The 69,610-nt window shown below is 56.5% G+C and overlaps 1 protein-coding gene across 5 annotated transcripts; it reads left to right on the plus strand.

Annotated features, from left to right (window-relative positions):
- The first annotated feature begins 26,507 nt into the window (after positions 1 to 26,507).
- On the plus strand, positions 26,508 to 53,973 carry H6PD (hexose-6-phosphate dehydrogenase/glucose 1-dehydrogenase). 5 transcript variants are annotated; one of them, XM_042949351.1, is made up of 7 exons: positions 26,508 to 26,729; positions 27,343 to 27,446; positions 28,520 to 28,669; positions 37,350 to 37,986; positions 39,065 to 39,182; positions 50,976 to 51,245; positions 52,365 to 53,973. In XM_042949351.1, the coding sequence occupies exons 2-7, from the start codon at positions 27,436 to 27,438 to the stop codon at positions 53,726 to 53,728; spliced, it is 2,550 nt and encodes an 849-aa protein (XP_042805285.1). In that variant the 5' UTR covers positions 26,508 to 26,729; positions 27,343 to 27,435; the 3' UTR covers positions 53,729 to 53,973. The 5 variants fall into 5 exon arrangements, with proteins under 5 accessions (XP_042805285.1, XP_042805287.1, XP_042805283.1 ...); XM_042949353.1 differs by lacking the exon at positions 27,343 to 27,446 and having other exon boundaries at positions 26,617 to 26,729; XM_042949349.1 differs by lacking the exons at positions 26,508 to 26,729; positions 27,343 to 27,446 and adding an exon at positions 27,875 to 28,105.
- The last annotated feature ends 15,637 nt before the right edge of the window (positions 53,974 to 69,610 follow it).

Genomic DNA, 69,610 nt, shown 5'->3' on the forward strand with positions numbered 1-69,610 from the left:
GCCAGGTGCGCAGGGAGGGAGCCTGTGGGTACCTGTGTGCTGCGGTGTCCCTCACCGACTTTCTCACCCAAGGGTGACACTTTCCCTTGAGTTAAGTCCTTGCAGTTCTCAGGAAATGTCTGACAGAGCCGGTGACTTCCAGAGACCTACGTGCCCTGGTGTCTCTGACAGAGACAACGTAGAGCAAACTTCTAAGGCGAGAGAGAGAGGTGGGTCAGACCTAACACCAGCATGGGGCTCAGGCTGCCAGGCTGAGCATAGGTTCCAAGTAGAGGCTCCATGGTGACCTGGGTCCCTTTGAGCCTGTGGGGTAGGCTGGTGGGGTAAAGGCAGTGGGGGGGGGGGGGGGGGGCGGGGGAAGGGGGTGGCAATCAAAGACAACCTTGGCCAACTTCACAACTTTATCATGAGCCAGCCCTATCTTACCCCTCCTGTTTTGAAGATCAACCAAATTTGTACTTAAAAAAAAATTTTTTCCCCCCAGTCTACTCCCTATTGTGAAATAAGCACGTTTATGACACCAAAGGAAGCTTGGTATCTCTGGGACCTTGAACAGACTATTTGCAACATGTGGGCTGCAGGGCAAGGTGACCTTTAGACCACAAAGGGGCAATGGCTTGAGTGTGGCCCAGCCTTTCAGAGGACACGAGACACCCAGGCCACTGCCACATTGTAGGGGACCTGGAAAGTTGCAAAATGAAGAAGTGTCAAAATAGGGTTAAAAAAATGCATATTTCAAACACTTGGTATTTTAAAACAGAATGCTTTTCACAAACACACACTGCCCAAACACAAGAGAACTGTGCTGTTTGCAAGCACGGATACAAAGAGTCTGCAAATTCTTTTGAACATGGAACCCGCGTTCCATGATAGACCCCGAAGCAAGACACCCCAAGAAAGCAACCAATGGGCGCTGACCCCGGCATTGGAATCTGAGCCCCAGGACTGGATGAGTCCACTAGCCCTGCTTCCGAACTCGAGTGATCTACCGCACTGGCACAACGTCCCAGCATCCACTCTTGACCAGGAAAAGGCAAGATCGATCAGAACTGTCAAATGTATCGCTGAGAAGTGGCCCCTGTCCCTTGGTGCTTTGCCACCGTATTTCCATATGGTGAATTTGCTACTGATTTTTAAAGGCAGGGACTACACCTTACGCGGTTTGTACCCCAATTCTCACATCAGTGGGTGCCTGACGAATATTTATTGGGTTGAAACAATTTAGCAGAAGGCGTGATCAAGAATTCCTTGGGAGAGATACAGTAATCCTTGCTTATCTGCTGGTAATACATTCCAAGCACCCCAACGGATGCCCGACACCTTGGATGGTTTATCCAAACCCTGTATACCCTAGGTTTTGCCGATGCGTGTGCACCTGTGTTAATGTTTAATTTATAAATGAGGTACAATAATAGCTAGGAATATAGTAGAACAATTATGAGACTATAACCGAAATCAAAGTTATGAACGCGGTCTCTCTCTGTGTCTCCTTGCCCTGGACCCATCCTTGTGACAAGGGGAGATGATATAATGCCTACATGATGAAATTGGGGAGGGGAAGGGCTAGCCTTAGGCTACCTTTGACCCTCTGGTGATAGATACCTCCGAAGGAGAATCTTCTGCTTCAGGACCATAGTCGCCTGGGCAACGGAACCGCAGGGAGCGAAATCGCGGATAAGGGGGACTTCAGTAATAATCTGACACTGGCATGCCGTCAGAAAGCCGTGTGTTGCCGATTGGGCCATTTGAGGCAGCCCCAGTCAAATCTCTTGGTTAACTTTCCCCATCTCCGGCAAGTCAACGTAAACACCACCTGTATCTTCATAAAGGCGTCTGGCTTCCGCTCTGCAGTATCTCCGTCAATAACCATATGCTGCGCGCACACACACGCACTTAGAGCATCAGTCTCGTACTTGCCCTAAACTGGAGAACTAAGGAGCTGCCACCTACGTACGATCACGTGCAATCTATACAACACATTTTACCAGAGACGGGAGAGGTGATCTCAAGATACGGGGAAACGGGCTGCCTTCTATCTAGACCATTGCACTAACTCACCTCCAAGTAGCTGAAGGTCATTAGCACACAGCGTTTTCCTTGTAAGGGTATTCGGATCAGCCCTGCTCGCAACACCAAATCAGCATTAAACAAGTGGAACTGTCAGGGGAGAGAGGGGGAGCTCACGGGACACCAAAGTGAGCTGAGACTCTCAGTAGAAGCCCCCAACCGAGGTGGGCCATTAAGAAAGCCTGGTAGGATAAGAACGAGGCAAACCCGGTGGCTGATCCATGGGGACCCCTGTCTGGGTTTGCTACCGCCTTTCGTAACTCGCCCGAGCAGGGGTGGGCAGACGCCTGACCCGCAACCCAACGGTGTCCTGCAGGTCCTGGAGGAGGCCCAGGAGGCTCAGTTTGGTGTTGCTGCGGGGCTGTCCCATCTGTCCTTTGCCACCTTATTCGAGGATGGCCAGCCCTCCCCGCTTCTATTAATTGAGACAAAATCCTGAAAAACTCTTCTGCTGAACGCATGGAACCGAATAAAACCCCAAACCCCATTCCGCAACCCGCCAGCACCCTCCTCTCCCCCCAACCCCGCAGTGAGCCGCGAGCGGCTGGGCTTCCTTCCCGCGTCCTCGGGCGCCCTCTGCTGGACACAGCTTGCGTTACAGCTCTGGTAGCCACCGGACTCCAGGGGCCCGATTTCCCAGAACTGAAAAGAGAATCGACTAAAAAAGAAGCCCCGTGTTCTTTGCCTCTGGCACTTTGCCCCGTGAGATTGTACACCAGGGATGCTGTAACCCTGCTCAAAGGCAGAAGCCAGGGCAGAACTACCTGATGGCCAGGAAGTTGTGCCCATGGTCCTCAGGAGCTCTGGTCTGTGTTACCTCCTGGTGCCCCCTTTCCTTACCTTGTCCTATTTCACCTGAGTTGGGGCGCCCCATGGGTCCAGTGCTGACGATTCCATCCTTGTCCCTCGTGCCAGGTCCAGACATCTCCCGGGGGCTCCCAGGTCTGCCTTGAGCCTCTGGTGTCCTTGGGCAAGTTGGTAATCTCTGGGCCTCCCTGTCCTCAGCTCTGAGCCTGGGGCTTGCACCAGATGATTGCTAAGTATCTTCCATTTGCGAGGCTAAAGATCACATGCAGAAAGACGGGTTCTGATCCTTAATCAGATTTGCAGTGAATGAGAACAGCAGAGAAATTGCTGACTCCGCATTGGGTAGAAAGCAAGAAATGGCCAGTGGGCAGTGAGGTGGGTCAGGGTCTGGCCCTGGAGCCCCAGGATCCCGGTGTCACCTGGTCCTCCCTGCCTTCAGGATCCTGGGTATTGTCGCCTTGCCGGGGTGGACACCCCCAGTTGAAACCCAGGCCCTCCGTTTGCTCTCATGACCTTTTCCTGCAGGAACCGCAGGGACTCCGCTGGCCAGTTGGCTGTGCCTGGAGGGTGCAGGCAGTCCCCTGGAGAACCGCCTGTCCCCGCGTCCTTGACAGGAAGACTGGCAGCCGCAGTGCTGTGCCCGTCCCAGGCTGAGTAGGGCTCCTGGTGTCAGTTCTGGGGCAGCCGTGGGCCTGGACAGCACCCCCCCCAAAACTGGTGACATCAGCACAGAGCAGGATCTGCGGACCCCATGACCCCTGCCATCTCCTCCTCCCCCTCCCCTTCCCCCATCTCCTTCCTTCTCCCAATGCAATGCAGGCTCCGAGGACAGCCTCCGAGGTGGGGACACGAAAGACAGTGGTGGCCACCAGCGCCCAGGCTCTTCCTGTGGAAGTCCAGGGTCCAGGGCCGTGAGAGACACCGGTCTCTGAATGGTCCCACGACCATGAGCAGCCCCGGAAGAGCAGGCTTAGGTGCGCAGCGTGACATCACTTCCCATCTTGCCAGGCGACAGGGCGTTTGCCAGGAACAGGCCCCCGGGGACCAGTCGAGCAGCACTTTCGTGCTGCTGGCATAAAGGACGACCTGTACCAGAGGCTGCTATTCTGGGCAGAAGGTGCTGTCTGAACCCCCTGGGGCTGCCCTCTCTGTCCCCCCCCAGGCCCCCGGCTCCTGCCATCTCAACCTCTCCCATCACCCAGGAGGGTCAGCGGCCGCCGGACCCCGCCCGCATTTGCTGGCGAAGCTTCCCTCTCTGCAGGATTTCCTCAATGTCCAACTTGAACCTTCTGCCCCCAAGTTCATGGCACTGGGGGAAAGACCTTCCAGAAATCCCGAGCGGGAGCATTCAAGAATGTGAAGGTCCCTTCGCTCTCACACCCAAGAAGATGCCTGGGTTGGGAGGCCCTTCCTTACCCCCCCACCTGGGAAGGCAGCCTCGCTTTCCAAACTGGCATCCACGACTGGGAGGAGGAGGTCCAGAGCCGGGGCCCGGATCACGGCTCCTCTCGGCTCATCTCAAATCCTGCACCCTCCTAACCCTTCCGAGGCGGCCGCACACATCTTCCTCTTCTATGCAGACTTCCACATCATGCCCCCCTGCTCGGGGGGGTGCTCGGGATCCGGGCGCCCGTGGAAACGGCCCGTCCGAGGATGCATAAAGGCGGTCCGCGCAGGAGCCCCGTTTGTCGTCCTTCCCACCGGGGAAGGCCGCCTGCTGCCCGGGCCGTCAACTCCGATGAAGTAGAGTCGCGAAGAAAAGGTGGCATAAATAAAGCCAGAGACTCCCTCCGCGCACCAATCAGGACCCGGTCCTGGGCCGGCGCCGGCTGCGCGCAGCCGCCGGGAGGTGGCCGTCGGGACGCGAGCGAGAAAGAGGAGCGCCAGCCCGCCAGCCAGCCGGGGCAGTGGCGCAGGGCCTCTGCCCCGCCCGCTGCTGCAGCCCCGCCGCGGCCAGCACTGCTGACTTGGCCCGGGTGGCGGGGAGGGGGGAGGCGGGGGGGGGGGTTGCCCGCAGCCGCAGCTTGGTTCCAACCGCCTCTGCGCCAGGGGACCTGGAGAAGCGGCGGCAAGGGCTGGGCCGGCCGAGGCGACGGACAGGGTGGGAGAAGGGAGAGCTGGAGAAGCCCTGAGTCAGCACTGGCGCATTGCGAGGAGCCCGGGAGCCTCCGACCGCCCGAGACGGAAGAGATACACCCCCTTCCAGGCGCGGCCCCCACCTGCCTCAAGGACCAGCTAGCCTCATTTCCCCTCGACGATTGCTGGACCACAGTGTGCCCTGCTCTAAGGACGCCGGGGGATGGAGAGGGAGAATTCTCTTTAAGGAGCAGCCCAGGCCCACAGTCACCCCCTAGATGTTCCTGTGGAGTCAAGTACAAGGCCACGGGGATCTGACCCGTGGGAGGGCGGGGGAGAATCCTCTCCTGGCTCCCACTGTCTTAACAGCCCGGGGCGAGCGGGTCTGACATGGGGGTCTTGGGGGGTGAGCGGCGATCGTGGCCAATCACATTGGCTTTTCCGCCTGGCGAGACCTGGCCAGCGCTGGCCCCTGGCTGTCCTCGGACGGCTCTTGTCTTACCTCTTCAGCAGCCGGCTCCCTTGTCGGCCACCTGAGACACGAGGGCACCCAGGGGCCTGCAGGGGCGGAGGCCCTGTCCCCACCTACCCGTCCCTGAGGGGCTCCTGTCCCCTCGGCTGCTCCTTCCCCGACTGCCTTGCTGTGGTCACTCTGGCCCAGATGGCACCTGGCTGCGAGAAGGGGTCTCTTGCAGTGAGAAGCCCCTCACGCGGCTCACCCCGGCAGTGTATGTGGCCCATTTCACAAGCCCTGGCGACATCCGAGTGCCCGGCTCAGGGTCACCTGCTACCCCTCGGAACACATGTGTGAAGGGCCTGTTTCCCCTGACCTCCCCGTAGGGGACCAGAGACTGGTCCACTTGGATGGCCTGCCGGAGGGGGGGGGCACAGAGGCACTCCTTTGCAGCCATTGACTAGAGGCTTTTCCCTTGGCTGATTCCAGATAGAAGGGAATTAATTGCAGATCTAAGAGATGCTCCTTTGTCATCCAGGCTGGGGCAGGGGCGGGGGGAGGCCCCGAATGGGAGAGGGGTTTGCCTGAGTTCACCAGCTCTGTTCTCCTGTTCCCCAAGGTGGCAAGGCCACCGACACCTTCTCCCGCTGATGAGGGAAAACTCAGCAAGGTTCGTCCAAATGGCTCATCCTAGCAGCTTGGGGGGGGGAGGGGGAGCCCTGCCTGACGCACAAATGAGGCTGCATCTTCAACACCGCACACAGAATGCTTGACCTCGAAAGACCCCAGAATGCGGGACACTGGTGACTCATTTTGGGGTGTACCAAGCTAGAAATCTTTCACGTCCAAGGATGCTCATCCGGAAAGATAAAGTTGCTCCATATCCCCGGTGGGGGGGGGGTCCTACAAACACTGCCTCCCCCCCTCCCCCCGGTAGATTTAGAAGCAGAGGTCAGAGATGGTTTTAAATATATAAGGAATGTATAAAAATGGCCAGAGCAAGACAGAGGGCTCTGAAGGACGGAATGGGACTGGCCGAAGCAGAGAGGTAGAAAGACATTCCTAGTTTGGGGGTGGGATGCTTTCACCGCAGAGAGCCTTTCCTTTTCCAGGCTGCGTGATGACAGCCAGGGCCCTGTAAAGTATTCGTCTGTGAGCGCGCATTTCCCCAAATGCCCACGGGGTTTGATCAGGGCCCCTGTCGTGCCCCAAGGAGCCGTGACTCTAGTGCCCGCTGCCCGAGGGCCAGCAGGGTTTTCTCAGGATGAGCCCTCCAGTCTGGCTCCTGTCTACAGCAAGAAGCAGGACACAACGCAGGAACCCACGGAGGTCATGGCACCCTGCCAGGCTCAGCCCAGTTGCTGCTTCAGGGGCTTGCCTGGATAATGTCTATCTATACGTTATCCAGAGATAATTTCTACCCATGTAATTTATATATAGTATAGCTACAGTCCGTATGTTAAATTAGAGAGGTTTGCTGCATATCCTTAGTACTGATTTCTTGTGAGACTGAACACGTTTTTGGCGGCGGGGGGGGGGGCGGTTCTCGCTGATTTTCTTTTTGGTGAAAGGACACCTTTCGCTTTGGGAGGACGCACAAGGGCCTCGGCCCTTCCAGCTCCCGGGACCCCCCTGGGCGGACGCCGCACGACATCACTGTCAGTGTGGACCCAGATCCAAGCCCTGCGTGTCCGGGAATGCCGAGCCAGGAGTGCTAGCCCGGAGCTCCGGCCGGCACCTACTGAGGCAGCACCTGTCTCTGGGGCGGCCCCCTTGGCCAGGCGGGGAGGAGTCTGGTCCCGGAGACCCGAGCTCGGGGGGGGGGCCTCGGGCTGCCTGTTCCTCCCCCCAGAAACAGCCGCGGCCCAAAGTGTGCTTTTCGCTGCCTCTCTGCATCCCCTCTAGACGAGCCCCCAGCGGGCCCCCCCCCCAGCCGCCTGGCCACTCCAGGCACCATCCGGTACCTACTACTAAACGCAGAGGGAATCCATCCGGTCTCAAATGCCGCCGCAGCCTCTGCCCCCGTGATCGCCCCGTAGTGATTTATTTGCATTTTGAGTTTCCCTCCAAAGCTCACCTCAGTTTACCCAGGAGAAGCAAACCTCCACCCCCAATGAATACGGCGGCTGCGTTCCCGAGGTTCAAGCCAGGCTGGAAAGATCACAACAGGGAAGGACCAAATTCCTCAGCTCGATTCCCCATGACTTAAAAAGCCAGCTAACCAGACGCCAACGCACGCCCCAAGACCAGGAAGGACTAAGCTTAAACTCATCAGTAAGTCGGCGGGGTCCCTTGCCCCAAGCATGTGGGAGAGGGAAACCAGCCCAGAGTCGGGTCCTGACTGTGCTTTTGGATTCTGCCTGGGGCTGAGCGCTCCCCAGGCTGAGCAACCCAAGGGCTGACCCGAGAGTGGGTGTCCCTTTCTCTCTCCCCCTCCCCTCCCTCGCCCCCTCCTCTTCTTCCTCCTCCCCCCCCCCCACCTCCCCCTCCACCCCCTCCTCCTCCCCGAGCTACCTCCTCCCTTTGCTGTTCGGCTTCTGCAGTCACTTGAAGGAGAAAGATTTCGCAGTACGGCATTCTTAAAGCTGCAGTGCCCAAATTCTCCTTCAAACCCCAAGTGTCACGGACATCGGCTCACTCGCGGGGTCCTTTGCGGAAGGTGGGTGGGCAAGGAGAGGGGGTAAGGGGCGGGGGACTGCTTAGGGAGGCCGGGCGGGTGGGAATCAGAGACTCAGACTCTAGCAAGGGTAAAGAGGAGAGGCGGACTGCACCGTGAGAGCCTCTGCAGAGAAACCAGGTTGCTGGGACCGCAGAGAGACTGCAATGGAGTAGAATTTTTTTTTTTTTTAACCGTAAAACCCCCACCGAAATTTCCTCCACAAACTTACATTCCTCGCCGCCTAATTCAGACCCGAGGCGCAAGCCATGAAACCAACGTGAGAAAGAAACTCATTAAAAAAAAAAAAACCACCATAATCCGAACAGCGTTTGAAAATTATCTTGGAAAATTTACCCCCGTGAGCGCGCCTGACTCAGCTTTCCCTGCACTGCTCGGCTGGAAAGCCATGCGGGGAAGGACCTGGAAGAACTTCACGGAGCCCAGAGTTCCGCAAAGTGCGGGGAGAGGGCTGAAGCTTCTCGGAGGAGAAAGCTTTTTAAAACCCAAAGGAAAGGGGGTCTTCCCGCCCGCTGTCTAAGGAGCTGGTGAGAGGAGGCGATCTGGCATCAGAAAAACCAACACACCCCTCCCTGAAAGTTACCTCTTTCCTCTGCTCATCAGCTGCTGTGCTCCCCGGATGCCGGCAAGTTGCAGACTGCTGCTAGGGAGGCAGGACCCGAAATAAGAAGTGTCAGCTGGGTCCCTGCACCGAGATGATGCCCGGAGTCAACGCTGCTGGCGGCTGGGATGGTCTGTCCTCCTCCCCCCCGTTTAATTTAAACCCCTGACACTACAAGATGCCGGCTCCTACATCTCCAAAGAACCTCCTCCCTCCCCACACTTCCTCACAACCAGGTCCAAGGCTTTGCTCCACCTCCCCATTTGTTCCCCTGAAGATGCTTTTCTTGCAAAAAAAAACACAAACACACACACACACAAAACGAAAAACAAAAAAGAACAAGAAGACTGCAGAACCCTTAACGCCTTCCTTTCTGGGACCGCATTTTGGACAAGGTGGGACTTGTTCCAAAGTTTGAGAATTACAGCCTGATTCCCCGGGAAGGAGCACAGACCAGTGACCGGCCGCTTTGCTCCAGACAAGTCCACACCATCGCTTTACTAAAAAAGGACAGAGGAAGACCCAGGGTACAAAGAAGAGGAAAATTCCTCTCTGTCCACGGGCAAATTCTCGACAGTTCGGAAATCTCTATTTTTTGCTTGCCTTCAAGAAAACCCCCTCTAAGAAATTTGTGTTCACGTGAAACGTTACAAGATGGCCACGAAGTGTAAATGGTGTCCTGACCTGTCTGTGATTCTTGAAGTTTTTGCTCCTGCCTCTCTGCACGTTGCTATCGTTTAAAATTGAGGCAGGGATTTAATTGGGAAAATTCCAGGAGAGAGAAGCACTTTAAATGCAGATATGGTTAGAATAGCGCATCCTAGTATAATCCATGAGAGAGAACGCAGCGTAGATAAACCGAGAAGTTGAAGAGGGTGTGGGGAGAAGTAAGTCTTCCCAGATTTTGAATTTAATGCAAACTCAGAGTCTGGGAAAGGACAATAGAGGAGAAAGCAGGGGGCAGGGCGACGAAGTCTCACAAATAAATAGTTCGGAAGGACCAATGGCATCAATTCCATGTACATTTCATCACTGAAGTGAGATGCTGTGTGTGTGATTTGTTTCTAAACGGACTAGGAGGGAAGGCTCTGTTGCCTGCGTCCTGCCCGGGAGAGGCTCGGCCATGATGCTGCAGTGCCACGGCCGCCGCGGGCACCGCATCCTGCCACCCTCACCCACCTTCCTCGCTCCGGGGCCTTGGCACACAGGTAAGGCTGTGCTGGCAGACAGAGCCGAGGACCAGCCGCAGTCAGGCTGCTGGCACTGCCCTCCTCCGTGCCGTACCCCTGGTGGCCGTGGGGGGCGGCCGCAGACGCGTGGAGTGTCACAGTGGAAGGGACCCCAGAGAGCACGCAGCCTAATCCTTCCATTTCACAGACAGGAAGGCTGAGGCCCAGGAAATGGCAGGGCCTCACCCATAGTCACCTTGCCAGTAAAGTACAGAACCGGGACGAGATTTTGGATCTGCGGATCCTTTGATCGTCCCCCTGTGCCTGTCATCGCCCTCTCTAAAGTGACCCATCTCCCTCTGCCATTTCCTCACTTGACCTTGAGGACTCCTCCCTGCCCTGCCACTCACTTCCCTACCCGCCCCCCGCCCCCCACATGATCTGCAGACTTAGCCTGAGGAATTTCAAGCCTTTGAGAGCAGTGGTGGGGAAATACCAAGTCATTTTCTTGTCTCCAGGGACAAGGCCACGCATAAGGCTTAGGAACCAAAGCAAGCTTTCTTCAGTGTAGTCCGGTTTCGAGACCCGGGATATCATCTTCGTCAGTCTGCTAGGGTTGCTGTAATAAATTGCCACAAAATTGGTAGCTTAAGACCATAGAAAGGTGTTGTCTCACAGTTCTAGAGGCCCCAAGTCTGAAATCAAGATGTTGGCAGGCTTGCTTCCTTCTGGAGGCTCTGAGAGAGCCCCATACCTCTCTCTGCTGGCTTTTGGTGGCTGATGGCAATTCTTGGCTTTCCTGGCTTGTGACGCACCGCCCCAATCTCTGTCTCCGCGTTCACGTGCCCTTCTCCCTCGGTGCCTTCCCGGCTGTTTTTGTCTTTCCTCTGATAAGGACGCTTGTCACTGGATTCAGGGCCCACCCGTATCAGCATGGTCTCGTTCTGAGATCCTTAATTCCATCTACCGAAGCCCTTTTTCCACGTAAGTTCATCTTCACAGATTCCAGCGGGACAGCATCTTGTGGGGGGAGACGTCGTCCAACCCGCTACCCGGTCCAGCGACAGTTTTCCTACGAGAACCGGCAGCGGTGAGATGCCATGTCCGCTACCGGAGCCCGATGCGGGGCTCGAACCCACAAAACCGCGAGAGCACGACCTGAGTCGACGTGGGACGCGCGACCGACTGAACCCCCCAGGCGCCCCTGACTTATCTATTTCTTCCAAGAGCCTTGAGGCAGGTACTGCGTCACCGTCCCCAAGTTACAGCCAAGGAAACCAAGGCACAAAGGAGTGCAGGTGGCACAGCCACTAAGTGGCCGGATTTAGGCCCTCCGGCTCCAGAATTTGTGCTCTTAACCACACTTCAGCTTACTCATGCTGGGGTTGCACACTCCTCTCTCTCTCTCCCTCTCTCTCAGCTTGACACCATTGATTTTCCATCCACCCCACGTCTCAGATTTGTTGCTTTTGCAGATATTTATGGGGCACTTTTGGATGCCTGCTCTGTGCCCATCTACAGTCGGACACCCGGGGTGGGCTCGCAGGCTTTCCACGCACGGGACTGGGCAGAGCAGTGTGCGGGGTCACCCTAAGAATGGAGGGGGGCGGGGGGAGACGCCACGGCACATCTCCCTTTGCCGCTGGTGATGAGCAAAACACCTGCCGGGTCAATAAAGACCATGAAGCAAGCGTTCGTTTTTAAATCAATAGGAAAGAAGAAACGTAGGAACAGTGGCGGTCGTTTGGAGCAGCCAACATCATGGGTCCCGTGTTTTACCTTGTCTTTCCCGTGGTGTTTTAGCAAATCCGATGATTCTTCTCTCCCCCCGCCCCCCCCCCAAGAACACGTTTCTAACACATAACAGATTTCTTCTTAGCCCCTAAAGCCTTGTATCTTTGGCATGCAAATGACCCCGTCAACTTTGACCTTGAAAAGCAATACGTGTAGGTCTAGCTCCTCACAGGGTCCCCCCACGCCGGCTTCTCGGGGGGTGGAAGGCAGATACAGCCCCAGTGCTCTCCACTGGCCGCCTTATGTGAGGTTAACAGGCGACAATTCCCTTTCATGCTCAGCGACAACGGGAGAAAACCGGGTTACGTCTGTGGAAAGTGTTCTAACTGGCAGTTGTTCTAACATATGACTCTGGAGTTGACTTCAGGGTCTTTCCCTTTTTAGGATGAGGTAGAACCCCTGGGGAACGGGGAGGGGAGCAGCGCTGCCTGGAGATAAGCTCCGGATTGCCATCTGACTCAGGAGATTCCCTACGTCTTAACTCACAAAAAGTCCCTCGACCTTTGCCTAGCAAATCATCTGGGTTGGGACCAGGGACGTCCAATGCACCGCAGTGGTTTTTCTTCCCGGATGAGTAAAGCCTTCTGTGATGACTTCCATGTGCTTGGCCTTTTCTCTCCCCCACACAAACCCACCATCACCAGGGAGGGGGTCCGAGAGGGCGGCTTCTGTTTTCAACAGGAGATAAAGGCTTTTTCCGCCTCGACTCTCCTCCACCGTGCGTGCTGACAACCGGGCCGTGTGGACTTCATTCCACCCTGAGCTGTGCCACGTGGGGGCCCGGGGATGACAGAGCCAAATACATTTCTGATCGGCGACAGCCCTTCTGTCCCGAACGGAGGCATTGCCTCTTCCTCCGGCTTCTTCGTTGTCCGCGACGGTATGACAATCTCCTACCCCGCCAATCTGCCTCCTGGCGTGTTGAAACAGAGCCATAAACGCCCGGGGATCAGACCCGCCAGCTTACAGACGCCCTACGGGGATCTTCTCACTTGTCCGTTTTTAAAGGTGTTTGGGGAGCACATACCGTGCATAGGGCAGGGGAGAGCTCCATCCAGCTTCTGTCCACCCTGGACTAAAGGTGACTTTCCTCCGCACCGATTGTCGATGTCTTTCGGCCAAGATGCTGCAGGTTCACTGGCTTACGCTGACCTTCCTCCCGGGAGCGTCCGTGTTTAACAGAAGGACGGAGACCATACCTGCAGAGGGCTGACAGGGGCATTTCCAGGCCCCGCAAGCCGGAGGAAAGATAGATTCCGGGGCGAGGAAGCATTCCCGGGGTCCTTGAAATTACCACCCCGGTTATGGAAGCCACATCTTTTGGTCTGTGCCCAAATGCCCCCTACCCTTCTGGGAAGGGAGAGCCCTTCCCTTCTGCCAAACAGCACACTAGGACCACCCCCTCACTCTGTTCCTTGCCCCGCTTTGCTTCTCTTCGCGCCTTGACGTGGTACACTTATATGTGTGTTATTATGTGTCCCCTGCCCTGGAATGCAACCTCCCCCAAGGCGGAGAGGTTGGCTGTTCCATTACTGCTACGTCCTCAGCACCAGATCAGGGCCGGGCATGGGGTGGAGGCTGTGTGCACATCTGTGAATGAATGAATGAATGAATGAATGAACACATTCCCTTTCTTTTCTCTCTATGCCCCGTGGGATGCTTCATCCCCTCCAGGCAAACCTATGACCTCCACCACCTGGCGACTTCTGGTGTTCCTGCCTCAGAGAGACTTGGCTCCCCAGAGGCCCGAATTGTGGCCTCTCGGGTGACACCCTTGGGAGTCAGCCCTGCCATTTCCAGCGCGGCCGGGAGGAGCGGACCTTCTCTAGACGCACAGCCCCTCTGAGCTGCCCCCCATCTCAAGGTAAGTGCAAATGCCTCCCTGGGGCCCAGGCCCACCTCACCCACCCCCGGCCTCCTCTTGGCCTTTCTCCTTCGTGCCGGGCTGGGCTCCTGCAGCACTGGCCTCCTTTGGGTTCCTTTAAATGCCCCCTTGCAGTTCCCTTACCTGGAACTTTCTCCAGCTGGCCCCTGCCCCCCACCCTCGGAGCCTCTTCTGACCGGTTCCCTGGCCCAGCGCCTGTCTCCCGGCTCCTCACCCCTTCCCGGACAGCCCCCCCACTCCCCGCAGCCTGGCTCACTGCTGCCTGTGGTTGGTTCTGTGGTTTCTTCTTCTCTTGGGTTTCTGTCCCTGTCACGGGAAGGACCGTGTTCATTGCTGAGCTCCCTGACATCAATAAGGACAGCAATAACAATAATAATATCCATTGGATAAAGGGAGGAACTATGGCACGCGGGCACTCGGCCTGCTGCCGTCTTTCCAGAACCTTCTGTTTTCACACCTGTACTAGTTTGCTAGGGGGCTGCCTTAACAAAGTACCGCCGACGGGGCAGCTTAAACAAGGGAAATTTATTTTCTCAGTTCTGGGGTCTGGAAGTCTGAGATCAAGGCATCCGCAGGGGTCGGTTTCTCCTGGGGCCTCTCTCCTTGGTTTACAGATGGCCGTCCTCTCCCCGTGTCCTCACGTGGTCATCCCTCTGTGCCCGTCTGTGTCCTAACCTCCTCTTCTTATAAGGCCACCAGTCAGATTGGGTCAGGGCTCGCCCCAACGGCCTCATTTGAACTTAATCACCCCTTGAAAGACCCCGTCTCCCGAACAGCCACATTCTGGGGTGCTGGGGGTCAGGGTTTGAGCACGTGAATCTGGGGGAACAGATAACAACGCCCACGCTGTCCACTGGCACCACCCACACTGGCCGGGCATGTGTCCTCACGCTCTCCTGTGACTTCAGCCCTCGGCCCCCCCCGGCCTCCCTCCTGCACCCCCTCTCAGCGACCTCCGCATCCCTGTTGCTCATGTTTTACTCATAGAAGCTCTCTCCTTAGATCTGTGTTTCTCCAGTTTGCTTAGCCGGTCGCTGAGCCCACCGCACGACAATTACCCCATCTGCTGAGGGCCTGGGGAGGGCCAGGCACGGCCCCAGCAGTTCCCACAGCTAAGCCTCACATAACCCACGAGGCAGCTCTAATTCCCCCCCATATTATCTAAGCAGGAATCCAAGCTCACATGGGTTGGATGAGCTGCCCACGGTGACTCGGGGGGGGAGGGCGGGGGGACCTGGGGTCGAACCCAGACTTCCGGTCCCGGGGCGCGCCCCTCTGAACGCGGTGTTCGTCCACAGGTTACCAGGGCACATCACCAATGAGGACAGGGGTAGGACAGACATGCCTGTTGGAGCAACAGACAGGGCTACCGACAGACTGATGACCAAAGAAGATAGGGAAGCATTAGGAAGCGTGGAATAAAAAGGAAAGGCATGGCAACCTGGGTCCATTTCACAGAAGGGCTAAAAGCCCGGCACGCCTCGATAGGCCCCCACGGCATCACCACACACATCAGCATGAGTAACAGCAGGAAAACAGTCTGTTCCGTGAGGGCTGGCAGAGTTAGCAAATAAAAATGTGGGACTCCCAGTTAAATCTGAATTTCAGATGAACACCACATTATTATTTAGTATGAGTATGTCCTGTGCAACACTGGGGATATGCGTATACCAAAAAATTATCTGTTGCTTATCTGAAATTCAAATTTACCGGGTGTTCTGTGTTATATCTAACGACCCTAGATGTTCCCCGCACGCTTGGTTTTTTTTTTTTTCAACGTTTTTTTTTTTTTTTTTTTTTTTTTTTTTTTTTTATTTATTTTTGGGACAGAGAGAGACAGGGCATGAACGGGGGAGGGGCAGAGAGAGAGGGAGACACAGAATCGGAAACAAGCTCCAGGCTCCGAGCCATCAGCCCAGAGCCTGACGCGGGGCTCGAACTCACGGACCGCGAGATCGTGACCTGGCTGAAGTCGGACGCTTAACCGACTGCGCCACCCAGGCGCCCCCCGCACGCTTGGTTTAAAAAGGCAAGAGAGCAATGCATTCCAGAAAGATGTCCTTCCAAAATGGGTAAAATAGAGGGGCGCCAGGGTGGCTCAGTCCGTTAAGCATCCGACTCTGGATTTCAGCCCAGGTCATGATCTCACAGTTTGTGGGTTCCAGCCCTGCATTGGGATTCTCTCCCTCTTTCCCTCTCTGCCTCTTCCCCATATATTCTAAACAAACAAACACACAAACAAACTTAAAAAAAAAAACAAAACCCGGGGCATCTGGGTGGCTCAGTCAGTTGAGCGTCCAACTTCAGCTCAGGTCATGATCTCACGGTTCGTGGGTTCGAGCCCCACATTGGGCTCTGTGCTGACAGCTCGGAGCCGGGAGCCTGCTTCGGATTCTGTGTCTCCTTCTCTCTCTCTGCCCCTCCCCTGCTCACGCTCTGCCTCTCTCTGTCTCAAAAATAAATATAAACATTAAAAAAAATTTTTAAAAACCCAAAATGGGTAAAATAAAAACATTGGTGCTTACGTGATCCTTTATGACATGTGTAACGGATAAGAACTGTGTGAGTGACAGAAGCTGCAACAAACACCATGGAAATTTCTCTTTCACATTAAAAAAAAAAAATTCTAGAGGTTCAAGGTCCTGGGATAGCTGGGTAGCTCCACAGGGTGACCACGGACCTGGGCTCCTCCTCTTTTTCTCTTCTTCTACTCTTAGCCTTCCTGTCTCACAGGTGCCTCATGAGCCAAAAGAGTTGCTGAAGCTCCAGTTGTCACATCAGCATTCTGGGCAACAAGCAAGCAGCAGGTGGAGGAAGAATAGGAAAAAAAGCACATGGCAGTCAGGAGGCCATTTTTAGCTGCAAAAGAAGCTTGAAGTGCAGTGTTATAACTGTGTATCGTGCCTCACTGAAAAAAATCAGGGGTCTGTTCCTAGAAGAAAGGGAGAATGGATACTGGGTAGGCAAATGGCTCCCTAGAAAACTGTGTCCTCTCTCCTGTCTGTTAGGGCCCTTGGCCTTTTCTGCAGGAGGATGTTAAGGGCCCACTTTTTAAAAATATAGGCAATTTTAACTTGCCTACTGTTTTGTTTTATAGACTCTTCTGGTTACCGTTCTAAGCCACCAAGGGCACAGTTTAACATATCAGAAGAGTAATAAAATAAAGCACCGGATTGATTTTTTTTATGCCTAAAATCTAATTAAAAAGGATGTTCTTAAGGAAAAGAGTAGACTCTTCGAAGAATAAATACCTGGTCTCTGCGGAGCTCTCCCCACTTCCCGTGCTTAGATTTCAACTGGGGCTGCGTCCAGATCCTACCATGTGCTGGGCAGGGTGCGAGGATGGGGGGCTGGAATGACGGGTGAGCATTCCGGAGGTGATAAACGCGTGTGACATGGTCCGAGAGGGTGCCTGGGTTGCATCCTAAGTAGGTTGGGTGAAGAGACTGAATCTGTGTGCCTGGGAAGGAGGGCCCCGGTGGAATCATTCATATTCCTGACAAAACTCATCCATGGCAGAATTCCGGTCCACCGAGGCCCCGTGCGGGCCGTGCAGACCTTCATGAACCCCGAGCGCTCTTACCGGTGACTGGTGTTTGGGAGCAATTTTCTGCCCCCACCCCCCAAAGTCATGTCATGATCTGCATGGGTCCCTGAAGTTCTGCTGAGAATTTTCTACCTTTTAGATTTAGTATTAAGCAAAGCTCTTAAAAGATGAAGGAAAGAAATCCTTGCTTTGCCTTCCATCTTTGGTCGTGAAAAGCGTGTGTAGAGGGATGTTCTAGGGGACCCCGGCTCCATTCAGTCTTTAGAGGCCACGATCCCCCCCCCATTCCAGCGCGAGGTGTGGACAGCTGGACCACTTTGTACCCGGTATTTCAGCGACCACGTCGAGGAAGAAAGAGGAGGCAGCACGTTTGAGGTCAGGGAAAGAATGTTTTTTCCAGGGATCAGTGTCTTGTGAGTATCGCCCCCTGGTGGAGCAGCAGGGGCTTGTTTTCCCCCTTCCCTCCCGCTGCCTGGAAGGATCTTTAGGAGAGAACTCACAGGGCAGGCACCTGCCCCCACCCAGGGCCAGGGATGCAGCCCTCCCCTGAGAAATCTGCATCTGGCTAAAGCAGCCCCTGGCAGTGACGTTCTTTCCCCCACCGCTGGTCCAAGGCGGGAGCTTCCGGAGACCAGTGGGTCTGGGAGAGTTCAGAGATCTTCCTGGAAAGATGAGATAGGAAAGCCTGGAGGGGGACCCAGAGGGAGAGCTCGGGTCTCCAGGGGCTAGGGGTGGAATTGCCAATAACAAAAGACCAGCTAGAGAAAGTGTTTTCACTAGAATCAAAAGAACAGCAAGTGTGAGCCCTTCCAAAGTGCCCGGTTTGGTGGCTCCGAAAGCCTGCTGGGGCGCCCGGGTGGCTCAGTCGGTTAAGCTTAAGTGGCTGACTCGATTTCGGCTCAGGTCGTGATCTCGCTGTTTGTGGGATCGAGCCCTGAGCCGGGCTCTGTGCTGGCAGCTCAGAGCCTGCTTGGGATTCTCTCTCTTTCCTGCCTCTCCCCTGCTCACTCTCCCCCCGCCCCCACCTCTCTGGCAAAATAAATGAATAAACTTTATAATTTAATTTTTAAAATTTTTGTTAAGTGTATTTATTTTTGAGAGAGAGCACGTGAGCAGGGGAGGGACAGAGAGAGAGAGAGAGACAGAGGATCTGAAGTGGGCTCTCCGCTGACTCAGAGAGCCTGATGCGGGGCTCGACCTCATGAACCATGAGATCATGACCTGAGCCGAGGTCGGACGCTTAACAGACTGAGCCACGCAGGCGCCCCTAGACACAAAAGCTTTAAAGACACGCCAGGGTTAATCTTGCAATTGCAGGGAAACACGATTAGCACACCGAGCATTAGGGAGGGCTCCATTTACGCTTCCCGCCTCACCTCTAAATACCTGTCTGGGCAGAGCCGCACTCCTTAGGGTTCTATTTGCAATGTGGATTTCTTCGAGTACCTGGGAACCTTGCTCTAACATTACCCTGGAACTTCTTACGGATAAACTCATCTGGGGCCTCATCCATGCAGTGCTTAATTCTAGAAGAATTAGGAGAACATCACTCTTGTCTTACCCAATTGCCTGCGTTCTGGGAATGTAGTGTTTCAGAGACCCGGCATATGCTTGAATTTCACGTGCCTTTTTATTTTGTAACAGGGACTCACATGTTCTCCCACACTGGACTGGTCATCAAGGCAAAGTGTCTGACTTCAACTAACACATAATTCGCCTTTTACAATAAAATTGCGGCTGGACAGGCATTGGTGGGGCGTCGGGAGGGACAGGGAGCAGGGGAGACGGGGGCTGGGCCCTCGAAGAAGTTCCAATTTCTGCCACATAAAAGCTGTCCCAGTCCTGGCCGATGTCAGCCTCTGGGATAAACCTCCATGTGCCCGACCCTCTCCAGACAAAGGTAGAGGGGTGGCTGGTCTGTCCTCATCCTGGGGTGCAGGAGAGACAAGTGGGCACCCTAATTAAATGCTGCTCTATGAGCCAAGTGCCTCTCAGCATCTTGTCCACAGGACGCTGCCCCAATGTGACTTAACGTTTCTTTTTAGTGACTTTGAAAATTGTGACAACAATTTACCATTTACCATTTAAATCATTTTTGAGTGTACAATTCAGTGGCATTAAACATTCACCACCTTGGGGTGCCTGCGTGGCTCAGTCAGTTGGGCGTCCGACTCTTGGTTTTGGCTCAGGTCCTGATCTCGTGGTTTGTGAGTTCGAGCCCCACATTGGGCTCTGTGCTGACAGAAGAGCCTGCTTGGGATTCTCTCACTCTCTCTCTCTCTCTCTCTCTCTCACTCTCTGCCCCTCCCTCTCTCTCTCAAAATAAAGAGATAAACTTTATTTTTTATTTTTTAAATTTCTTTAATGTTTTATTTATTTTTAAGAAAGAGAGAGATAGACAGAGCTCGAGCCGGGGAGGGGCAGAGAGAGAGGGAGACACAGAATCTGAAGGAGGCTCCAGGCTCCGAACCATCAGCACAGAGCCCGACGCAGGGTTCAAACCCACGAACTGGGAGATCATGACCTGAGCTGAAGTCAGATGCTTAACTGACTGAGCCACCCAGGCACCCCTAAGTAGATAAACTTTAAAAACAACAACAACAACAACAACAACACCAAAAAAACCATTCACAATGTTGAGTAGCCATCACCGCCAACCAATTCCAAGCCTTTTTTCCTGTCCCCAGACAGAAGCTCGGTCCCCATTAAACTTCCCGCTCCCCTGGCCCTGGCACCCGTCATTGTGCGTCCCGTCCCCTTGCATGTGCCTGACTTAGGTATCACATGTAAGCGGAGCCATACGTTATTTGTCCTTTTGTGTCCGGCTTCTTGCACTAAAACATAACGTCTTCAACATCCATCCATGCTGTGGCACGTGGCAGAATGTCCATCCTTCTCGTGTCCGAATATTTCCGTGTAGGGATAGACCGCATTTCATTTATCTGTTCATCCGTTGACTGACACTTGGGTGGTTTCCACTTCTTGACTGTTGTGAATAATGCTGCCGTGGTCGTTGGTGCACAAGTGTCTGAGTCCGTGCTTTCCCTTCGTTTGGGGATGTACCTAGAATCGGCATTGCTGGATCATATAGTAATTCTATGTTTGACTTTTTGAGGGACCTCGGAACCTTGGCGCAGCAGCAGGTGCACTGCTGTACGACCCCACCAGCAACGCATGACCGTTCCGTGTTCTCTACGTCCTCACCAACGCTTGTTACTCTCCCCCTTTGTTGGTTTGGTTGGTTTGGTTGGAGTCTTCCTAGTGGGTGCGAGTGGTATCTCACTGTGGTTTTGATTTGATGGCTAATGATGCTGAGCATCTTCTCATGTGCCTATTGGCCATCATACATCTATCTTACCATCTTCTTTAGAGAAATGTCTGTTCAAGTCCTTCGCTCATTTCTGAATTGGGTTGCCTGGTTTTTTTTGTTGTTGTTGTTGAGTTGTAAGAGTTCTCTCTATATTCTGCATGCTGATCCTGTATCGGACATGAGATTTGCAGAATTCTCTCCCATTCTGCAGGGTGTTCTTTCACTCTCTTGATGGTGTCCTTTGATGCACAACCAAATGTGACTTTTTGCGTGTGTGAAAAGAAGGTTCATCTGACAAAGGTCTGTCAGCTGCCAGCTGTGATATATTATATATTATATATATCATATATTATATATTATATATAATATATATATTATATATATTATATATTATGGAGAGTATTTAATACAAATATGTGCTGAGGAGAGCCTGGCGCTGGGTGTTGGGGAGAGATTTGTGTTCCTAAGGTATAGTTGCCACTGGACAGTTCACCTTCAAAGTGTTTAGAGTATAGTTGACAAGACACTTGCCATAAAAAAGAGGCTAAAAAACAATGACAATAGATATTTGATCAGTTTTTTTTTTTTTTTTTTGGACAGAGTGAGGGGTGAAGGGCAGAGAGAGAGAGAGAGAGAGAGAGAGAGAGAATCTTAAGCAGGTTCCACGCCCAGCGTGGAGCCCCACGTGGGGTTCGATCTAATGACTGTGAGATCATGACCTGAGCCGAAATCAAGAGTCAGATGCTTAACCCACTGAGTCGCCCAGGCGCCCCTGTATGACTATTTCCAATACGTGAATTCCAGTTGATGTGATGGGGCTGTTCAAACATCAAGGGAGACTGGGTAGGGAAAGCCACTCAAGTCCTTCATCACCTGGCCCAAGCCACACCATTAAATTTGTCACCAACAGTCAATATTTCCACCCTCACAGTCGATGCCATGGGGCACCTAAATTAGCAAGACCTGGAGAATGTTAACTTAGGTGTTATAACATCCCCCACTCATCTGGTCCCTTACCAGTTCGAGGTTATATTCTAGGGAGAGACTCCTTTCTAGCTTTGTGACAGGTATAAATACATCAGCCTATACCATCAAATCAAACCACACAGAAATTATTTTATGTCACGGGCGCTGTCCTTCAGCTCTTGATTCAAAATAATATCAGAAGTTATTTACTGTTATATGTAATTGAACTTAATGAAATACGATCTTACAAAACAAGAAAGTTAAAAGGCATTTATTTACACGGTCAAAAGAGCATATGTTTGAAAGGCTCCGTCTTAAATTCCTATGAAGAGATTTTCTAACACAGATAAGGTGGGTTTAGGGGAAGCATTATATTCCTGGACTATGGCAGCAGAGGCCCCCGCCATGGAAGTCACGGTCTCTGAAATGGATATAAGTCCATGGAGAGCAAAGACTTCTAAATGGTTACTATGAACTGTGTATTCGTATGTATTCATAGGTACTATGTAGTATGCAATATTTTTTTAGCAACATTTCTGTGATTTAAGGCAAGGCCCGCTCATACTTCAGGGAGCCTAATGCCACTGACTTTGACCTGTCAACCTTCCCTACTTGAAGCTGGCCTTCCCTACAAGAGTTTAAGCTCCCTGGGGGATAGCTATGTCTCCTGGCCCCCCAAAGACTTGCTTCAACAGTGAGGGACCCAACTGCTTATACCAAAAGCCCCCCTATCCTTGGGGATCCTTCCTCTCTCATCCCTGTGTTTAACCCATCAGCCAATCCTGTCAATGTCCTCTCCCAAGCTTCTCTCTATGAAACAGAGGAGCCCCCCTGATGCTCTGACATCTGCAGCTTGGCTGGCTCTGGAAGGACTGCCCTCCCAAGGCTAGCCAATTCCTAGAGATCGCAAACGATTTACCCTGGAGTGTGCATTGCACACACAAACCCACCAATCCAGAGCCTACACTCCCATCCACCTCCTCCGTGAGGCTTTCACACTTGAGGCCACCTGCTTCCCGAATCACCGGGAACCAGGTACACAGCGAGGGGGCAGCCCCCGTGCCCCAGAACCTGCCTCAACTATTCAAACTAGCCAGTCCTAAGCCTGTGGACCCTGCCTTGCCTATGCTTTCCCACGGGAAGGCTTTGTGCACACTTTCCCTGTCTCCCTCTGCCTTCTGACTGGCCCTGGGGCTTCCTCACGTGGCCCTGTGTGGGCAGCACAGGGGTCCTCCTTCCTGGGAACCGTAACAAACTACCCTTCCAATGGCATTATTTCCTAATCGGTTGGCCTTGCCATACCTGAGTACTCATCACACCTTTTTTTTTTTTTTTTAAGTTTATTTATTTATTTTGAGAGGGACAGAGAGAGCTCTGAGGGGCGGGGGCAAGGGCAGAGACAAGGAGAGAGGGGGAATCCTAAGCAGGCTACGTCCACGTGGTCGGTGCACAGAGCCCGATGTGGGGCTCGAACCCACGACACCGTGAGATCACGACCTGAGCCGAGATCAAGAGTCGGATGCTTAACCAACGGAGTCCCCCAGGCGCCCCACTAATCACGCCTTTTGAAACTCCCTGGAGCTGTGCCCCCCGCCCCAGCCTGTCTGGACCCTTCGATGACCCCCCCCCCCTCAATGTGCTTCTCCTCTAAGCCTGTGGCCCAGGAACCCCGGGGACTCTTCCAAAACGAACACTGATCGTGTTGCTCTCCTCCTTACGATTCCCGGAGCCCTCTGCTGTAAGTTAGAAGAAAATCCACATTCCTCATGGGCACCTACCACCAGTCTCAGGCCAATTCTTGCTCGGTGGTCTGGCCACACGGGATCCCTCCCAGTTCTTCCGAGATGCCACGCTGTTTCCTGTCTCGGGGGCCTCTGTACTTTCTCTTTTACACCTCCCCACCACACCCCTCCGCTTGGAGTAGAATAGAAGCTCCTCGAGGACGGGGGCCTTGGTCACGGTTGCCTCCCCTGAGCCTAGACACCTGGCATGTCGTGAGTACCGGACAGATGAATGAGGGGCGCCTTACCTGTCTTTCCACGGCTGCAGAGGGGAGGGGTGGAGGGGGCCGATGACTGTGGAGGTATCCCCTGCTGTGACCCTGTAGCCTCCTGGGAGCTGCTGGCTCACCAGAGGCTTCCAAACTCCCGGCCCCAGACAAGACAACTGCAGCGTCAGGGCTGGGAAAGGCAGACGGTGCCTGCTTCCTGGAGAGGCCAACGGGAAGCCGGCCTCTGTCTCGTGAGGTCCTGCTGACCATCACGTTTCCCCTGCAAGGGTGCCCCGTCCTTCCCCAGACCCCAGGCTCCTCCGGCACCTGCTCCAGAAGCTTGGCCGTCCCCACGCTGCAACCCCACTTGGCCCGAAGGATGCGATGCAGCGTTTGTTGGTGCAGAGATGTCTGGGGCGGCTGCCAGCAGCCTTATCTTTTCATTTCATCTGCCAGCCAAGAGCTCTTCTGTGCTTTTGCCTCTTGAAGCTTGAGGCAAGAAACCCTGACCTTGATTGAGCACCGGAGCCCCTCGCTTTGTTACTCAAGGTCCCCTGTCCTGGTTCACATTCAGGCCGGCTGCTCCCCAGCCCTCTCTCTTCTTTTCCCTCGACCCCTTACCTCCCAGGCAGCCTCAAAACAAAATTTGGGATTTTTTTTTTTTTTTTCCTGAGACCTGGCTCAGCCACTAGTGACATCATTGGTTTACCTCTCTTACTCAAGGGCACTGATGTACCTCCTCCGACTGCTGACTGCCGCCTGTCAGGTGGCTGCTTCGAGAAGACACCCTCAGAGTGACTCACGGCCACGCGCCAAGCGGAGGGGCCGCCAACACCCGAACCTGGTAGGGCTGGCTCCCCACCTTCCACCACATTCACTTGGCAAGCATTTTTTAAGGGACTATTATTTGCCAGGCATCGGTCTGCCAAGGGTCTGTCTCACCGGACTGGGCAGGGACTTCGGTCACGTCAGCATTGCACAGCTATCCAAACAGATGTTTCCGGAGCATCTTATGAAACAGTCCAACGAAGCATCCTGGGAAAACTGGATATCCACATGCAAAAGAATGAAGTTAGACTCGTTGCCTCTCAGGTCATATACAAAAATCAACTCAAAACGGACCAAGAGTCTAAATGTAAGAGCTGAAGCTATTGAACTCTTCGAAGAAAATGCAAGCCTATATTTCCATGACATTGGATTAGGCAAAGCCTTTGTAGAATAGGACACTGAAAAGGCAAGCCACCAAAGAAAAAATAGAGCAGGTGGACATCATCAGAATTACAACTCTTATGCTTCGAAGGCCACCATCAAGAAAGTGAAAAGACAACCCACAGAATGGGAGACAATTTTTGCAAACCATCCATCTGGGAAGGAACTTGTATCTAGAATATATAAAGAATTCTACCAACTCCATAATAAAAAGATAACCCAGTTGAAAAATGGGCAAAGAACCTGACTAGGCATTTTTGCAAAGAAGATAAACACGTGGCCAATAAGCCCATGAAAAGAGACTCAATGACAAAAACCATCAAGAACACATAAATCAACACCGCAGTTAGATCCCAACTCACGCCCACGAGGATGGTTAGAATGAAAAAGTCAGATGATAACAAATGCTGGCAAGGAGGTGGAGGAATAGGAACTCTCCTACATTATTGGTGGGAATGTAGACAGACCGGTGTAGCCACCGTCAAAAACATTCTGGCAGTTTCTCAAGAAGTTAATTGTCGAGTTACCATACGACTGGCCGATTCCACTCCTAGGTATGTATCCAAGAGAAATAAAACCAGGTCCACGGAAAATCACGGATACATATGTTCATAGCAGCGTTATTCATAATGCTCCCCAAGTGGAAATCCCCATCACACAGATGTCCATGAGCTGATGAACGGATTAACAAAATGTTGCATTCCCATGCAATCAAATATTATTTAGCAATAAAAAGAAGGAAGTATCGATACATACCACAACATGGATGAACCTTGAAAACATTATGTTGCTATACGTTATGTGTGTGTGTGTGTGTGTGTGTGTGTGTGTGTGTATCATAGACAGACACAAGAGGCCACCCATTATATGATTCCACATATATGAAGTGTCCAGAATTGGCAAATCACAGAGACAGAAAGTAGATTGGTGGCCACCTAGGGTTGAGATGGTGGGGGAGAAATGGAGAGTGAGGGGTAACAGGTACATGGTTTCTTGTTGGGGTGATAAAAATGTTCTAAATTGATCTTGGTGATGGCTGCCCCACTCTGTGGCTGCTAAACACCGATGAATTGTACGCTTTATTTTTTTAACGTAAGTTTATTTATTTTAAGAGAGAGAGAGAGAGCACAAGCCAGGGAGGAGCAGAGAGGGAGCGAGAGAGAGAGAGAATCCCAAGCAGGCTCCACACTGTCAGCGCAGAGCCTGATGGGGGGCTCTATCCCACAAACCGTGAGATTGTAACCTGAGCCAAAACCAAGGGTCAGATGCTTAACTGACCGAACCACCCAGGTGCCCCTGAATTGTACGCTTTAGATGAGTAAACTATATAGTATGTGAATTATATTTTAGTAAAGGTATTTGTAAAAAGTCATGTGGTAAAGATCCTGGACAATCAAGAGGGTTTAGGAGTCTGGAAAGTTCTAGTTGGCGGTAGGCAGAATAATGACTCCCTGAAGATGTCCAGGCCCTAATGTCTGGAACCTGTGCTCATGTCACCTTACACGGCAAAAGAGACTTTGCGGATGTGCCTGAGGATACGGACTCTGAGATGGGAGATGATCCTGGGTCATCCAAGTGTGCCCAATCTAATATATGGGTTCTAAAAAGTAGAGGCCCTTTCCCAGAAGGGTCAGAAACATGAACCCCAAAACGGAGGCGAGATCAAAGCGCTCAACCCTCTGTGGCTGGCTTTGAAGACTGAGGAAAGGGACCATATGCCAGGGAATGTGGTAGCTTCTGGAAGCTGCGAATGGCCCTCAGCGGACAGCCAGCCAGCCAGGGAACGGGGATCTCAGTCCTAAACCACAAGGAACTGACTTCCGGAGGCACCCAAATGAGCCAGAAAAGGGCTGCCCTGGAAAGGAACGTAGCCCTGCAACCCTGTGGTTTTAGCCCAGGGAGACCCACGCGGCACCTCTGACCCATAGGACTGTAAGATAATACGTTTGCATTGCTTACGTCACTAAATGGTGTTGTCACCGCAGCAATAGAAAAACAAACATTGTTTGCAGCCACTTCATGCGGACGTCACAAAGCCCGTCTTTAGGGGAGAAAAAGCGCTGAGCTTTCTCATGTCTGGGGGTGAAAAACTCGACTTGTGGCTGCAAATCCACAACACCTGTTCTCCCCCTCCCCTCCCGGTGCAAAGAGCAGAGTGAACGAGCAGAGCTGACTTGGTGAGTCGTTCTGAAAATAGAACCCACCACGTGATTTTCTTTCTAACTCCACAGACCTCTCTCGTGAGTCATTCATCTTGCTGGGTCTCACTTTCCATGTCTGTGAAGTGAAGCGGGCTGAGTTAACCCTGACTCCTGCCCACCCCACAGTTTAGGAAGATGAAAAAAAAAAAAAAAAAAGAGCTTGGCGAAGAGAGCCCCACGGTGCTCTTTGACAAGTCAGAAGCCACAGACACCGTCTGGGCCGCAAGATGCCGGTGTGGTGGGGGGGGGGGGGCATTGCTCTTCTCTTCCGGCTTCCTTCAGAGGGTTCTGGGCACACCTGGTCCCCGGTGATGTCGCCTGGAGCGTCTCGTAGCTGCTGGCAGCACAGAAATGAGCAACGCTTCGGGTTGGCAAACGAGCAGAAGCCAATCACAGGCCCTAATGGACAAGGCTGTAGATTTGTGGGTTTGGCGGGGGCAATACGCTTACACCTCGATGACACCAAAGTGTTTTCCTGATGGAAAGAAGGCAAAGCAATGGTCCAGGTCAGACTAGGAGGTATGGAGTTGGGACGAGCAGCTGTCGATGGGGAGGACCGTTGTAACAGCCTTGGCTCATTTCATCCTAGGTGCAGACCCCGCCCCCCTGACGCCTAAGGGGACACTCGAATATTCTTAATGGGCTGCTTACGGTTGACTTGCCTGTGGGAAATTTTTTAAAGATGCCCTCAAGGTACCTGCAGATCACCCTTATGATGGCTGTACAGGGACCCAGGAAAGGTCCCCTTGGCTCATCTCAGTCTTTGGGCACCTGCCATCTTCCATAATGCCTCCCTCAGCCCCGGTTCGCACAGTTGTGGGAGGGCACGGTGCACCTAGGGTTGCAGAACATGGGAAGGGCTCTTGGCCAAGAGTCCTGGCCTCTCCCAGACTGTTTTGCCTGGCCCCTCCCCTAGACCCTCCTGCCCACATCCAGCTGTGGAGGCAGCCCAGTGGGTACCTGGCTCCTCGATGCCCCCACCCAGGTCCCACCCAGCATACCGCCCGAATTCTTTGTGGGGCCTGCAGTGAGCTGTCAGCTCACTGCAGGCCCCCAGATGGCCCCTGGCCTTGATGACAGTGGGGCCCAGCCCCTTCCAGCTTCCCAGCCTTCCTGGAACCCTCTTGCCCAATATCCTGTGTGGTAATCAGGCCTGTTGGCCCCACACAGTTTTGCTGGCCACTGCCAAGTTCCTTCTGCTCGCTCTCAATGCTCTACCTCTCGCGGAACCTTCATGAAAGAAAAAGCTGCTACAAGCTTTCTTCTCTGCAGTCAGAATCCCCTCTCCTGGGTGCTCTGCACTCTTTAGCAGAGGTGACCATGCATTCTCCTGTCCCTGCAGTGGGAGGAAGGTGGGTCTGGGGAAGGGGTGGAGCTAAGGTGCTCTGGGAGTAGGGATGGGGGGGTCTACATCCAGGAGGTGGTCCTGGGTAGCCCTGCCTTAATTAGCCCGAGGTCACTCAGGACCTTCACTCTCAGGAAGGAGCAGCTGCCTCTCTAATGGCTGGGGTGCCACTAGGGGCCCTGACAGCCTGTAGGGCTGGGAGAAAGTAGGTACGAGGTTGCTGCAGGCTGAGGGTCAGATACTGCATGACACTGGTGAGGACGGGGGTAGAGGGCTCACATGCCATCGACTGGGTGCTGACAGAAGCAGCTGACCGTGTTATCTCACGTATCCACCTCACCACCACCCTAGAGAAAAGGCCATGCTCTCATCGTCCCATTGTACAGACGAAGTAACTGAGTCTCCGGTTTGTGTCTTCAAGGTCACACGGGTGTAAGCAGAGATTTGAAACTGAACGTGGAGGCCCGGCAATAGCGTGCTCTCTGATCCCTATATCACGACTTCTGGGCTCTGAAAGTGAGACGGACCAAGCTGCTCATTGTACAGACGTAGAAGAGCGAGGCCCGAGGAGGCAAGTAACCTGTTCCAGGTCCGGCAGCTTCTGCCAGATGCTGGGGAGGACCCGGCCACCCGGCTCCCAGGCTTCCTCCGCGACACCGCCACTTCCTTCCGCTATTCGGGTGTCTCAGAGGGCAGCCCCTAAAGATGCACCGCAGAACCGCAGAACCCGGTGCGGAGGGTCGGCCGGCCGCTTGCCCGCCCACTTCACTCTGAAGTCCCGCCCTCTCTACGCTAACCACGAAATCATCCGGGCGGCTCCGCCTCCCCCCACCCCTCGGTCGACCCCGAGCCAGGGGGCGTGGTCTCTCCTGCGCCTCCGCCCCTCGCCGGGGGCCTGACCGTGCGCGCGCGCGCGCCCCTGAGACGGCCCGACTGCGCGGGCGCGCGCGCCGAGGCCGCGGTGGTCTGGGGCCCAGGCCCGCGGGGGCCCCCGCGCTCCCAGGCCGGACGCGGCTCGGGTGGGGCAGGGAGGGGGCGGCTGGGCCGGCCGACTTGGCCCCCCGGCTACGCTCGGCGAAACCGGAGCGCGCGGCGGCCGCGCGGCCGCGTGACGCGCACCTGTCGGGGCGGGCCGCGCCGCGCCTGCGGAAGAGGATGCGCGGGGCCCCGGCCTGGCCCGAGCCCGGCCCGCAGCGCCGCGCGCCCCGCGCCGCCGCCGACGTTTCCCGGAGAAGCGGCCGGCTCTGACGGGCGAGATGAAGTAAGCTGCCTCCCCCGCTTGGTCTGCGGCTCCTTCGGCCGCGGGCGTTGTTGACAGTCGGCCGGCGGCGGCGCGCTCGCGCCGGGCCGCGCCGGAGGTCGGCGCGGCGGCCCCGCGGCCCGGCCGCCTCGGGCTTTCGGCCGGGCGGCGTCTCCGCGGCCACCGCGCGCCCGCCCGCCCGCCGCTGCTGGGACTCCGGCGGGGGCCCAGCGCCGTCCCGAGTTGCCTCCCAGCCCCGCTTCCTCCAAATAAATTGTCCACTTCCTCCTCCGCAGAGCCCTTGGCGGCGGGGGCCCACCAGCCCCCTTGGCGGCTAGTTTGGAGGGGCCCACGGCGTCCCCTTCTCTAGGCTTTTCTGGAAGTCAGCCCGGTGAGAGGAGGAACCCCGTGCTTTCTTTCCCGAGATCAGCTTGATCTCTGGCATTCGCCCTCCGGTTTCCATCAGCGTTTGCGGCACACCCCATCCAACGAAGAGTTTTCCAGAAGTAAACCTGTCCGCCTCTTTGAGAATCAGGTCACTTCAGCCTGAATGTCTGGTTGGAAATGAGAACTTCTGGAAAGGTCATAAACCTAAATTCTTTGCCCACCCGACCGCCTGTCCTCCCAACGGGGCGCATGGCTCGTTGAAAAGGTAGCGAATTAGGGGGAATTGGTGTAGAATGGGCAGATTTTCAGTGATTTTCCACATTCTCTGCCCTGATCGAAGGCGGATAGACGTTTTGAGTTTATGAGGCTCATCTTTTGGTTAGTTTTAGGAACACTCGAGATAACAATGCTCCCTGCTTGGCATGAAGAGAGCTCATTTCTCAGTAACTTTTCTTTGAGGTACGCGACTGCCCAACAAGTAACCCCTCTAGGCAGACATTCAAGTTATGTTTATACAAAGACTGGAGTTTACTAAGTTACTCTTGGGTCCGACAGTTTTAGGCCACCTAAACCTAGAGGTTTCCCTTTGGTCATCAGTGGCCTAGCCACTCCTGACTTTATTGATGGAATTTGAACAAGGTGAGGTGTCTTTGCATGATGCCGCATTTCCCGGTGGATTCTGCCGGACAGACCCTAACCCACGGGCAGAGCAGGAAGTCTCGTTTTGCTTTTTGCTGCCCAGGAAGTCTGGTTTTTGCTTTTTGAGAGCCTGGTGGCTCTTTGGGAGAGCTCTTACCACCATTGCCCTCTAAAATATTTTCACATCCGTGATCTGGGTTGTTTTTTTGTTTTTTTTTTTTTTTGGCCCAGTGTTAAAATGAGGCGGATGATCCCCATTTTACAGCTGGGGTTCACGCCCCTATTCTTTGAGCTAGATTATAAATCCGTTAAGGGCTGGGCTGGGGACTTTTAAGCATTCTCTTTCTAGCATTCTCTTTCTTTGATGCCCCCCCCCCCCCCCCCCCCCCCCCCCGTATGACTGGAAGGTCATGAAAACTGTTGATGAGCCGTTTCTTGGTATGTCTTTTTTTCTGTTGTGGGATGGTTAATTCATTTTGCAGGAGTTCCAAGAAACTAGCAAGAAAAGTACCTTTACTCACGATGCTGTTGGTTTCATAATGATAGAAACAAACATTTCTGGGCTGCTTACCGTTGGCTAGCTCGTGCCAAGTGCTTTATGGGGATTGCCTCATCTTGTGCTTCTTATTGACTTGTTTGCCTTCCCCGTGGTTGAGACACGAGAGAGATAGACTGTTGGCACCACCGTTGTTCGCGTCTCCTAGAGGGGCAGGATCCGTGTCCACACCAATGCAGTGTTTTAAATCCCACTGCTTGGGGTCGTAGTCACATGTTTTACTGGCACGTGGGACCTAAGTGCTGAAGCCAGACCGCCCGTATTTATAGCCGATCACCTCTGAGCTGCCTGCCTTTCAGTAAGTTCTTTCCGCCCCCCTCCCCGTGCACCTCGGCTTCCCCTGTGCTCATTCTACAAATGGGCATAGTAATGGTACCTAGCTCCTGGGTTGTGGCAAGAATTTAAAAGCTTCGATGCATGTGAAGCTCTAGGATTCGGCATATAGTTAGATGCTCTGTAAACGTTTCTTTTATCATTACTGGTGTTGTTGCTGGGCGTGCGTACTGGGCCGTAGCGCTTGAAGTCACCAGTAGAGATTTCTTCCTTCGTGCCATCATTCTGATGCAGATAGCTCGCACACAGGCGACAGTGGTCTCCTACAGAATGGGTTTATTTGTCCATTCAGCACATATTTATAGTGCACCTTCTGTGTGCCAGGCCCTGTTTTGGATACTGAAGGTAATCAGCGAACAAAGCACAAAGCCCCCTGCCCCCACTGGCACTTGCATTTTACGCGGAGGGGTGGCAGGCAATAAAACAAATACGCTTTTCACAGACGGCGTGTTAGAGAATGATACGTACTGTGGAGAGAACTAGAGCAGGGGCTGAGGTGGAGGTGGGAGGTTTGCAGTTTGCCAGAGTCGGCTGAGGAAGGCTCACCGAGGTGACATTTCAGCAAAGAATTCAAGTTAGCGAGGGAGTGAAGCACGTGGACATCTGCAGGGGAAAGTAGGTCAGGCAGAGCCAACGGTAAGTACAAAGGCCCTGAGGCAGGACGATGGGTGGCTGGAGCCTAGAGAGGGGCATAGTGGCAGAAGAGATCAAAGAGGTCATGGGTGGGAGGCCATAAAAAGGGCACCGAGTGCCATGTTCAGGAAAAGGCAGAAGAAACCGGAAGCCAATTAGGTGGTTCCTATAGGAACCCAGACGGGGGTGATGGTGGCTGGGACCAGAGTGGAGTGGCGGCAGGCGGGGAGTAGTTGTACTCTGGGTTTATTTTGGTGATAGGAACTGTAGGATCTGCCGAGAGATTGGATGACCCCCAAAGTTTCTGGCCTAAGTGCCCGGAAGGATAGAGTTACCATTTCTGGAGGCTGGAGAAGTGGAGCAGGTCAGGGGATAAGTCCCTTCAGTTTTGGACATAGTACGTCTTCTAGACACCCAGTGAATGGTGTCAGAGTAGCAGTTGATTGTATGAGCCTGGAGTTGAGGGGCAGAAAACCCAGACTGGAGAGGCAGATTTGGTGTCTTGTGTTGGTAAATGTGTAACAATTCTGCAGGGGTGGGGCTTGGTGAGGGGGGGCCCGATTTACAGCATTTGCCGGTATCTGTGGTGAAATATCCCTTCCCCGGCCGTTTCAAGCACCCCATCGTAGAATATCTTCACCTTACAGACATAGTAGATGGAAACAATGTCAAGAACCCAGGTTGATAGTAAAATACAGTAAAATAGGAAATGGTAAACTGAAAGTATTTATTACCTTTGAATATAATTTTTTGGGTTATAAATTGGTACGATTTGGTTTTAAATTTTTTTTGAGAGAGAGCAAAAATGCAAGTGGGGGAGGGGCAAAGAGAGAGGGGGAGCAGAGGATCCCAAGGGGGCTCTGTGCTGACAGCAGAGAGCCCAGCGCGGGGCTTGAACTCATGAACCATGAGATCTGGCCTGAGCCGAAGTTGGACGCTTAACCGACTGAGCCACCCAGGCACCCCGATTTGGTCTTTAATTTAATGGCTGTGTTTAACAACTGGCTTGAAAAATTCCTAAAAATTCAGCAGGTGAATCTTGCGTGCAGGTACAGGGCGGCTCTAGCACACCTTTGGGTCATAGGGACCTAAGACCCCTGAGAAGGTGATAGGAATAAGGATTTTCTGAGATCTGGGGAGGAAACTGGCCCCAGAGCCCGATCTTGCAACTCTTGTCCCTGACCCTTCCCAAGGGGCCCGGGGAAGGGAGGAGTCGAGGCCGCAGAGTGGCTGAAGGGTTTGACTGGTTTGGGTGTGTCTTGTGCAGATGGGCCGGGACCGGGAGAGTTCGGGGAAAACACTGGAGTTAGTGACTGGAGAGGGCGCTGGGCCCCTCCCCTCGCACTCTGGTTAAAAATGATCTTTAGTTTGAACTCTTGTTTTACTCCCACACATTCTTTCAAAAATTCCAAACTCCTGGGCTATGATTTGAAGAAGACAGGCCCCTCCTTCCCGCTTGGCAAACAGAAGGTGGAGGTCAAAGGTGTCGATGTGGCATCGGGAGAGGGGACAAGGCCGCCGCAGCCACTGACCTTTACCTCTCCGCTCCTTGCCCCTGCCCCGTGTCTGCTGGGAATAGCAGACCAGTGCCACTCCCCCTGTGGTTTACCAGCAGCCACCCTGCCACCGGAGCGGGTCGGGCATAGCTGCGGGGCTGCGCCCCACACCCGCCTCTTTCGCTTGGGCAGAAACAAAGACCGGAAGCAGATTCTGATCCAGACCCCCAGGCCCGCCAAGTCGGTGTTCACAGCTTTGGGAGCGTTGGCGGAGCTGTTCTTCCAAAGGTGAACCGCCCAGGATGCCGGGCGGGAACCCCTCAGACCGGACTCGGGGGGCAGGACTGCGGACACGGGCCCAGCAGTCCTGACACCCAGACGAGCCTGTCTGAAGAAGGTCCTCTGCGCCTCCCTAGACGAGGTCCCGCGGCACCGCACGCGGTGGGGTAGTGTGTGTCTGGCAAGTATCTGAGTGTCGTAAATGACACTGCATCCTTCACACGCTTCGGTTAAAGCTTCAAGAGTCTCGTCTTAGCTTCGGAAGGGCACGTGGTCATCAGCTCTTTGCTTCCCGTTTCAGCGCCCCTCTCCCCTCCCCCGAGGCAGGCACCCGGCTGCCCTACAGGAAGGCAGAGCTGGGGCCTCTCCCTGATGAGAGAGGGGTTCTCTCCTTTCCTTGGAAAACCCGGGATTGGGGGGCAGCAGTCAAGTAGCGATCCTTCCGCTAAGTCTCTTCGTCTCGTAGGTGGGGCAGGGGGGCCTGGCCAGGACAGACGCCTCGGTGAGAGGTCATCGAGGTGGCGTGGTGATTCACGGCAGGAGCTGGAGAAGAACCACCACTCAGCCCAACACGCAGTCCCGCAGGCTGCCCTTCCTGCGCCGGAGCTCTGCAAATGAAACTTACTGTGAATGAAAGATACAAACGGTTCATGGCAGTATTAGCGGTTGGACTGTCACGTCCAGGCTTTTTGGCTCACTTCAGCTGTGTGATTTTAGGAGGTGCCTGTAGGCCCATTCCTCTTGGAGCAGGCAGAGAGGCAGGGGGAAGTGCTTCAGAAAACCCCGCAAAAGCAGAGCCGTGCCGCGCGAAGGTGGTTTAGACCGTCGGTGGGTGTGTTGGAGCCGTCTGGTTTCCCTGTCGCCTCACCCCTGCTCCAGAGCTGGGGCCCTGTTCTTGACTTCGTTGGGCTTCGGGGAGCCTGTTTATTTCCCTGTCGGGGCAGCGAGGAGGATGACCGTACCGGTCACTGTCTCCCTCCCCTCGGGGCCGGGAGTAAGGACCGGTCTGGGGAATGTGCCGTCAATGCCCGAGTTGGTTCCTCGGGGCTGCCTGCGGGGCTGAGCTCTGTAGCCGCTGAGCTGCGCGGTTCTGTCGGGCAGCGGTGGCATTATGCACCCCCCCAGGAGCCAGGAAGCGCCTGGCACTGAGCTAGGTTAGTTAATGTCCGCATAGGGCTTTGTCGCCTGCATCATCTCGGCTAATCGTCACAAGCCCCTCATTTAGTTCAGTGGTGTTAGCCCTGTTTTGTAGTTAGGAAAAGTGGACCCAAACTGACTCACACAGCCAGGAGGTGGTCTTGAGCCCTGGTCCTCTGACCCAAATGCCACATTCTTCCACTTGACTGAGGAAGCCGTTCAGCACGGTGACTGGAGGCTCGGGCCTGGGGACACGACGGTTCTGCAGTCTTCCGGGCTTGGGGGAGAGGGACTGGTCCTTGGGGCTCCCTCACCTGCCCATCCAGGCTCTCTGAGGTTCCTGACTCCTCCTCTTGTCCCCGGCACTTGTCAGTCCGGAGCCCCGGCTCCGGGGGTGGGATCAGGAGCTCTGAAATGCAGCTCGCCAGCTGGAGGCTCCTCCTTCTCCAGGCTGTTCTCCGGGCTTCAGATTTCTCACCGCCTCTCTCCCGCACTGACCTTGCAGCTCTGTCTTCCCTCCAGACGGGCGATTGCCAGCCAGCCGAGAAGGAAATGCGTGAAGGGCCAAGGACAGGGGTTGGGAAGCGGGAGAGGAAAGGCTGGTCCTGTGGCCCATCTGGTTCGGGAGTGAGCGCACAGGTTAAGGGAGAGTGCAAGGGGAAGGCTGGAGGCCTCGCAGCTGGTCTCTTTACCCTCCACGTCAAGCTGAATAGTGGAAATGTCTGGTGTCCTGTAGATTCTGACGCACATCCTGTCGTTGGAGCCTCATCTTGGTTTGGCCGCTAACTGCAACGTCAAAAGAGACGAGGAGGAGGCAAAGGGAAAAGGGGGGGCTGGGGAGTGGGCTGTCAGAGGGTGGCCAGGTCCCTCTCAAGATGGGGGATGGTACAGGGATGCAGGAAGGTAAGGGGGCCGGGTATCGCCTCACCCCTCCGTGTCCCTACCGTACAGCCAGACTCGAACCTCACGGTTGAGGGTGTTGTTCACCCTTCATCCGGGAACACCTGCTGTCAGTCATCTCGGTTCCCTGTTCAGTGCTCCAGCGCCCCGGGCTGGGCCCCGTCGCCCCTTCGAGTTCTCAGAGCCGAGTAGCTGGCCACGCCTACTTTCCCCCCTCACTTCTCCCTTTCCCCCAAAGCCCTGGCCTCCGTTGGAAGTCGGAGAACGGGAGAGCCGCGGAGTAAGAATTGCACACAGTAAGCCCTCCAACCTTGGTCAGAACAGAAGGCAAGTGAAAGCAGATCCTCTGGCGCATTCGTGGCGGGTCCGAGGCCTCTTGCCTTTCGTACGTGTCAGCGGCTTTAAATTAGCCTGAAGAGCAGCCAAGGCACGAGGGAGGATGCAGCACGCACTTGCTGTGTGTCAGCTCGGGGGCCAGAGAGCCTGGCGCCTGTTGGGCTCCCTCCTTCCTCACCTTCCTTCACCGTCTGAGCCTCAGCTTTTCTCTCTGCAAGAGGGAAACTATCACGGCACCCACTCCATTGGCTGTTTTGCCTGCACTCAGTGGGATCTTACGCACGGAAGCGCTCCGTTCAGGGCCGCTGCTGTCATTAACATACCCTAGTGCCGACTACCACTTACGTAGAGCTCGGGGGTGGTGGGCAGTGTCCTAAACATCTGATAAATATTAACTCATTTTCTCTTTTTTTTTTAAATGTTTTTTTATTTATTTTTGAGACAGAGACAGAGCATGAGTGGGGGAGGGGCAGAGAGAGAGGGAGACACAGAATCTGAGCTGTCTCAGAATCCAGGCTCTGAGCTGTCAGCACGGAGCCCGACGCGGGGCTCGAACTCATGGAGTGTGAGATCGTGACCTGAGCTGAAGTCGGATGCTTAACCGACTGAGCCACCCAGGCGCCCCTCATTTTCTCCTTCTAATAACCCTGTGGTATAGGTCGCTGTCACCCCTATTTCAGATGGGGAACCCGAGGTTATGAGAGATTAAGTAATTGTCCAAGGTCAAACAGGGAGGAGTTGAGCTAGGATTCCACCTCGTTTGGTTCCAGAGTCTGTGTTGTTATTCACCGTGCCGTAGGAGATATTAGTAATCGTTCTGGGCCCGGAGCCCAGCAGACACGAGGGAAGCCAAGCGAGGAGTGACGGGGGTGATCCTGTCTTCTTGTAGTTCCAGCCGTCACCGAGGGCCGTCTACCATTCCCGAGCTCGTGGGCCTGGTGGTCTGTGCTCATGGATGAGGTTGGCGTCGATCTTCCAGTGGGCACCTCCAAATCCTGCGGCGGCCCCGGGGGCCTCCCCGGAGCTTCCTGCGGCACCGCGGTCCGTCTGTAGCAACTGGCCTACCCCCTCCCCGCGTACGGTCCCTGTTTACGGGGCAGGCTCCCTACGCACCAGCTTCCTGGCACAGAAGCCAAGTTGCTGAGGAGGGAGCAGCGGGGAAGCCGTGGGATGATAGCATTTTTCTGAGAAACGTGGTTGATTCCTGCCAGGCAGGAAACGTTTGAGAGCCTGGAAGTGTGTTTACCTCCATGTCCCAGCCACCTGAACCATGTCTGATCTTTCCTTGTTCCTTGTCTGCCTCACCTATGCCCAGGCACCCTGGCTGTTGGAAGATGCTCACAGTGGCGATGTGCGTGGCCCTCCTGGGGTGCCTGCAGGCCCAGGAGCTCCGGGGACACGTCTCCGTCATCCTGCTGGGAGCAACCGGGGACCTGGCCAGGAAATACTTATGGCGGGGGCTGTTCCAGCTGTACCTGGATGAGGCGGGGAAGGACTACAGTTTCAGCTTCCACGGGGCTGCCCTGACGTCCACCAAGCAGGGCCAAGCGTTCATAGCCAAGGTCCTGGAGTCCCTCTCCTGCCCGGAGGACGTGGCACCCGACCGCTGCTCCGAACTCAAGGGCCAGTTCCAGCGGCTGAGTGCGTACCGCCACCTGGCGACGCGTGAGGACTATATGGCCCTGAGCAAGGACATTGAGGCACAGGTCCAACGCGGGGGCCTCCGGGAGGCCGGCAGGATCTTCTACTTCTCGGTGCCACCCTTTGCCTATGCGGACATTGCCCGCAACATTAACAGCAGCTGCCGCCCGGGCCCGGGCGCCTGGCTGCGGGTTGTCCTCGAGAAGCCCTTCGGCCATGACCACCTCTCAGCCCAGCAGCTGGCCACGGAACTCGGGGGCTTTTTCCGAGAGGAGGAGATGTACCGGGTGGACCATTACCTGGGCAAGCAGGTGAGCTGCAGCCAGGAGTTGGCGTGAGCCGGGCGCGGGGAGACCCCACCTGCGGAGCCACTCTGCTGATGTGGGATCAGGCCTGAGCCGTCGTGAAATCCGAGCTGCCATGGTCAACCTGAGGGCCGGCAGGCGGCGACAGGCTGGAGGAGAAGCAGGGCGGCAAGGGGCAGGACTGTGTGGCCCTGGTCCGCCTGTCCAGCCGCGTTCTGGATCAAGCAGCAGTCGCTGCCCTGCATCATCTACACGGGTGGCCCCGGGACTCTGGTGTCGGCCTGGCTTCCAGGGGGTCCCGGTGGGGAGATTAGAATTAACTTATTCCACATCCGACTGCCTTTTTTCAGTATCCGTGTCTTCCTGAGTTCTGTTTTGAGCCAAAGGCTGGTAACAAGGTCTCGCGCTGCGTAGGGACCCTAAGTCCATGTTCCTCAGCCAGGTTCTGTGGCGGAGCGCGGGGTGGCCTCCTGGGTGATGCAGGCTGGCTGGCCACTTCACTCTGGGCAGGCCCTTGGAGTGCCTCTAGAACATCTCTCCCTAGAAACCCCAGCAGAGAGCACAGAGCACGGCACCCTCTGGTGCTGACCAGGCTGGGTGAGCCCAGGGCCACGTGGGTGGGCACCTCATAGTTTTCCAGGACGGAGGCATTGCTTTCTGTCCAGCCCTGTTTGGAGCGGCAGCATCCCCAAAGAGTGGTCCTCAGAGGTGAGGACCTGGTGAGGTTTGCACCTGTTCCTGGGAAAATGAGAAAAGAATACTGAATGCATTCAATCTAAAGCTTTTCTTGCTCCATTTTTAGTGGTAAAAAGATGTCTTTCTTTTATTAAAAGTCGATGGTCATAGAAGATAAATAATCCGCAGTACTTTTTTCCTCGCAAAATAAAAAGCAGGTAACGCTGTGGAGGTCACTTACAAGTTTTTGGAGTGCGCGTAGAGCTGTGAGGTCCCAAAGCCCAGGGACTGTTGCATCCCGGGAGCGTCTCCTCCGAGCAGGGGGTAGAGAAGCGTGGGCCCTTTCTCGGAGTCAGGATTCCTTCTTCACCCTGAGAACCAGCGCCCAACTGGCCTCCTTCCCCGGCAGGCCGTGGCTCAGATCCTGCCTTTCCGAGACCAGAACCGCAAGGCCTTGGACGGCCTCTGGAGCCGGCACCACGTGGAGCGGGTGGAGATCATCATGAAGGAGACTGTGGATGCCGAGGGTGAGTGAATGGCCCCCGCGCTCCGCGGCTCCCCGGCCTCCGCCGGCCCTGTGCCTGGTGAGATGCGAGGGCCGGGGGATCTGCCCAGCCTCTGCGCCCCGGCTGGTGCTTCTCGGAGGGAAGTTTCCGCCGGTGTGTGGTGTTCCTGCGGGGCCTGCTGTGGCCCAGCTCTGGCCTGTGCTAACCCCCAGGGCAGAGCCCGCCCGGGCCTCGCTGCCCTTAGGGAACGCAGGCTGGGTGAGTAAACTTGGCTTTACGTGGCCAAGACCTTACGTGGGTGTGGTGGGGCCCATCAGAGCTGCCCCAGGGCTGGTACCGGTGGCGCCCTCTGCCCAGATGCTTCTCCTCACCTCCTCCTCGCCTCCCGTCCCTCCTGTTCCTTCCCAGCTCGGCCATCACTTTCTCAGGGGGCCTTCTTGACGAGCTCCATTCCCCTCACGCCCTCGGAGCACCATGTGCCTCCTTGGTCCGCCCTCCAGTCTTTTCTGTGTCCTGTCCGGGTCCAGTGTGCCTCTCCCACCGGACCGAGGGGGTCAGGTGCCTCCTTTCAGGCTCCTGGCGTGCACGTCACAAGCGCTGAACGAATAATGAATGAGCAGCGTTGACCGGGGAGCCTCCGGCCTGTCTCTGCTGGGTGACCTCAGCACATCACTCCCCTCAGCTGCGAGATGAGCGGGCCATATAGAAGACCGCTGCTGAGGCTCCGCAGAGTGCTGGCGTTCTGTGACTCCCTCCACTTTTTTGAGCCTTGACTGTATTATGGTCAGAGCATCGGTTCTCAGCCAAGACCATAAAAGCTAATTCTTCTTGTGTCCGTCCCCCCAGTGGCCATCTGAGGTGGGTCCTATTATTAGCTTCCACTTACGGATGCGGTTTCGTGATGTGCCCAAGGTCACGTGGCAGGAAGCGGTGGGGCCGGGTCCTTGGGGTGAGAGGTCTGGCTTTGGCACCCAGGCTCCGTAGCAGTGCGTCTAGCTCATCCCGCTGGCTGCTGTCTGCGGGGCCGAGGCCACTGTCCTCGGCCCACGGTGTGCCCCTGGGCAGAGAGGAAGGCAGACCCCTCGGGCCTGGCTGGGGGTCCAGGAGGTCTGTCTCCTGTTTGCCTGTTTCTCTTTTCCTTTCTCCTTCCCTTGGTTACTCTCTCCAGCTTCCCTCCTTTCCTCTTCAAACATGTATCTGGTGCTGGAGGCTCCGTGTGAGGGCGATGGCCATATGGAGGGCAATGAGGCACAGCCTCTGCCCCCCCGACACCTCTCGCTGGGGGGAGAGGGTCTATTAGGACCGACTCCGAAATGACTGATGCAGGCCGACAGTGCCGTGGGAGGCAGGCAGGAGCGGGGGTGCCGGGCTGGGGCAGTCGGGCAGGGCCCCGTGAACCCAGCCTCTGAGGGCATTGCCGTCCTCGAGCGGAGCTGGGCTTCTCCATTCCGGAGCCCCTGTCAGGACACTGACCCTCTCCCCGCCGCATTGAGCCTTCGTGGGCCTCGGGAACCCGCCCCAGCGTTTCCGTTATTTCCCGTTCTGTCCTCAGCAGGGGCTCAGGCTGTGGGTTACCTCCTTGTGCCGCTGTGTGTCCGCCGCGCTCGTGGGGGTGCGGGCTGGGCCCAGCTCTTGCTTCACCGGCAGAGAGCTGAACTTCAGATCTGGTGCTGAGGGCGTGGGATGGTGACAGGGTGCCGCCGTCACCTTCTGCAGCCCAGCACCAGCCTCTGCCCAGACTTGGCTCAGCCACCGGCAGGGCCGGGACACCGGGACGCCTCCCCCGCTTCTGGCGGCCCCTTCCTGTGCCCACCCTGCGCTGGGGAGGAGCGGTGATGGCTGGGGTTACCAGCTGGCACCATCGCCCCGTATCCCTTCCAACCTTCCACCGTATTTCCCTTTCGATACCTGATGTCACTTGCAGGTCTCTTTGCGGGATCCCTAGGGAGCCAGGGGCTGAGCAAACCAGAGGCCTGCTTACCCAGCAGATACTTTCGGGTTTTGGAGAAAGGAAAAGAGAAGGCAAGGCACAAAGGCAGACAGAGGCCCGGGCAGGACTGTTTGCCAAAGCACGGCCGGAGACAGGGAGAATCTAGGTTCGGACAGTACCAGACAGCTGCGGCCCAGGAGGGTGGGCACGGTGGCCCTGCCGTCAAGGCTGCCGCCTGGGACCAAGGCCCAGGCCCAGCAGCCTCAGGACGTGGGTTCGGAGGGGAAGGGGGTGCTGCTGCCACGCCCGGGAGCACAAGGCTTTTGCCCTCAGCTGGGCCCTGTGCTTTCAGCCCAGAGGCGCAGAGACACAGGGCAGGGCAGGCAACTGGGGCGGGGGGGGGGGGGGGGGGGGGGGGGGGGGGGGGGGGGGGGCGGGATTCTATACCCGCCCCCCCCAGGGGCTCTAACCCATAAGGGTGTGGCCTGCCCCGTCCTCGTCAGAGATGCCATCCTGGGGGTTGGATCTCCCTGGTCGGCCTGTCCGCCCCCCAGTCGCCCGTCGCACTAGTTCAGGCCGGAGAGAGAGGACAGGAGATGTGGGCCCCGAGGCTGTTCCCCCTTGGCCAGTGAGTCCCGTGGCCGGCACATCTGGGCCTTGGCCGTGCCTTCAGCAGTCGGGATGGGAAGCAGGCAGGGGGAGGGGCTGGCCTCCTGCTGGGGGTCACTGTGCCTTGCTGTGCGTCCTTGTGGGTGGCCGGCCAGCTGCTACGGTGGGACTGAGGGCGGCCTGGGAGCTTCCAAGGTGGGATTCAGAGCGCAGCAGTCGGCGTCAGGCTTCAGAAGGCCAGAGTGCAGGGGCGGTCTCCCCTCGCGGGGGGCAGGTGCCGCTTCAGCTGTGCGGCGTGGGGAGCCTCCGGGGTGGCCCAGCTCCGGGACCCTCAGGGATGGCAGGCTACACTGCCATTCGAGTGCCGCAAAGGGAGGGGGCTGCACGCCGGGCCTGGGCGCTGGAAAGGGACTTCTGAGTGGCAAGGTCGTTTGGATGTCCCGTCCCCGCCCCTCCCCCGCCGCTGGGCCCCAGTCCACTCATCCGAGTGGTTGAGGCTGGCTTCCCCAGCTCCCTCTCTCCTTGGCCCTTGAGTGGCTCTCTCCTTCCCTGCCGCAGCCTCTGGCCCAGAGGAGTCTGCTGCAGTGTGAAGGCTGCCGCACAGGCAGGAGGGAGAGAGTGAAAAGGGGAGGAGGAGAGGAAAAGCACTTCCTTCCCTGGCCCCAGGGCCCCCTCCCCCATCACACCCAAGGTGCCCCGCCCCCTCAGAGCCACAGAAAGCCTGGGGGGCCGGATCTCCTGAAGCAGCACCATGGGCTATACAAGGAGTGACCTTGGCTGTGTGGAGATGACCCCTGCTGGCCCTCATGGTGGCCGCCGGGAGGCTCTGCTGAAGGGAGGGCTGCGTCATTGATGGCCCGAGGGACAGCTGTCCAGGCTGGTCTGCCCTTTATTCTGGGGGCGCCGGGATGGGATCCAAGTTCTATGGCACCTCAGAACCCAAGCTTCTCACCCCTGTGCCTGTGGCGCAGTCCGTGCGGGCCCTCGGCAGTTGGCCTTATTGCCAGGATGTGCTCACGGCATCTCCGCGCCCCTCTGCTGCCCTGCTTTCCCCTCTTGGTGGAAGGCTTTCTTTTCTTTTCTTTTCTTTTCTTTTCTTTTCTTTTCTTTTCTTTTATGTATGTATGCATAGATGTATGTGTGTATGTATTTATTTATTTTAAGATTATTTGTTTTGAGAGAGAAAGCAAGCAGGGGAGGGGCAGAGAGAGAGGGAGAATCCCAAGCAGGCTCTGCTCTGTCAGCTCAGAGCCCAACGTGGGGCTCGATCCCACGAACCGTGAGATCAGGACCTGGGCCGAAATCAAGAGTCAGACGCTGAACTGATGGAGCCACCCAGACGGGCAGAAAGAGGGACACTTCTCGAGGATGCTGTAACTGCCCCTGCCGGGGAGGGTTCCAACCCCCTGTTCCCACACCGGGGAAGGAGCACAGGGCACGCTGACCTCTGAGGGCTGGAGTGGCCATTCAGTGCCCCTCACGCAGGGACCGAGGCAGCCTGGGTCCTCCCAGGTGCGCACCAGCTGTCCTGCCCTCCGGCCCTGGGCCCCCCTTTCTGCAGGGCCATCTGCAAGGTGAGCTCAGGGCGGCTGCCTGGCCTCCTGACCGGGGAGAGCGCCGGCAGACCTGCTCTCTCCTTGGCCCTCCCTCCTCTTTATTTTTAGTTATCCCCGAAGGTACGGGTGGGGATCACGGCTAGCTTTCAGTTTTGTGGTTCTTAAGTCTGTGTTTTCCCGGGAAAATCTGGATCTCCCGCAGCGTGGAGGCGGTGGGGAGGGGGATTGCGGTCCCCGTTCTGAAGGGTGCGATCCTCAGCACATCTCTGAATGATGATGACGATCTCTGTTGCCTCTCTCTTGGGGTTGTTTGGAGGCTTAAATGAAATCACATACATGGAAATGCTTTACCAGTGGAAATGCTGCTCTCCTTGCAAGTTGTCAAGGAGAGGAGGCTGCCTCTCTCTCTGGGGCTCCCTGGGACTCACATGTGACTCGTGCCGGGTTACGCGAACACCCGTAGTTGGTCTATAATACTCCTTTACGTCCAGCCTTCGCCTGGTTCATCTCTCTCTCACATATGGATGTGAACATGTATTTCAGCTTCCACCTGTCAACAATCTGTAGAGTGTATACCTTGTAGTAACTATCTCTGTGAAATTTCTGTTTCTGTCACAGAATATGGATTGCTGTGTTCTTAGGCATTTCACTTTTTGCTATTTTATTTATTTATTTTTAATTTTAATTTTTTTAACATTTCTTTATTTTTGACACACACACACACACACACACACACACACACACACACACAGTGCAAGCAGGGGAGGGGCAGAGAGAGAGGGAGACCCAGAATCCGAAGCAGGCTCCAGGCTCCGAGCTGTCAGCACAGAGCCCGACGAGGGGCTCGAACCCACGAACTGTGAGATCATGACCTGAGCTGAAGTCAGACGTTCAACCGACTGAGCCACCCAGGTGCCCCCTTTTTGCTATTTTAAATAGTACTTTTCAGGCTTTAAAAATTAAGATATAATTCATATATTATAAAATTTACCCTTTTAAAGTGTACAATTCAGTAGCTTTTAATTTATTCACAAAATTGTTTGACCGCCGTCATCCTAGAACACTTATGAGCCTTTAAAAAAATATTTTTTCCTTTGAGTGTACTTCTGAAGTGGAATTACTAGCCAAATGGTGGAAATTACGTTACAGCTCATTACATCTCATGAGACCGTTTTCCAGAACGTATGCAACAGTGGTGTTCGTACCTCGTGTTCCTACAGCTTTGCCTGCATTGGTGCCAATGTCCCTCCCGTCCTCGCCGGTGTGGTGGGTCTGTGGGAGCTTTTTTCAGGCACATGGGACACAGCTTGTCTTGCCTGCCGTGGGATGCTGCCCCACGAGGGTCTGAGGGGTAGCCCGGCTGAGGGGCAAAGCGGTGGGTCTCCCGTGCTTGTGACCTTGTGATCCTGGGTAGCGCTGGCCTTGAGCCGTTTGGAAGCCAGGTTTGTGGTCTCGCTCCTAGCTGTCCAACCCGGTTGAGCTTTTTTCTGTCCTTATTCAGACACCAGTGGGTTTTTAACCCTCAACTTTTGATCTAGGAGAGGATACCAGGAGTGAATAGAGATCGTTTTCAGGAAGAATCAGTCCACAGTAACTGGTGGAAAACCGGAGTGGTTGGCATCCGCAGGAGAGCTGGTGCCCCGGCTGGACCCCTGTCCTGCGGTCGGCTGTGTGGTCTCTCCCGGAAAGGCGGTTCTGAAAAGGCAGAGCTTAACCGGGAGGGGCTGCAAGTCTCCGGGCTGTGCTAAACACGGCCGCCCCTGAAGCTTGAAATTAAGGAATAAAGGAAGCTCTCTTTTACACAGCGGGTAGTAAACCTGTGAAGTGCATTCTCCCCGGCCTTGAGAGAGGATAAAAATAGGAAGAGGGCTACTTAGGGATTTGCTAAACTAATGAATGGTAAACAGATAACAGGGCCCTTGAAGGACTCTGCTGGGTTCCCTCCATCAAAAATTCATCTGTTCTCCAAGCTTTAACTATCCTCTTTATACTCTTAAATCTGTAATCCATTGATTGCAGGGCACACATTTTTTTTTGAATATTTGAACATCTCTGAAGTTGCATTCGCCGTTGATGGGGCACCATAGCTGACGTGGTTGGCAGCCCGTCTCTTTCTCAGCGGTAGTAAAACCGTGATGCTCTTGCCATCGTCGGCATTTTGGACTTGATGAAATCCAATATGTCTCTGGCACTCATTGCCTACCCAAGCCCTAGTCTTAAACCTCTTGCTGTCTTCTTGATATTTGCACCAAATGTCACCACTTTCAGACTCAGCAGATTCAGAACTCGAACCGCCATTGAACTTTTCTCAGGAAACACTACTTGCGTTGTCTAACTTCTTTATCTCCAAATGGTGACTGTTCTCTGCATTGCCGGCTGCTGGTCCTTCTTTTGCAGCTCCTATAATAATAAAAATACTAGCCGGTATCTCCCGGCACTTCCCGTGTGCTGGGCTCCGTTCCAAGCCTCGTAGATGTGTTAACTCATTAATGCTCGCAGCAGCCCTGCAAGGGAGGGACGGGACTTTCCCTCTTTTATGTGTGAGACAGAGCGGCTCTCGTGGGGCTGCAGGGCTGAAAGATGGGAGAACAGGTGTTCGAACCCGTACCTCCTGGCTCCACAGACCACACTCCAGAGCCAGTCACCGTGAAGCATGTACTCATCCCCCGAAGAACGTCTTTGTCTTTCCCGTTATGTCATTTGCCCTAGCCCTGCTTCCTTCCCTTAACTGCCCCGAACGCTGCCTTGTCGGACCAGTCCCCTTCCCTGAAAGTTTGTCTTGCAGGTAGACCGGAGACGGCCCGATTGACCCGCAGCACCTCTGTTACGGTTCTCCTTCCTGCTTTCACACTTATTTGAAAGAGTCGTGTTTGACATACAATTCACATATCAGACAATGCACCCATTTCAAGTATCCAGGGCAGTGGATTTGTCAATTCGAGAGCATTTTCCACCCCCCAAAGAACCCCTGTGCCCCTTATCCTCATCCACATGCCCCTACCCCACGCAGTCACGAATCTGCTTTCTGTGTCTACGGAGCTGCCTCTCCCGGACATTTCCTGTAAATGGAACCACGCAACAGGTGGCCTTTCGTGTTTAGCTTCTTTCTCCGAGTGACGTGTTTTCAAGGTGCAGCCATGTTGCGGTGTGTACCGAGACCTCATCTCTTTTTTACCGTGAATGATAACATTTTACGTATCCATCGGTTGATGGACGTCTGGGTGGCTTCCTCTTCTCGGCGATTGTAACAGTGCTGCCGTGAACGTCCGTGTACAAGTGTTTGTGTGGGCGTGTGTTTTCATTGCTCTTGGGTGCACACGTAGGAGCGACATTGGTGGAGCCTACGGTGATTCTGCTCAACTGGTTGCGGTCAGGAACTTTTAATATAGCTCCTCAGACCTCTCAGTCTAGCGTCCGAGGCCCTCTCTGTCTGCTCGCGCTCGATTTCTGCTGTTCTGAGTCACAGACTGGCTGCTTCTGCCAGGCCGGGCTTACGTCGTCGTATGGACCGTGTGTTGGGGCCCCCGTGGCCCGGCCCCGGCAGGCATTGGGTCCCTGACCTTTGACCTAGAGCCATCCTTCCAGAGCCCAGCTCAGGTTGCTTCCCCCACTCCACTCCTGACATCCGCTGGTGCTCATGCCATTCAGCACCCTCCTCCCGAGTGGCACGTTCACTTGTATGGTTGTTAAAAACTGGGAGTGGTAGGAAGTTAAAAAGGAGGCGTTTGCGTGGTAAGAATTGCGGGCTCTGGAGCTAACTGCCCGAGTCTGATCGCATTTTTACCTCTTTGTCAGCTCTGTGGCCTTGGACAAGTCACCTAACTTCTCTGAACCTTCGTTTCCTTGTATTTTTAAAATTAAAATGTGTATTTTTAAAAAATATGTATTTATTTTTGGGAGAGCGCAAGTGGGGGAAGGGCAGAGAGAGAGGGGGACACAGGATTCGAAGCGGGCTCTGCGCTGACCGCAGAGCGCCCCGTGTGGGGCTCGAACTCACGAGCTGCGAGGTCACGACCTGAGCCCGAAGTCGGACGCTCAACTGACTGAGCCACCCACGTGTCCCTTAAAACTTGTATTTTAAAAGTAAGACCTGCTTATATATCAGTATTGTGAGGAGTAAAGGGACTGATGAACACTGTTATTATATAGTCATTATCTGTTCTTGATGTCCTTCTTCTCAGCCGTATCGTAAGAACTTTGAAGACCAGAGCCCTGTGGGGCTGGAGGAGCTCAGGCACCGTTTCAGCGGGCGGGCACTTTGGGCATTTCGGTTGGCACAGCCGGGCTGGATTCTCCCACTCTTTCAGGGCTTAGCGTGGCCAGGGTTGCACCCTCAAGTTCTGGCCGAGAGCAAGAGTCAGACTCCTGCCCCTGAGGACAGAGGTGCCTTCTGGCCAGCAGGTTCCTGGGTCCATTTCTTGCCCCGCGACACGGTGTTCCGTCGGGCGTGGCACATTGGGCTGAATTCAGGGCACGTTCCGCCAGTCATGGCCTGGCCCTCCTCGCCGCCCAGCTGGCAGGAGCACGCGCCACGAGCCTGGTTGGGGCAGGTGGCTCAGGACTGGTGCCGAGGACCCCGGGTGGCCCCTGTGAGGGAGCGTGCGGGGCCAGCCAGGTCTGAATTAGGGGCCACTTCTTTTTGCTTGTTTGAATTAAATATTAACTAGATCAAAAAGAATTCATACTAAATATATGTAGGACGTGTAAGAACTACGATATAACACATCGAGTGTACCCACCAAGCCGTTCTTTCAAAAGTTTATTTATTTATTTATTTTTGAAAGAGAGGGAGAGTGAGCAGGGGAGGGGCAGAGAGAGAGGGAGACACAGGATCTGGAGCAAGCTCCGGGTTCCGAGCTGTCAGCACAGAGCCTAACATGGGGCTCGAACCCACAAACCGTGAGATCGTGACCTGAGCTGAAGTCGGACGCTCAACCGACTGAGCCACCCAGGCGCCCCCCAACCAAACCATTTAAAAAAATTTTTTAAGTTTATTTACTAAGAGAGAGAGAGCACAAGTGGGGGGTGGGGCAGAGAGAGAGGGAGAGAGAATCCCAAGCAGGCTGATATGGGGCTTAAACTCACAAACCCTGAGATCATGACCTGAGCTGAAGTTGGCCGCTTAGCCGACTGAGCCACCCAGGCGCCCTGTTTTTAAAAAGAGCTTTATTTTTATTTTTATTTATTGTGTCTTTCCCCAAATTCTGTCCCATTTCCTCCCCTTCACTATTCCAGATCTGGGGTAGGTTACTGTCTTCATTGTTTGTGGGTAAGTCTGATTCCGTAAACAATATATTGTTTCATCCTGAAGGAGAGGCATACCGTGCGTGTGCGTGTGTGTGTGTGTGATTGCGTGTGAGTGTGGGTCTTTCTGCCCCTTTATCCTGCACTCAGGATAGTCTCGTCAGATCTGTCTTCTCATGACTGACTCTTTTCAGATGTTTCTTATCCATAAAACCCATCCGTGGAATTTCTGACTGCCAGACGTACTTTTCGTTTGTTGACGTTGTGTTTATAGTAGTCATTTCCTATCCTGTTTTCAAAATTTTTATTTTATCAAAGCAATCCTGTTTCTTCCTCCTGACGTGATACTTTTGCGATTGATTCGTGATGATGTGTAGATGTCCGTTTTCTCTGCCGCCCGGTGTCTCGTGGGTGCGGCTGCGGGGCCGTGTCGGGTGCGAGGCCAGCAGCAGTGGGCGGACAGGTGCGGCGCCTATTCTGCGGGACTCCTGTGCGTGGCAGGGGGAGAGACGGACGGGCACTGAGGCAGTCAGCGGGGCTTGTGGAAGACAGGGCCCCCGGACAGCCCCGGGGGTGCAGGCCAAGAGGTCAGTACAACCCTCCAGAAGCCGAGACTTGTAGGGCATTAGGAGTTGCCGGGCAAAAGAAGCAATCCTGAGTTCTAGATGATTCACACAAAGCCTTTGACGGACGATTGCCCCTCCTGCCGTGATGGCAGACTCTCTGTCCAAGGCTCCGAACCGGCCTGGGCGTTGGCCGGTCGGCGGAATATGAACCAGGCCATGTGAGGGGTTGTGCATTTGAATCCGAAGCTCTACGCCTGTTGGGTTGTGTGTATCCGAGGCACCGATAATCAGACCTCGTGCTGCGTCCGGAGGATATTGTGGAGTCGAGCGTGGGCTCGGCCAGCTCCCGACTCTGCTGGGACGAGCCCTAGACGGCTGGCTCTTCCCTCCGGCGTGGAACAGGGATAACCGTGGGCGCTGCCCCTCGGGAGCCTGTGGGCAGGTGGGGGGCTGCCGCCGCGGGGCTCTGTGCTCGGTGTTGTCTGTGTCGCTCTCCTTCACCCTGTCACCCTGTCCACCTGCCAACTCGGCGTCCTCCCCTGGATGTCTTAGTCTTCAACACACCCAGGGGAACTCATGGCTTCCCCTCCGCCAGACTGTTCCTCTCCCCGTGGCCCTCTACCGCTGCCCGTCCTTGGCTCAGGCCCCAAATCTAGCAGTTCTCTTGTGCCTGCCCCCAGCGGTCAGCAGGTCCCGTCACTTCTGCCCCCAGAACAGATCGTCCACTCCCTCCGGCTCCTCTGCTGCCACATCAGCCCCAGCCCGGTTGCCTTTCCGCTGGGGCAACCGCACAGCCTCCTCCTTGGCCTCCTTGGCCTGCACCGTTCTCCCCGCAGTGGGCCAGGATCGTGTCTCTTCCTGCATCATTCTCCCCACCTGCTTCCTCTGAATGCGGACCCACGTGCCACCAGCCCCTGCCCTCCTGGCCTCTCCGTCTTGCTCACCTTCCGTTAGGCCCTCCCAGCCGAGCTCTTTCCCGCCTCGGGCTGTCTGCGCCCGAAGGCTTCCCCGCCAGTCTTTCCCTCGCTTTTGGCAGCGCTGACTCCCCTGCCCTCAGAGGACCCGCCCTTTGCCCTCTTCTGACTCTCTGTCTCTAATTCCTTCGTTGACTTATTTTTTCCTCCCTCCCACTGAAAGCTGAGGACAGGGACCTCCTCGGCCCCTGCACGCTGCCTGGCACATTTGTGCCCTTGGTAACGGGGTGGCACCTGTTAGCCCCACTTAATGGCGGGATGCAGGGACAGACCCAGGAGTCGGGTAACGCCCAGGACCACGCTAGCAGGCGGCAGCCAGAGCCCAGAGCCCAGGCGCTCGCCTCGATGCTGTGGCCTCCTGCGGGGCCACACCTCCCTCCCAGCTGACGCCTGGGGAGGGTCGGGAGTCCGGCCACAGATCTGCAGGTAAATGCAGTCTGGCCTTCTCCGGGACCAGACCCTTCACTGTGCAGATTCCCGGGAAGGCCCAAGGGTTTGACAGCTTCACTTAGAGTGTTCAGAGACACCCTCCTTCCTTCTCTTAATTGAGATTTGCTCTGACATAAGTCATGTTTGGAAGTTCTACGGACTGGGGGATGAAGACGGCAGGGGCAGGCGGCAGGGACAGGGGGCCAGGTGTGCCTTGGGGAAGTCTGGCATGTTGCCCTCTTTTTTTTTTTTTAAGCTTATTCATTTTGAGAGAGAGAGTGAGCATGAGTGGGGAAGGGGTGGAGAGAGAGGAAGACAGAGAATCCCAAGCAGGCTCCACACTGCCAGTGCACAGCCCATCGCGGGGCCCGATCCCTGTGAGAGCGTGACCCGAGCTGAAACAAAGAGTCAGACGCTCAGCCGACTAAGCCCCCCCCCCCCCGCCCCCATCACCAGGCGCCCCGCTGACTGTTCCTTACAGCCTCTGATTCCTCTCTGCTGTACAGGCCGCACCAGCTTCTACGAGGAGTACGGCGTCATTCGCGACGTGCTCCAGAACCACCTGACCGAGGTCCTCACCCTCGTGGCCATGGAGCTGCCCCACAACATCAGCAGCTCAGAGTCTGTGCTCCAGCACAAGCTCCGGGCCTTCCGGGCTCTGCGGGGCCTGCAGAAGGGCAGCGCCGTCCTGGGCCAGTACCAGGCATACAGCGAGCAGGTGCGCAGAGAGCAGCAGAAGCCGGACAGCTTCCACAGCCTGACGCCGACCTTCGCAGGTGGGCTCGGGGGCCGGGCGTGGGCAGCCGCCGCCGGGGGCAGCTTTCCAGGCTCAAACACGCTTCGCTTTGGGTTGGAAGGGACCTCGGGTGGGGTGTTCACGAGGGTGCTTGTCGGCGAGGAGGAGATTCCTTTGGCTCTCCGGCCTCCCCCATCTTAAAGCGGTAGGTCACCTGTTGGGTCCGTGTGGGGGTAGGGCACCCGGTAGTCATCTCGGTTCGGGCCACGTCCACACACACCCGCAGAGCTCTCTGAGCCGGGTTCAGACCTGGCCCCCCCTTACATCTAGCCCCCAGTGAGGCTGCGGTTGTGTCCGGGCCCAGCCCGGGCCCCCTCCAGCAGGCAGTCACCCTGCGGCTCAGACAGATGTCCACCGGCGACATCCCATGGACAGTTCCACGGGCCCAGAGCGTTCCTGGAGAGGGCTGGCTCCCTAATGTCGCAGGCAGTAAACTCCACTACAAGAGCAGTGGCTGTTTATTGGGCACTTACGACGTGCCAGGCACTTTTTGCATGTTACCTCGTTAAATCCTCGCATGCACAAACCCGCGAGGCAGGTATGATTATCATCCCCATTTAAAGGTCGGGAAATGAGAGGCTCGGTGAGGGTGGCACAGACTTGCCCAGGGTCGTGCAGAGAGAGGACTTGGGAAAACCAGGCTAGGAACACACGTCAGGAGCACGCTCAGCTTCTGGTTCTTACGGCCGTGACGGCGCCCTGCAGGCCCCTTTACCCGCACACCACCCTGCCTCAGGTACCCCCGGGTGCTCTGCGGACTGGAGGGAAGCGTTCCTTCCCGGCCGGAGTCGGGGTTGGCCCGACCTCGCCCCCACCGCGAGACTTTGGTTGTCTCTCAGGGGGACTGGGACTCTAAGGTACCTCACTCACGGAGGTGGGAGTCCGAGGTGGCCCAGAGGCTGCATTTCGAGCGCTGGCTGGCAGGAGAAGATGCTGGAAAGGGTGAACATAGCAAGGTCACGGGTGCTCCACAGGCTGCCTGCAGGAGGGGGCAGCAAGGAGAAGGGCTGGCGGAGGTGAGGAAGGGAAGGCCGGCGCCCCGGGAAGTCCTTGGTTCTCTGTGCCAGAGCGTGAGCCCTGCCGTCCCCTGTCACCTCAGGCGTCCTCGTTCACATGGACAACCTTCGCTGGGAGGGCGTCCCTTTCATCCTGATGTCCGGCAAAGCCTTGGATGAGAGAGTGGGCTACGCGCGCATCTTGTTCAGGAACCAGGCTTACTGTGTCCAGAACGACGAGCACTGGGTCGCCGACCAGAGCCGGTGCCTCCCTCGGCAGATCGTCTTCTACATCGGACACGGTGAGCTGGGCAGCCCTGCCGTGCTGGTCAGTCGGAACCTGTTCAGGCCCTCCCTGCCCCCCGAGAGCTGGAAGGAGCTGGGGGCCCGGCCGGGGCTCCGCCTCTTCGGCCGCCCGCTGTCCGATTTCTATGCCTACAGCCCCGTGAGGGAGCAGGACGCCTACTCCGTCCTCATATCTCGCATCTTCCACGGCCGAAAGGACTCCTTCGTCACCACGGAGAACCTGCTGGCCTCCTGGGGCTTCTGGACCCCCCTGCTGGACGGCCTGGCCCACGAGGTCCCGCGCCTCTACCCGGGAGGCGCTGAGAACGGGCACCTGTTGGACTTCGAGTTCGGCGGCGCCCGGCTGTGCTTCTCGCAGCAGCAGCCGGAGCGGCTGGTGCCGGGGCCCGGCCCCGCGCCGATGCCCAGCGGCTTCCAGGTTCTCAAGGCCAGGTACCGAGAGAGCCCGCTGATCTCGGCCTGGCCCGAGGAGCTGATCGCGAAGCTGGCCGACGACATCGAGGCCACGGCCGTGCGGGCCGTGCGGCGCTTTGGCGCGTTCCACCTGGCGCTGTCCGGCGGCTCGAGCCCCGTGCCCCTGTTCCAGCAGCTGGCCACCAGGCACTACGGCTTCCCCTGGGCCCACACGCACCTGTGGCTGGTGGACGAGCGCTGCGTCCCGCTCTGGGACCCCGAGTCCAACTTCCAGCACCTGCAGACCCACCTCCTCCAGCACATCAGGGTCCCCTACTACAACATTCACCCCATGCCCGTGCATCTGCGCCAGCGGCTGTGCGCCGAGGAGGACCAGGGCGCCCAGACGTACGCCAGCGAGATCTCGGCCCTGGTGGCCAACAGCAGCTTCGACCTGGTGCTGCTGGGCATGGGCGCGGACGGGCACACGGCCTCCCTCTTCCCGCAGTCGCCCAGCGGCCTGGACGGCGAGCAGCTGGTCGTGCTGACCGAGAGCCCCTCCAGGCCGTTCCAGCGCATGAGCCTCAGCCTGCCCCTCATCAACCGCGCCAGGAAGGTGGCGGTCCTGGTCATGGGCAGGGTGAAGCGTGAGATCACCGTGCTGGTGAGCCGCGTGGGCCACGAGCCCAAGAAATGGCCCATTTCGGGCGTCCTGCCTACTTCCGGCCAGCTGGTTTGGTACATGGACTATGAGGCGTTTCTGGGATGAGGGCCCCAGGGGCCTCTGCTCACTCCCGCTCTCGCTCTCCCCGTCCTGTCCCCTCTCCCCGTCCTGCCACCTGCCCTGGCTGCCTGGAACCCGATGCCTCGGGGCTAGGCCGCCAGAGAGGAAAGGACGAGGCCTTATCCCAGTCCCTTTGACGGTCCCTGTCTAGTTGTGGTGGGTAGACACAGGTGCAAGGAAGAAACGGAGTTTCTGCTCTTGAGAAGTTTCCGGTCCCGTTCGGGAGAGAAGTATCCACCCTAAGAGCGTACCTGTGGCCTTTCCCCATGAACACCGGCAGCACAGAACCGGGCGGGGGGGAAGGCTCCCAACTCCGGCAAGAACGCCGTGATTAGGTTAACCCAGGAAGGCTTCCCGGAGGGGGTGATCCTTGAGCTGGCTCCCACGGGAACAGACCACGGATGGTAGAGAGAAGGGACACAGGTGTCCACCGGGTGCAGAGCCCACGCAGAGCAGGTTGCTGGGAACCGTCCGGAGACCTCGAGTTGGCCGAGTCGCCGTTTCTTCTGTCCCCTCCTCCCCTTCTTCCTGAGCCTCTGACATTTAGCCTTCTGTTCTGGCCTCTTGGTGGCTGTCTCTCCTGCTCCCTCTGGGTTCCCTTCGTCTCGGTTCTGACTCTGACGATGGTGGGGTCTTTTCTCATCCCTCGGTCTCTCTGCTGCCCCCCAGAGGGCTGGATGGTAGCGTTACACAGCAACAAACACAAGGAAGTTAAAAGGTCCCAGAGATCTCGCAGCTTTCTCTGCGTCGGGGGAGGTCCCCGCCTGCTCTCCCTCCTCCAGCCGGCCCCCTGCCCCCTTCGCGATGCACGGTGCGCAGAGATGATTCGGCCATTCCAGGGATCCCCCACTTACGAGGGTCCTCTGTACCTCAGGGGACTTCCGGTGGGCGTTTCCACTCTCAGTATACCCTCTTGCTTTACCAGGAAAGATCCAGTTAAGTTTTTCTCTGATGGTGACACATCATATGTGGGGAGAGACACCGTGCAAACGGTCCCCACCATCCAGGTGCTCTGATCTGACCAGACGGGAGTCAGGCCCCCTCGGTGGGGCAGCTGCGGCCTACTAGGGGACATGGCGGGTTCGCGGGGCCACGGGGGGCGGGGGGGAGGGGGCAGGCGTCCCACCGACTATGCTCCCTCCCAGTGGATGATGCCGGATGGAGCGACCTACTTGCTGTCCACCGTCCCCTCCCGCTAACACACTGTGAAAGAGCTGGGAAAAGAAATAGGTAGCTTCTCTTTAAGAGGAGCGTGGCTGCTCTGTTCCTGGTTAGTGGTGGGTCAGTAATGCCTGTTTTTCCGAAACCCCCAAGGTTCCGGCGGGGGAGGGGGACGGCGGTGAGTCTGAAATTCTTTTAAAAAATATTCTCACATATTGAATTTGTATTCCAGCTTCCTGCAGAGTCATGCCCCCAAGACAGGACTGTAAAGGAATGAGACCGATCTTTCTGTGACTGCTGTCTTGTTTTAAAGTCACACGTTGTGTCCGGTGTGGGTGCCCCACAGAGAGCTTTCCTTGGGGAGGAGGAGCCCGGCCAAATCTATTTCTCTACTTTTGATTGTTTACACTTCCTTCAAGGCGATGGATTTAAAAGAATTCTGGTCTCGCTTTGAGATGTGTGCGTGTGAATCTGGTGCCTGGGAGGGGGGCTCTCCATGTGGAAGGCTCTGTTCTTAAAATTCCCCTGACCTCCAGCGACCCGTCCAGACAGGACACCTCTCTTTGCACCAACAGAGCTCCCCTTGGCGAGGCAGAACCCCAGTGCCGGGTTGGGAAGTCTCTCTTTCTGGAGGGTCGGCATTTTAGCTTTTAGGCACCTGGCTGGCCAGCGGGCATGAGAGGACGTGGGTGGCTGCAGGCCGGGTGCCACCTGTGGCCACATGGGGGCGCTCTCGCGCCATCCCTGCCCTCTCCACGTGTGACCAGAGAGGAGCCCCCTCCTAGCAGTTCCCGGGTGCGTTTCTTCCCATTTTCACGTTCTGCCTCCCTGGGCTGCTGGCCCCGAGCACCGCCCGTGTGTTCCTTGGGAAACTTCGTCCTCTGCGGCTGCAGCACTGAGAGAAAGGGCCCCCCACGTGCCCACGGAGGCCTCCAGGATGTAGGGCCAGCAGGCTTCTGATGTCACCATTCTGAATTACAGTGAGTCGGTGCGGGGGTGAGCCCAGGACGTCCGGTGCTTAGAGGAGGGCCCTGCCTCAGAATGCCCCCTTCATCTGTGTGCACGGGATGGGGGGGGGGGCAGAGGGGCTCAGGATCCTCCTCTCCACGGTCAAGTGCCGTCTTAAAAATCACACCAGCAAAGGCCACCAGGAGACACAGCCAGTAACTCCGCGTCTGAGTGTCCCTTTCCCTCCCTTGTCCCTGTGCTGGGAAGAAGCCGTTCTCAGAACCGGGCCCCCGGGGGGTGAAAGCCTTCACCCTCTCTGGACCCCGATCCTCAGCAAGAAACACACCTTCTCTGGGGAGTCAGCCGTCACTCAGGCTTTGCTCGCTCGGTCTCTGCCACCCTGTCAGCCACCCCGTGAGGCAAGTGGAGGGGTCCTTGTTTACTGATGGCTTGGAAGCTGAAGCTGGAGGCCTCTGATGACCACAGGGGTGCTGGCCCCGTGGCGCCCCCTCCTGCCCAGAACGGCGGTTCCGGTTCCGGAGCGGCTCCCTGGGGAGGCAGTCAGCGGCCTGTGTGCCCTCGCCGTGGCTGTCGACCTGGACGAGGCGAGGCGGAAGGGCCCCTCCTCGTCAAATTAGCATCTCTAGAACGAGCATATTACCATTTGTCGTGGGGAAAGAGTTGAGGGACTTTCCAGGTGGTTGTAGGCTGAGAGTCTGATTTTGATCTGGGAGCAAAGGTTTCTGCTAACCGCACGTGAAAATAGTCGCGTCTTGATGACCCTCCCTGCTTCTTGTCTCTGCAGACAGCGGCTTCTTCCCACCGCCACCCCCGTTAGCCGCAGAGTCCAAGCTCTGCCAGTGACCTGGCTGGGAACGCTCCTCCAGGGGAGTGCTCCCGAAGGCACAGGCTCGTGTCCCCGGGCCCAGGGCTTTGCCTGGGTCCCTCCTCTCCCCGTTGGCACAGAGAGCTGAGGACAGTGTGACAGAGAAAGGGAGAAGCTTCCACAGAACCGTGTGTGTGTGTGTGTGTGTGTGTGGCAGGGCGGGGTGTTGCGTGCAATTCAGTTTTCCGGAACAAACAATTTGTTCCCATAAAAACATATGCAGCCTCACATAAGCAGACTCGGCATCAGTTTTATCCAGTTCGATTTTGTCCTCAGCACCCGGGACCCTGCAGAACTCAGTCCGCTTGAGAGAAGCTGCCTGGCAGCGTGTTCCGGAAGGAGGGCTACCTGGCAGCATTTTCGGGAAGGAGCAAGGCACAGGAAAGGCCAGTGGCGCCCTCGGTGGCAGGCTAGCGCCATCCGCACGCGCTCACCCTTTGAAACACAAAGGCTGGAGGGGCCAGGGCCTTAAGAGGGCGGCCGCCTCCCAGTGTCGCCAGGCTGGCCGCCGGCCGGCCGCATGCTTACCCGTAGCCTCTGCTGCCTGTCCCCCTCCCGTGCCCCCCTGGCCACCCTCCAGGTGGCCCCTCCTGGAGGAAGAGGGTCAGGGCCCTGCCTGCCGTCTTCCCTCTGCCAACCGGTGGGTCACCCAAGCCACAGTCCCCGCGGTCCGGCGTCCGCCTCGTGCTGCCGGCCTGGGGCTCGAGGTGGGCGCCGCATGGTCTTGGATTCCCCCGCCTCTTGGCGCCCGGTCAGCTAGAGCAGGGCGCCGCCCCCGTTTAGAGCTGCCTTCCCTCCCCTGGGGAGCAGGAACCAGGGAGCAGCTTGTGTTCCCGAGGACCTGCCGCGGGTGGCCGAGGTCCTCTCCGGGGCCTGCGCTCCCACCCCCCGCACCGGCAGCCCGAGGTGGGGGGTGAGCGCGTGAGCGCGGCACCTGAGGTCCCAGGCCTGTCGCTACGCAAGGTGCAAGCTCAGTAATGCTGTCACCAGCACGAGACAGGGGCAGCGAGAGATTTGAGGAGGCATTTCCGAAATCCTAGCAATCTGGGGAGAACGATCCCTTTGGGGGAAACTTCCTCTCCAGCCGGCTTCCGGGGGCGCATCTGTTGGCAAAGCAGATCCCCCGCCCCATCCTGGGACGTGTCCGCGCCTCTGTGTCTGCCCGGAAGGCTGGACGGGGCGGAGGTCTAGATTAATTGTGCTTCTGCTTACTTGTTGATTCCCAAGGCCGGTCTTTGCGCGGACCGCTCGTGCTGCTCTCAGGTGTTCGAAAGGAAGCCTCTGCACCTTGTCTGCCCCTCTGGTGTAGGGCCAAGGAAACGCATTTTCTTGGGCCGAGAGCCCAGGGGAGCATATTTGAATGTTAGCTTTGAAAGCGGAAGTGTAGACAGACACGGCACAAATTTGTCCAGTTTGGGTCTTTAGCTGTACCGCTACGTCAGCCTAGAAAGGTCAGTCGTAAAACGTCATGAGATTCGTAACTGGGAGAGGCCAGGACCCTGGGTTAGCGCTGATCGAGGGCCCCAAGGGCACCCGCCATGAGGTGCGCCCTGACCGCCTGCCCCTCCCGGGCCCGTCCTCTTGGAAGAACAGGGCTGAGCGCAGCCGGCAGGGCCTCTCCGCTGGGCCCGAGAGCGGTCGCTGCCCCGGACGGAGTGCAGGGCCGCGTGCTTCCAGCCGGGAAGGCCGAGTGGGTCCGGTGCCAGCGAGAGACCTGGAGGGGGTGTGGGGCCGGCACGGGAACCAGGGCCATGTCCGGGCGCTCTCTGTCCCACACCGGGACACTCGGTCCTGGGCTTCTGTGCCGCGGGGGGCTCCGTTCCCAGAGGGACTGCGTCCCGCGTGCGGTGGGGAGACTGCGGGCATGAAGGCTCCTCTCCGCCAAGCAGCAGGAATGTGCCCTGCCTTTTTGTGCAAAGAGAAACTGCCCCCGGGTTTTATGGAAATAGTGGCCACTTAAAGATGTCTCAGACCGTGAGACGCATTCAGAACCGAGTTTTTAAAATGACTTTTGTATGTCAGACGTGACACTTATTTTGTAAACAATAAAATCGTTTTGCCAAAACCCTTGCGCTCGTTCTTCCTCCGGGAGATGGAGTGGGGCGGCTTACGGACCTGGTACTGGGTACGGCACTGGGTTTGTTCTGGCAGTGGGGGAGGGACAGTTAGGTCCTGGGGGTGAGGACCTGCTTACATCCTTACGTCCCCACTGCAGACACGGGCTTGTCTGGCCCCACCAGCTGCATCCCATTTGCTTGAGGGCCCTCAGCCCGCCCCCCGCCCCGTGACTGGATTTCATAGGTCCCTAAACGGTCCCCCCAGCATTGGTGGCAGCGCGACAGGTGGGGAAGACCTTGCCCAGAGGACGCGTGCTGTGGTGTCTGAGGGGGCGGCACCAGGAGGGAGCATCTCTGAAGTCCGCAGGGCCTGATGGCGTTGTTGGTCTTCTCGTGTCCTCTGCCTGATTTTCACCTCCAACCCGTGCCATGTTCCCAGGAACATAAGGACTCTGGGGGAGTCCAACGAAACTCCAGAACTACTGGGGGTACAGGAGCCAGAGATTTGCTGGTTGTGGGACCCAGGCACATTTGGTGACCTCACAAGGCAGCACCAGGAGCCGCAGGCACATCCACAAGGGGCGAGGTCCCCAGGGACCGAGAGGCACAGGGGACAGACACACGCCCAGAGTCCCCAGGGGAAGAAGGGAAGGCCCGTGGGCGGTAATGAAGGCTGGAAACCAGAGGCCGTAGTCAGTTCTTGACCGTGACTTTGCCTGGGAAGTGCGCAGAGAACAGACTTCCTGAGGGGGGGGTGGCCCTGAGCTGGGGGACAAATCAGTGTCGGTTTCCCACTCTCTGCAGGGAAGGTGGTGCCGTCCTTCCAGAAACACGGGGAGGCAGGCTCCCCGCCTACTGACACCTGAGGCTTCGCGGCCCAGCTAGTGTCCGTGAAGGCGGTCCTGGAGAGTCACCCGTACCTGCTCCCCCCCCCCCCCCCCCCCCCCCCCCCCCCCGGTGAGCCTCCCTGGACTGTGTCCGGGGGTCCTGGCGGCTCAAGACATCCAGTGCCCACAGCCGCAGCGACTGGTTCGGGGGGTCCTGTGGCCCAAGTCGGTCAAATCAGAGTGCGTCCAAGGACATGGCCAGAAGCGACTCCCTGTCCCTAGACCCCAGCCTGAGGGCATGTCGCCCTGGGCGCCCTGGTGGGCAGCCATCTGCCCACCACTGGGGACCGAGGGCTTCACCTCGCGAGAATGGGGCTGTCACCTGTGGCAGGGAACACAAGAGCCACTGCAGCTGGGGGTGGGGGTGGAGGGTGTCTCAGGAAGCCCAGCGGGGGCCCGACGCTGACCCGACAGGCGATCCGGGCCAAGCAAGAGGGCAGATCCCTCCGTGTAGGGCCGGGATTTCATCACTCGGGGTGCCCGCCCCGGCTCTGGCTGGCCCAGCGCTGTGCTGCTTTGGCTGTTGGTTAGTGCTTCACCTGGACCGTTCCTCCTGATTGGCCAAAGCTTTTTTTGTTTTGTTTTGTAAGCTTATTTATTTATTTTTGTTTTGACAGAGAGAGAGAGAGAGAGAGAGAGAGAGAGAGCGCACAAGCCGGGGAGGGGCAGAGAGAAGGAGAGACCGAATCCCAGGGAGGCTCTGTGCCGGTGGAGGGGGCTCAAACTCACGAACCGGGAGACCACGACTTAAGCTGAGATCAAGAGTCAGACGCTTAACCGACCGAGCCACCCAGGCGCCCCTGATTGACCAAAGCTTTTGGAAAGCAAGTCAGAAGGGCGGGAGGGAGGGCTGTGCAGACAACAGAAGGAGGTTCTGGTGGACACGCTCAGGAGGTGCCGGCCTAAATGTCTCCTCCAGAGGCCCCTACCGGCTCTGTGGAGCCCGCCTGCCCGGCCCCCGACAGAAGGGGACTGCCCTCTGTTCTCTCCCCCATCTGCCCAGCCGTCCCTGACCTGTCCGCTGAGGACCCAGACCGCAGAGGCTCTGGGTATGTACCGTGCAGGCGGTGTGTGGATGAGTGAATGAATGAATGAATGAATGAAGGGCAGTCAGGAAAGCAGGGCAAGAATCGTCAGCTGGAAGGGTTCAGGGCTTGTCCAGGCGTCATCGTCCACAGGCACAGACATCGGTGCCTCCCCCCGAAAGGAGGTGCTGAGCGGGGTCACCTCGGTAATGCCGGGAGGCCACCCCAGCAGGGGCCTGGGGGAGAGTCACCGAGACAGGCTCGGGACGGTGTGCTGTGGGGCCCCAGACAGGTGCCTGTGGGTGAGGAGAGGAGAACGGGGCTGGCGGCTGGGATCGCGAGGCTTCCACAGGGTGCGTCCAGCGCACGGGGCTCCTTGGTGGGTGTGGCAGGCAGAAGGGAGCCTGGTGGGTGTCATCATCTCCAGGGGGGGACCGGATCCCCTCCGTTCACAGTGGGCCGGAGTGGCAGCGGCCGCAACGGGGGCCAGAATTCATGTTGGCACCAGGGAAGATGGGCACGGGCTGACCCCACGCCTGGCACTTTCCCACTTACTGTAGGTGGAGAGCAAGACCGGGAGGTCCGTGCGGCTGCCGGGCCTTGGCAGGTGTGATGTGCCTGCTCCGCGTCACCCACCCCTGCGTCCTGCACGGACACAGCCCCTCCCCTCTCTCATCCCAAGCCCTGGGCCTGTGGCAACTGCCGATGTATTTTTTGTTGGAAGAAGCATTGTTGGAAATAATCAGTTACGCCCTCCCTCCACTCCATGTGCTTTTATTTATTTATTTATTTTTGCTTATTTTTTGAAAGTTTATTTATTTTGAGAGAGAGAGAGAGAGAGAATGTGAGTGGTGGAGGGAGAGGCAGAGAGAGAGAGAGAGCGAGAGAGAGAATCCCAAGCAGGCTCTGCACTGTCAGCGTGGAGCCCGACGCAGGGCTCGAACCCGTGAACCGCGAGATCATGACCGGAACCAAAATCAAGAGTCAGACGCTTAACCGACTGAGCCACCCAGGCGCGCCCCATATGCTTTTATCTTTAACTGAAAGAAAAAATAATACAGAAAAGCACAAAGATAAGAATACTAATCCATACAGATTGTCTCCACCCAGCATTAACCACTGTAAGATCTTTGCATATTGGCTTTTTTTTTAGAGAAAAACAAAATCACACATATTTTTGTATAAATATCGCATGCTTGTTGTAACTGAATTCTAACAGTGGCGAAAAGTACCCAAAGAAATGTAGGGGGACAAAATTCATTTCAATCCCCCAGAAATGAGCGGTAGTGCTACGAGGTGAACTTCTTGCAAGACAGATACAAATAGAAGAGATAAAAAATATTTTAAGGGGCGCTTGGGTGGCTCAGTTGGTTAAGCGTCCGACTCAGGTCATGATCTCGAGGTTTGTGAGTTCGAGCCCCGCGTCGGGCTCTGTGCTGACAGCTCGGAGCCTGGACCCTGCTTCGGATTCTGTCTCTCTCTCTGTCTCTGCCCCTTCCCCACTTGTGCTCTCTCTCTCTCTCTCTCTCTCTCTCAAAAATAAACATAAACATTTTTCTAGAAAAATGAGATCCTTTTCTTGGAGCTCATCTCATTTTCAATAGTGCATTAATAATTTTACTTCAAACTCAAGGGCTTACTGAACGCCACATAAATATTTTTTTTTTCCACACAATACCTACACTTTCCACAAAAGTCTCTTTAACGTTAGAAGGATGTGAAGTGTTTAAGAGGCTGGAGTCCTCACTGATTCGTGTGTGTGTGTGTGTGTGTGTGTGTGTGTGTGTGTGTGTCTCCTGAGTGTGCATCCTCCCTCTCTGTGCCCCATCTCATCGAGGCCGGGGCCCCGCCGTGTGCTGGCTGCATGAATCCCTCTGCCAGCATTTTTGGGGGGTGCCGGCTGACCACGCAGCCCTGCACAGCTCAGCCTCAGGGCGCCAGGCCCCAGAGAAGGGGTGCTCAGTTTAGATACCGGGCAGCTACTGGCTCAAGGCTCTGTTCCAGCCCAGGGCATCCCGCAGGGACCAAAGCCCCTTCTTCATGGAGCTTATGCTCCGCCTTCTCTTGAACCGTCCACCTCTCCTTTTTGGGGGGGTTCGTACGCCCATCTTTGGGAAGCCCCCCCACCTCCTCTGTCAGCTCTCACCATTTTAACACACAGACCGTTCGGAAGGAATGGATTTCGTAGTGGCCTCCTAGCTACGTCCACCCGCACTGCTCTGTTAAAAGTGCTCTCGAAGGTCACTAGTGACCTCCACCAGCTTGGAGCTCGTGGTCACAGGAAGCTAAGAGGCCATTGCCACCGCACAGCAGCTAACACAGCGCGAGTGAGAGGCCTCGTTTTTTCTGATGAGGTTCCCTGACTTGCCCAAGGTCACCGCTATCAAGTGGTAAAGCCCAAGGTCTGTCCGGCCCGAGTCTACACCCTTAACTACTGGGTCGTCTCAGAAGCAGGTGCTCCGGGGACAGAAGATGCTGCCATTGGGCAAGCCAGCGGCTCCCAGCCAGTGGCCGACCCGCGACCAGTCCCCAGCCTCCGTCGGACTCCCAGACGCGGGCTCCAGCTGATAGAGGGGCCCCACCTTGGCCGGCTCAGCTCTCGCCTGCTTCCCCCGAGAGCGTGATCCACAGTAGAGAATGTCGTTAAGCCAGGCTGGTAGCCGGTGGGGAGGGTTACCACCAAAGCCTGCAGGCTGCACCAAACCCGGGCGACTTTGCCTGACGGCCAAGCCGGGGCTGGGCCGGAGGGTGACTCCCCATTTCTACTGCTATAATTTGCTCCTCGTTTATTCCCTGTGTTAATTGAATCACGGGGGCTGCAAAGCTGAGGTCTCTTCCCTTTCCCACTTCCAACCGCGAGGGAGATAAATTGGGAAAGGTGAATCTTCTCCCCCTTGGATTTCTAGTTACGGACAAAAAACACCACACACAAGACGTGAAATGGGGAAAAATCATCCACAATGCCTGCCTGCCGCTCTATCTGTTGTTTTCGTGTTCGGGGACCCCTCCCGGGACACGTGACCTTTGCCATCACAGGGGTGTGTGTTCTGCTTTATCTTAGGCGTATATTTTCATGAGCATTCTCTGTGTTTCCTCACGGTCTTCGTACTTCGTTTCCACGCGTGCGTCACATCCCGAGGGACAGCGGCGTCCGGATGAACGTTCCCCGTTCTCTGTCACTGAACACGGATGTTGAATCTAGCATTTGCCTGCTGGAGACAATGCTGTAACAGAAGGTATTCATGGGGGGGGGAACCCCAACTTGTTTATTCTTTTAAATTTACAGAAATGTGGGGTTTAAAATGCCCCGGTAAACATGAATTACTTTGTAATTGGAAAACAAACTCCGATAGGACAGTAATTATAACCACGGCAATAATCAGTGGCCCAGAAAGAAAAGGAGGGGAGAGTTTGCAGCCAAGGCACCAGATCCCGAAACCCTCCTTCAAGAGTCTTGAGCCCCTGGTGCTACATTTTGAGTTTTCCGGGGAGTTTGAGATTCCCGGGCCACCGGGTTACTTTTTACCCGAATTGTGGCTTCATCACTGGCTATTTTCTAATTTAAAAAAAAATTTTTTTTTTCAAGTTTATCTATTTTGAGAGAGAGAGAGAGAGAGAGAGTGCATGTGCACACGTGTGGGAGGGGCAGAGAGGAGGAGACACAGAATCCCGAGCAGGCTCAACACCATCAGCACAGAGCCCGACGCGGGGCTCGAACTCACGAGCCCGAGGGATCATGACCTGAGCCGAGATCAGACTTGACCGACTGCACCCGCCAGGCGCCCCTTCGTCACCGCCTGTTTTAACCTTGGGTTGCAAGTGACGGAAGCCCAACTTCAAACGAGGTCTGAAAGAACAAGGAGGTGCCGGGCTCCTGTCCTTGGAAGGCCCGGAGCGGGAGCGGTTTCAGCGAGGCTGGATTCAGGGACGTCGGGCGGTGTGGCCAGGAAGCCGGCTTCAGCCGGCTTTCGTTAGGGTTGCCGGACCCAGCGGCTAAATCTACGGGACATGCAGGTGACTTGGAATTTCAGATAAAGAACAAAAATGCACTGTTGGTGGACCTGTGTCCCATGCAACATTTGGGACATATTACGCTTAAAGCGTTACTCGTTGTTGAGTTGAAATTCTGATTTCAAGCACGGCAGCCCGCACTGTGTGTGCAGATAGGCTTTCCTGTAAGGGAACCGGGGCTGCCTATGGCTCACGGCACCGACTGGCTCGAGATGCCAGAGGGAGAGAGGGCGTGGGGCTCGTGGCTCTGCCTGGGACACCTTGGGGAGGACTTTGTGTCCAGTGTGGGGCCTTGTGATGACAGCACCAGGAGGTGTCTGCGTGGATCCATCACACGGGCCGAACCCGTGCTAGAAAAGCTTCCCATTCCTTGGCGCCTATGGGTCCTTAGAAATCGGGGCCGCCTCGTTAATAGCAATAACCATCTTCGCAGTTATCCCGTGTTCCGGAGAAGGAAACATCCGCCACAAAGGTTTGCTAATTCTGAAGTTATTACAGAAGCAGCCATCCCCCCCCACCCCCCCGCCCCGGGAAAGCCAAGGGTGGTGGTTGCCAGCCTCGCAGGCAGGGGGCCTGCTGGACGCCCACCCCTGCTGAGCGCAGAGTTCCGGGGGAGACACTCAAAAGTGGCCTCGGGTCTCTCGCACACAGACGCAGCTCCCCCCCCCCCACCCCGCAGGAAACTGCCGAACGACTCTCAGCGCCTCCAAAATGCGGCCTCCACGGCTTCTCGTTCTCCGCCACGGTTCGATTCCTTGCAGGTGTTATAACTCAGGGCGCCGTCACGGAGAATTTTCACAGACCCCAAGATGCGGCTGGGCGGGGGGCTGCGGCTGCGGCCTCCCCTCTGAGGGCCGCACAGGAGGAGGGCCTCTTGGTGGCGAGCTTCCGGAGAAAGAACGCCCTGGTGACCCCTCCACCAACAGGCTTCCTTCTTCCTGACCAGGGACTCCCTCGTCGCCCTCCCTCCTCCCCCTGCCGGCTCCGGGCCGCCCCGTCCTCGTGCTCCAGCCCCGGAACCCACTCAGGACCTCCCCTCCGGCAGGTCCCCCAGCCCAGCAGAGCGGCCTCCGAGCCCCTTTCCGGGGCCCGATCTTTAGCACAGCTCGGTTTGCTCCCCTCTCCATCGGCCTCCCCCGTACCCAATCTAGGCCCCAGGATGTGGGTCTACACGGGCCGGATCTCCAGCCCCAGCCGGTCCATCAGTAATGGGAAGGGAGAGGGGTGGGTAACTTACCGGCCAGCTGAGAAGGGTGGCCGCGTCCTTGCAGGAAGGTCCCAGGGTGCATGCAGCATGGCCTCGGTCTGCGTCTGTTCCCTGGGGCTTCAGTACCTGTTCCTTCCCACTGGCCCTTCAGGCCCGGGGGTGGGAATGCCCCCCGCCCCCCCAGCCCCGACACCGTCGGCTGCCCAGGCCTGCACCAGCCCGCACGCTTTCCACCACGGGCTGGAGCTGGCGGAAAAAGAGCGTTCTCTCCTGTGGCTGGGAGCTGTTTGTGTGTCTTCCTGGGGAGCAGGCAGCCAGGGCTCCTGTCCCAGAGAAAGAAGCCAGTTAGACAAGAGGCACAGAGGGTTTCCAAGGTCCCTGTCACCCCCGAGGCTTGCTCCTCTCGTCCCTGCTCCAGTTTTGTGAGCCAATCAGTCTCACTTGTTTTCCAGCTTAAACCAATCGGATTGGATTGTTGGCATTTGCCATTAAAGGATCCTAGATAATACAGCGTGGATAGGAGGCATCGTTCTAGAACCAAATTAGAAGCCTGATACTAGAGGGCGTTACGGAGGACACAGGCAGAGCACTGGGCCTCACCTGGGGGTCAGGAGGGCTTCCTGGAGGAGGAGGTGCCGAGTCGAGTCTTGAAGGCTGAGTAGACATCGACCTGGAGAGGAGGTGGGGGGGCCTCACGGGGAATCCCAGGCAGGAGGCCTAAAGCAGCCTGAATTGGGTACGGGGCCACATGCAGTCCTGTGCCGCTGGAGAGGGCAGTCCCAGTGGTGAGTGTGGGCAGCAGAGGTGACAGAGGCCAGACCCTCAAGCCTCGAAGGCCAACCAAGGAGTGTGGACCTTTTCCCAGGTCGTTCCCGACTTCTCAGACTGGATCACCACACAGAGTTGGGGAGACTTGAAGACACAGGACAAACGAAGCACCATGTTCTAGAAAAAAAAAACAAACAAACAAAACTGTGCTCCCAGAATTGAAGGAAAATATTATTATTGTTTTAAAGTTTATTATTTTGAGAGAGAGAGCACGTGCACACACGTGAGGGAGGGGCAGAGAGAGAGAGAGAGAGAGAGAATCTCAAGCATGTTCTGCACCATGAGCACAGAGCCTGAGGCGGGGCTCGAACTCATGAACCTTGAGATCATGACCTGAGCTGAGATCAAGAGTCGGATGCTTAACCCACTGAGCCACCCAGGCGCCCTGGAAGATATTATTTTCACCCTAAAACAACCCCTGGAGCAAAAAAAAAAAAAAGCCGAATTCCATCCCTTTTCAATATAAAACCCGAGACTTCAAGAACAGTCCCGCTTGAGGTGGGTGAGGGTGGTTTGAGGGAAAACTTTGCGAGTCACTTCCTGGGCGGTAGGGGTCCTTGAGGAGTTTCCAGCCCTGGAGGGGTCCCACCAGGTGGCCGTGGCGTGAGGGTCCAGCAAGAAGGGGGTGAGCCCAGCTGCCAAACCAGCTCACACAAGGAGTCATTCGTTCAGTCTACAGATACCTATGAGTGCGGGGACTGGGGGGGGGCGCACCAGGGACTCAGCCGAGAGCGAGGCCAGCAGGGGCCTCCCTTTCCACACCAAGCTGTGATCTGTCACTGGGCACCCTCCCCATCAGCCCAGCAAGGGCCACCTACTCATCGCTATGGCCCCGTTACCTGGTATACAGTCGGCGCCCACTAGGTGCTCGTTGATTCTGTCAGCGTAGCGGCTTGTCAGTCCATGTCGCCGTGTGTTTTCCATCAGGGGCCGAGGACTGGGTCTGCGGCTCTGCCCACACGGCCCACTCTGGCCCTCAGAGTTGCTGCCGCCACTTCCTTCCATACCCGAGCCCGGTGCCGACGTCAGCCAGCGACGCTCCCCAAGTTCACGAGGCACTTTTCCGCCCCCCTCAGTAGGATGTTGGGAGCGAGGACGCGGGATTCCCACCGTCCCTGGCTTTTTTCCAAGACACCCGGGAGGCACGTTGTGAGGTTGAGAGTTGGTTGGCCCCTGGAGTCCGAAATATTTGGGTTCGAATCTGGGCCCTGCTGTTCGGCTGCAGAGCCGTGGGGCTGAATTTCCCACCGTGAGCTCTGGTTCCTCCTCTGTTAACCAGAATAACAAACTCTGCTTTCCGGGAAGAGGCACAGAGCTGGGTCTCAGGGTGGCCCCCCACCGGGAGAGCCCCGTAGCGTGCCTGGGTGGCCGGAGCCACAGGCAGAGCGGGGACATGTGCCCACCTACCAGGCCCGTTTCTCTAACCGTTGCAGACCTCTGGCGGGCCAGGGATTTGCCTCCTGCAAGGGTCACTGAGACCCGGCCCTGCACTCAGGAAATGAACGAAGCGTTCTTAGGTGCTGCAGGTGACAGGGAACCTCGGGGCTCCAGGGAGAGGTGGCCTGGGAGCCACCAATGAGCTGTTTTCATTTCACATTGCCCCGCAAGTATGCGTTGGGCCCTTGGAGAGCACAGTCTTCTCAGTGCCCCCTTAACTGTCGACACCGTAGCCATTCGAGGCAAAGTTGTCCATCAGGCCGCCCGCTCAGCCTCTCCCCTGCCCTCGCTTTTCTGAAGGGCCCCGTCTCAGCACAACGAAGCCTCTACCTCCCCCATCCGTTGCCCCAAGGCCCAGAACCTTCTAAGGGGGGGCGGTGGGCAGAGAGCTTCTCTCCGGGCCTTTGCCGGTCCTGCATCCTTCCCAGCTGTTCTGGGAGAATAGAGGTGACCTCCTCCCTCCCGACCGCCCCCCACCAACACACACACAAGCTGCAGAAGCACCTGGAACGCTTTCCTGCAACGGGCCCTTCTGGGCATAGAAAGACACAGGTTGACAGCCCCGCAGATGGCCCTGGCCCTCGGCGTCCGCCGTGGAGCGTCTCCCAGATGTGCTTCCAGACAGAGCTCAGTCCACTCTTGCCAAGTGCCAGCTGCTTGGGTGGTCTGGTATCCGAATGCAACCCAGAGGCCAGAAGGAGCCTGGGTTCGAATTGCCACCAATTTCCTGCAAGTTTCTTCTGGAGCTCCGGGCAAACCCACTGGTTGGGGGGGGGGAGGGAGGGGGTGGGGACAGACCCCTCCCTTAAGACCAGATGTCAGCATCTGTCCTGAACCAGCTCAGGGAGACGGAAACCCTCCCCACCCCCCCACCCCCCGCCCACTCCCTCCACCTCCTCCTCTTCCTCCTCTCCCCTCCCCAGCTCTGCAGGCTGGGTCGGCCACCACCCAGCCGCGCAACAGACAATGACCCTGCGCAAAGGAAGCAACTTCTTAGCTGGCACCTAAAAATATTGACTTGGGTTTTTTCTTTAAATAGAAAGGAAATTCAGCTCACTCCGCCCGAGTCCTCCTCCTTCTGGGTTCTGAGTGGGCACCCCGGGGACCTCACCCAGACTCGGCTTCCTGGATACCGAGCAGATGCAACCCTGGGGGCGGTGGAGCCATGACAGGGCGGAGGACAGGGAGGGGGCTCCCTCTCTCCTGAGGCAATTCCTGGAGGCATCTGGGAGGAGCAGGCTGGCACTTGGCTGACCCGGGAGCCCAGAGCACCACTCATCCAGAGAGGTACTGGGCATCTGTCACAGGACGAGGGAAGCCGGATGACCCCAAAACCAAGAAGGGGGCAGGGAGGCTCTGACGTTCAAGGCCACCTGGCTTGCTGACCTTGCCTCCCCCGAGATCCTCCGTGGGCCCGTGC

The sequence above is a fragment of the Panthera leo genome, chromosome C1 (genome assembly GCF_018350215.1).
Source record: "Panthera leo isolate Ple1 chromosome C1, P.leo_Ple1_pat1.1, whole genome shotgun sequence".
Lineage (NCBI taxonomy): Eukaryota > Metazoa > Chordata > Mammalia > Carnivora > Felidae > Panthera > Panthera leo.

Bases quoted from the DNA above. Each gene is read 5' to 3' on its own strand.
- H6PD (XM_042949349.1), top strand. From the start codon at position 27,963: ATGCTCTACCTCTCGCGGAACCTTCATGAAAGAAAAAGCTGCTACAAG. The intron at 28,106-28,519 runs GTGGGTCTGGGG...TGTGTCTTCAAG, and splicing joins GTCCCTGCAGTGGGAGGAAG to GTCACACGGGTGTAAGCAGA. The intron at 37,987-39,064 runs GTGAGCTGCAGC...CTTCCCCGGCAG, and splicing joins ACCATTACCTGGGCAAGCAG to GCCGTGGCTCAGATCCTGCC.